This window comes from Nicotiana tabacum, chromosome 11, assembly GCF_000715075.1.
Source record: "Nicotiana tabacum cultivar K326 chromosome 11, ASM71507v2, whole genome shotgun sequence".
Taxonomy (NCBI): Eukaryota; Viridiplantae; Streptophyta; class Magnoliopsida; order Solanales; family Solanaceae; genus Nicotiana; species Nicotiana tabacum.
The window spans coordinates 172,150,101-172,221,596 of NC_134090.1; the positions used below are offsets into that span (position 1 = coordinate 172,150,101).

The window sequence follows — 71,496 nt, forward strand, 5'->3', positions numbered from 1 at the left end:
ACCTCAATAAGACAACTTCGAGCTCGTAAGACCTTAGTGAGGCAGCATCGAATCTGTAAAGACCTTAACGAGGCATGTCCAAACTCATAAGACTTCAATGAGGCAATAACGAGATTATAAGACCTGAACGAGGCGTACTCAAATCTATAAGATCTTAAAAAGACGTAACCCCGATATTAAGGCCAAGGCTATATATTTGAACTTGTAAGACCCCTAAAAAGGCATACCCTTGATATAGCCGCCAAGGTCATCGCACCCGGGGACGAAAGGCTACGACTAAACATAAAAACTATGGTTGAACTAAAAGGCTACAGCCGAATTAACGTGGCTCGGAGATGTCTGACAGCCGCCATAAAACTAAAGGCCTTCAAATACTTCAAAAAAAACAGGTTAATCAGGCTACCCTCGGCATAAGCAAAGGAGCTTCGATAATATTAGCTCCGAATAATAAAAAGGCTTCGAAAACAATCAGCCTTCGCTGAAAAGATTTCAAAAACTTAGCCTTTGAGCGGACCTCCCAAGGTACTTAGCTATCGTCACATATCGACTCATAATTGAGGTTCTCATTTGAGCCGTCGAAGAGTGGGATGAACATAAAACATGCCACGGCATAATCAAAACTTTAAAAGTCTTTAGCCAAAATGAGGGAAAACTATAGCCATATTAGAGGTCGCATCGACCCAATCTAAAAGAGCCTAAGGGCCAATGTGTAAGAGCCTAAAAAGCCTAAGGGCCAATGCGTAAGAGCCTAAGGACCAGCCTAAAGAGCCTAAGGGCCAATGCATAAGAGCCTAAGGTCCACCCTAAAGAGCCTAAGGGCTAACATGTTAACAACTTGAGGGTCGATAGCCCCGGGTCGAAATTTGACTCGGGGATCGAACCCCGAATAGTCAACTATTATCGATCAGTTTGTCGAGCATGAAAACCTAAGGGTGTATTATAAGTCCGACACATCGGATTAGTTATCGACAAGCATTAAAATTTATTCCAAAAGAGGAAAGGGAAGACAAGAAATGACGAAAGGCAAAGATCCTTGTATATATAATAAAGGTTCACAAAGACATATTTTCTAGGCTCATGCCTGGAGCCCTTACACAAAAGGGAACAAATAAAAACCTAACCTATCGTCGAGGTTACTTGATCGGACGGAGCTCCCTCAGAAGTTGTGCCTTCAATGGCTTGGCTCTCGACCCCCAGAACATCAATGGCCTCCTCCCATCGGGGACTTCACCTTCATCTCCATGTTTTAGGGCATAAAATAGGAATTCAGGATGATTCCTAGTTGTTCATGTGCTATAGTCCACACCATCTGCATGAATTCGGGCGATCAGTCCCGAATCTCCTGAACTTTTATGTGCTCGTAAAAAACTTTCGAATATACAATAGTCATCGTTTCGTCATGACTATTCTTCATTTTTTTGGCATGTTAGGGCAATAAAGTAGGAATTTTGGACGATTCCCCATATTTCATGTGTTATGTAGTGCACACCATCTGCATGAATAAGGACTATCGGCTCCGAATCTCCTATAATTTTACGGGCCCATCAAAACCGACCTAATGAATAATAGTTGTCGCTTTGCCATGACCGTTCCTCATTTTTGGAATTTTAGGACCATAAAACAGGAATTCAGGACGATTCTCATATTTTTGTATGTTATAGTCTACGCCATCTATATGAATATGGGTGACTGTTCCCGAATCTCCAAAAATTCAAGGGCCCATAAAAATGACCTTATGAACAATAATCATCGCTTTGCCATGACGTTCTTAGTCTTTTTGCGTTTTAAGGGCATAAAATAGAAATTCAGGATGATTCCGAGATTTTCATATGTTATAGTTTGAAACTTTATAAGTCCATAGGAAATTCCCTTGTGACCAATATTCATTGCTTCGTAATGATTTTGGGTTCATTTTATGTCGTTTTGTGGTCATGCAATACAAATTATTGATTATATTCACTTTTTCGTATGTATTAGTACATGCTGATTTTTGTAGAATTTTTTTGACAGACTCCGATTTGCCTGAATTTTTGTAGGCCCATATGAAATGGCCTAGTAACCAATACGCATTGCTTCACCATGACTTTCGAGTTCAATTTTTTAATGTTTCGGGGTCATACAACACAAATTTGTTACTATATCCACCTTTTTCATTTGTATAGTATATGTTGATTTTGTAGAATTTTTTAACTAACTTTGATTGGCCTGAACTTTTGTAGGTCCATAAAAACGGCGTAGTGACTAATACTCAGTGCTTCACCATGACTTTCAGATTTATTTTATAGCGTTTCGACGTCATGCAATACGAACTTATGATTATATTCATCATTTCATGTGTATTAGTATATGATTATTTTGTGGAATTTTATTGACGAACTCTGACTAGCCTGAAATTTTGTAGGTCCATAGGAAAAGGCGTATTGACCAATACTCATTGTTTCGCTGTGACTTTCGGATTTATTGTTTAGTGTGTTGGGTTCATGCAACACAATTTTGTGATTTAATATACTTTTCTGTGTATATTAGTACATGCTAATTTTGTAAAAGAAATTGAAGGACTCTGATTGGCCTGAATTTTTGTAGGTACATGCTGATTTTGTAAAAAATATTTGACGGACTCTGATTGCCCTAAATTTTCGTAGTGACTAATACCCATGGCTTCATCATGACTTTTGAGTTTAGTTTATGGTTTTTTGAGGTCGTGCAATACGAATTTATGATATTTTTCGTGTGTATAAGCATATGTTGTTTTATGGAATTTTATTGACGGACTTCGATTGGCTTGAAATTTTGTAGGCCCATAGGAAACGGCTTAATGACCAATACTCATTGCTTCGCCATGGCTTCGTGTTCATTTTTTGGTGTGTTGGGTTCATGCAACACAATTTTGTGATTTTATCTATAGGTTGTTTGACCAAAAAGTGCTAAGCTTTTTGTTAAACTAATTAATGAAGAAAATGGAGGATAAATCATAGCCAAGCATAATTAACTCTAGATCTAAGCTTAGTGAGCATGAAAATCGAATGAGATCGAGTTTATATAGCTCTTCTTAAGGTTATAAAAAGACATCAAACATAAATGATAAGCTTACATCTTTGATACATTGTTTCATACATGTACGAGCAAAGAAGGAAAGGAAGGAATGTCATTGACAATTATGAGATCTATCTTTATTGACTCAGCGATGATGATTGCAAAGGTTTGCAACCAAAATCTTGGCTTTTGATTTGTTGTTGGAGGTCTCCTCCTGTTCTTTTGTTCCTTTTTCTCTTTAGGGAATCGGCCCCGCTTTCTTGCCTTCTTACCATCCATTTATACTACCAATGTTCTCCTTTGTCCAACGGTCTTTAACCAGAACATCCTCTCTTGATTATACTTTTCATTTTTCCCTTCAAGCATTACGACACATGTTTCGCGTACAAGCTTAATGATGGCTCGATCTCGGCAATGGCCGAGATACTTATCGTTGTTATGTCTTGTGAATACGACCACGGCTCACTCGACCCCTTATCATTTCTTTTAGCGTCTATCCACGCGTGGACAAATTTTGACCCATACACATGCTAATTTTGTAGAATTTCTTTGACGAACTTTGTATAGGAAATATATGAAGGAAGTCACTTCTTTGAAAAGCGACATACAAATATTGAACGAAGAACTGTAAGATCCTGTTTATTTAGGAAGAATAATGTAATCTTTGTCTACTAAATTGACTTGTTTGGTCTGAAACTTGAAAGGATGAGATGAAAAAGACATCAAATTTGCTACTAGTAAAGTTGGAAGGAGAGGATATGAGAAACATGATTATAGCAATGCAGGATAGTGTAGATTTTTTATTGAAGCTAGATGGCTCTTCTCCAGTGTAGATCTTTATTACTATCGATTGTTTCATTTGCTCCAGCTTTCTTATTATGTTGCTGCTGTTGGTACTGCTTCGTGTTACTGCTTCCTCACTATGATTTCTCCACTATTGTATTTCTTTTCAATAATGTTGTGACTTTGCTTTTCCTGAGCCAAGGGTCTATCGAAAACAATCTCTTTACTTTCACAAGGTAGGGGTAAGCCTGCGTACACACTACCCTCCCCAGATTCCCTTTTCCAGAGACGAGGGTCTATCGAAAACAGTCTCTCTATCTTCACAAGGTTAGGGTAAGGTTGCATATACATACCCTCCCCAGACCCTACTTGTAGGATCAGGTTTTTTGTTGTTGTTGTTGTTGTGTTTATTCAGCTGAACATGGATATAGTGGAAGATGATGAAGTATAGCAGGTAAAGTAGGAACGTATCTGAACTCTGATAATAGGAATGGTTTTGAGCCTTTATTGTATGTCCTCTGTTCTTATGAGGTTCCTATCATTGCTGCTGTTGTAATTCCTTACATTCCTTCTATATAGATTTTCAAATCCAAAGAAAAGAAATAAATATATTTGCCGTGAAAATAGAAATCCTCTCACTTTTCTTATATATATCATAGTACTGAACTTAATATTGAAAAATTGTTGGGGTCACTCATTCTGTCATTGACTAATCTGAAGAGGATAATTTCAAAGAATAGATGATGAATGGGAGCCTTGTAGTAACGGTAAAATAGTCTTCTTGTGACTTACAGGTTACGGGTCCGAGATACGGAATCAGCCACTAATGTTTGCATTATGATAGGTTGTCTATATCATTACCCTTGGGTGCGGCCCTTTCCCGGATCCTATATGAACGCGGGATGCCTTGTGCACCCGACTGTCCTTTTTATTTTAGATGATGAAAAGAAAGTTAGTAAAGACTTGTTCAACACTCATTAAGTAAGGGAATGAATGTTCATGGGATCACTCAAAATCTCTGATCTTTATTGCCTTTAAAATACAAGAGTTTCCAATACAAGACAGAATTTCTATATCTCATTTTAATTGCAAAATGTGTAAAATATTATTTGTAGGATTCAAGTTGTATTCTATCAGTATACCCCGGTAAGACCCCAGAAAAAATAGGGGTAGCTAAACCAGCTTGGCATTATCAACTCATTTCCTCATGGTTAAACTTTCAATGATCTCTGGAAATCATGTTCGAACACACGATGATTCATAAAGGAAAACTTCCTGTGAGGCGAATGTGATCTAACGTGCTTCGCAAACCATACTTATTGACAGATGCATAAGCAGATCTAAATCCTCCACCATATGCTGGAGAAGCATCATGTGCTATCTGGTGCATGAAAAATTCACCCAACTTATTCTCTGCTTGTGATTTTCCGCCTTTCTTGGACGATGACCATGTAGACGAGGATGAAGAAGTTGACGTAGATGGCATATTTCTGGATGCAGGCATTACCTCTGATTCAAGCCACATGTGTGAAAGCACTTGGCAGATTCCTTCCTCTACCTCAGGGCTGAGACCACGGTATCCTGCAAATTACAGAAGTTCTGATTATGAAACATCAAGCTATAGCCTAGTGCTTTCCTTGTTCACACTAGTAGTATTAGTACGTACTCTCATCTTTTGTTGGTATTAGGTTCTATGCTACATGTTGTTTCTTTCATTTCGGCCATCTTATTATCTTGTTGCTATTAATGCTGCTGTTCCATGGCTTCTTACTATTGTTCTTGCCGTTTTTCTTTTTCATTACTGTTGTGCTTATGCTTTTCTGAGCCGAGGGGCTATTGGAAACAGCCTCTCAATCTCCAGACTGTCAAAGTTGAAAGAAAGAATCATATTTTACCTTTTAAGCGTAACCAGGCGTGCATCAGTTCATGAGCAAGAATGGCACCAGTAAGTAATCTGCATATAGCAAAGATTTGGTAAGCCTATTTGCCTTAGCATTATATGAAGCATCTTAATTGTTAGTTGATGGTGCAGTATTATCGTCGCAAGAAAGATCCAGGAATAGGCATAGAAAGTACAAATGTTCCATCCATTTTAATATGTAGATTAACTTTAGTTTCTCTTTGCTTCAAATTCGATGGGTATTAACTCGGTTTCATGCCAAAGCACATCCTACTTCTTTTCATATAAGAATGCAGATCAACTATGGGAATCAAAGAGAGGAAACGAGTTACCTTGGGAGGCCGTATATTACTAGAATAGCTGTAACTTCACATCTTCTAATTAGTTTCTGAGGATGTGTTCTGATTCCTACTAGTCCACGACCACCCATTCTTGGCCTTCTGAGTATCTGAATTGTAAAACAAATTGGAGTCATCGCACGTATCATTTCATTAGAACGACGTAAACACATGTTTAAGCTAATCTAATATGGAAAATTATTCAAGTGAACTGAAGATCTTACACTAGTAACTGTCTGCTCTTCTGATAGGCATAGACCTCTCGTCTCGGGCATATGATGGATACCCTAAAAAGAGTTTTCAGGTTAGTAATCTTCCAAGACAAAAGGACAGGAAAAAAACTATAGGCAGAGATCATTTCGTACATGCTTTTCCCCTTCAATGGCGTCGTTAAGGGCTTGTCTTTCGACAAGCAGCATAGGAACTTGCTGATCTATTTTCATATTCATGCCTTCATAATAATCTCTAATGGAATGGTAAAGTGGTTGGCAGTCGCCGGTATCCATAATTGCAGATTCCATGCACTCTAAGCATAAGCTCCGACCATCTCCAAGAGACATATATCTTGCATTCCGCGACTTCAAGAAAGATAAAGATGATGAACAACAAGCATATAAGTTGAATGAGAGGTGAATATCTGACATGTTTAATTGCAGATGCAAACATCCGTACCTCTAGACGTTCACAACTACAGCACCTTTTGGTGGTATCGTTCTCATGTGAAGGGCAATATTTCTGAGACCAAAATGGATGGCATCTGTACTCGATCAAGCCAGCTCCGTTTGTTGGTATCTGCAATGTGAATTGTAGGTCATAACTAGAGGGACTAACCAGGTGATAAACACACACATAATTTATCCGCAATGCCTTCTCGCTGCATCAAATGATATGGCACAAATTTGTAGTAAAAAAGGTCATATACAGAAGAAATAAGTCCTTACAAATTGATGGCAAACTTCACATTTGGGATGAGTCATTTCCTTGAAACATGTCTTATGATATGTATTATTCCCTGACAACGAAAACTTGAATCAACGAAACCAATGAGCTAACATGTCAAAATACTCGACACTATTCAGTTTGTATAAAAACTGCATTTCCATGGTTTTACTCTTCATTTTCATATTTAGCAAAGGGGTTGAGTATTGGAAAAATGACCAGAAACAGCAAGGACAAGAATGTACCTCGTATTCAGTAATCGGAACACCACAAGCGCGACAAAGAAAACATTCTGGATGAAAGAAAGTTCCCATACATCCCAAATAATTTCCAGAGACAATATCCCTATAGCAGCCACTACATTTTCTGCAAATATTTATATGTTCACATAAGTTCTCTCTTACTCTAGAAATAACAATCCAGCATAGTTTTCATCAGCAAGAAAAGTGTGTACACTCTCTCTCTCTCTCTATCTATCTCTCTCTCTCTCACACACACACACACACACTGTTAATAATCTACTCAAGTCTCAACCTGTTTGTTACCTAGATGTTTGGATTTACAAGCAGTAGCAATCAGCGGTTAGGGCTGAGACCAACAGTTAAACCTAACTCAAGATTATGTTATATTTGTATTTCTACTATGGTAGTACAATGTATAATTTGATATGTGAACAATCTTGGAAACAAATTAAAAAACCAATTACCTATAACTATCGGGATTATATTCCCAAGGAGCATATGAAGGAGCATAAGGAGGAAGATATGGAGGATATGAGGATGAATTAGAGTTATCTTGAAGTGATCTTGCTAGATCTTCATCTTGATCAGTCCTCCATTTATATCCTGAGAAATACAAACATTTCATTCTCTAACCTCAAAAAAATGAAATCAAAGTTTTGAAAATGGTATGCCAGAGGCAAGAGAAAACTGAATAAAGTGCAGCCCGATGCACTAAGCTCCCGCTATGCTCGGGTCCCAGGAAGGGCCGGACCAACTGCATTTCTGCAAAAGGATGTTTCCACTGCGTGAATCCGTGACCTCCTGGACACATGGCAGCAACTTTACCAGTACGCCAAGCTCCCCTTCGCAAGAGAAAACTGAATGAAAATATAATTACCTTTTGGTCTCTTCAAATCTTCAGCAAGAGAGAGTGCAACTGCACGATCTAGTTCCTCTTTCTCCTTACTGGTCCTAGAGTTATCATCCTGATAAAAATGAGAGAACATTTAATTGAAGGAGATATCAAGTTCAATTGAAAGAAATATGACAAGGTTAAGTTTAGGAGAAATTTGTAGTCATGATTTCTTTGATGATAGTTAATTGAAAGCAATGATGAATCTTGCGTAACTGGTAAAGTTACTGTCATGTGACCAGGAGGTCACGAGTTCGAGCCGTGAAAACAGCCTATTGCAAAAATGCAGGGTAAGGCTGCGTACAATAGACCCTTGTGGTCCGACCCTTCTCCGGACCCCGGGCATAGCGAGAATTTAGTATACCGGACTGCCCTTTAGTTAATTGAAAGCAATGGTCTAACTTGAGTAATCAGTGGAAGAATTCAAAGCATCAACTTCTGAAGGCAACCAAAACTCCTGCCCTTAGAACAGGTAGCATAGCTGAAAAATATAAGGGTTTTTCTTTAAATTCTAGTTGGCAATAGTTCTTGAAGATCTTTAACAATGTATAGAATACAATTAAGAAGGGCATAAGTAAGCTTCTTGAGAAGACCAAAAGCAAACCTCCCCTCCCCCCCCCCTAAAACCCCCCTCCTTTCCAACTAAAGAAAGAATGAGAAACAGAAAAGTGTAGTTGAGACTTTGGTTGATACCCCTGAAAAAGAAACAGAGTAGCATTTTTTAATAGCATGGTTAATGAAGAGCTTATTCTTTTCCCTATAATACAATTTAGCCTCTAAAAATTATTTGTCATTATTTTCATCTCAGAAGCATGATTATAGAAACAAATTAAAGCACCAGAATTCAGATTGCACATCTCAAAATACACCCTTTAGTCTCTTCTTCACTCTTTTATTAAGTATCCCAAAAGAAGGGCAGCCCGGTGCCAGGGGCGGATTTAGGGGTGGGTCGCCGAAAAATCACATTGTACATATAAGGCAAAATTCATTTTGTGTCTTTATATATCATAATTTGAATCCGCTTGACACAGCCGAAAAGTATAGCTTAGTGGCCAAGGGGGTTTAAAATCTTTGTGAGATTGCTGGTTTTATACCCATTGGGCACAGTCTCTTTTATGTTTTTAACTGGGGAAATTCTGCCTCCTCCACTGCCAAGTGTACAAGGCATCCCGCATTCATGCAGGGTCCGAGGAAGGGCCGCACCTCAAGGGGTGTGATGTAGATAGCCTACCCTATTGCAAGCATTAATGACTGCTTTTACGGCTCGAACACGTCACACGAAAAGAAACTTCACTATTTTTCGAAGGATCCCTTCCCTTTCATTAAACATCCTACAAGATCAATAATATATCCTGATATCACAGATATCAAAAAGAGACACACTTTAAATCAATGTTCAATTCACAAGAACATAATAAGGTCGATCATAAACATCTAAGTTAAAAAATGGTGTCAAAAAAGAAGAGTAAAAGAATCACCATTGATCTTGCTGGAGCACGCCAAACCTTATTTTCCTCTCCAAGAAACTGTGGTTGGTGTCCACCTGGCATTCCCCTATTACCTGACCCTCCACCTTTGAAAAGTTTACTCAGCCATTTCATAAACCTTGACTTTCTCTCAGCAGTTGAAGAAATTAAGTCACCTGCTTAAAACCCCACCAAAAAAAAAGTCCAACTTTTTACATATCTAAACCAATAGCTTCGTGAAAAATACTCAAAAGGATACTATTTCAATTGCATAATAAACCCCACAAAATAATTAACCAAAAAACCAACTTTTTTTACATAACTAAGCTAAGCTTCATACTAAATACTCAAGAGAGTATTATGACAATTGCTTAAACCCCACAAAAAGATCAATCAAAAAAGCCAACTTCTTTACATAACTAAATCAATTCTCATGAAAATACCCAAAAGGGTACAATTTAAACTGCAAAAAGATTCAGTCTTTGAAGTCATTAAAACATTACCATATGCCCAATAACAAAACCAAACTTCAGTAAAAAAATACTCAAAAGGGTACTATTACAACTGCAAAAAGAAGTCAGTATGTACAGAAGAAGAAGAAGAAGAAGAAGAAGAAGGAGAAAAAGAAGATTTTTCAAGGTAAGAGTACAGTCTCTACGTACACACTACCCTCTCCAGGCCCTAATTGTGGAATTCCACTGGATTTATTGTTGCTGTTGTTCCAAGAAGTGAAAAAGCTGGGCTAAAAATGAACTTGAACGTACAAAAATATCAACCAAAAAAAGCTAAAAATTTTACATAACTACACCAAGCTTCATGCTTAATACTCAAAAGGGTACAATTTAAACTGCAAAAAGATTCAGTCTTTTAAGTGATGAGAACATTACCATATATGCAAGGCTGAGATATATGGTTAATACTTGAAGAAGACATATCAAGAAGAAGGGGTGATAAAATTTTATGTATAGAAGAAGAAGAAGAAGATTTTATCAGATTTTTTTCCAAGATTTTTCAAAGGGTGGGCTAAAAATGAAAAGGACAAAGTGGGAAAGAAAGAGAAGAATGTGGAGAGAAGAGAAATGGAACAATGGCATCATAAATAAAAGCCAAATTTTAATGAGAGAGAATCTTGTGAGGGAGAAAGATTCTTGGCTTGAGAAAAAAGAGGAATCTGCTGAGAAGGATTGTGATGGAAAGGTAACACTACTATACTGGCAGCTGCGATTATGAACGGCTGACAAATTGGGTTGTGTTGTGTTAGTGAAGTTTTCAGAGAATTCTAATACACAAATTCTGAAACATTCTTTGGCTGTATTTTTTTGAAAGGTGGTTGGCTGCTTGCCGGGGAAAGGAAGTTCTTTTGACAAATGGGGCTTCATTTTCTTATAAACTACATCTTAGTCCCTTAATATTTCATAATTCTTGTGCATGGAGAATTGAGTATATATCTCTATAACAGTCTCATTTGTCCCAAATTTTTTTGGTTGTTATAGCAAAATATTGTTATAGAGAATTATTAGTAGTTAGCCAAAAAACAACTTAGTAGCTAAATTGGGCAATTGAGTGGTTAGTTAGTTAAGTTGTTAGTGGGATTGGTTGACAGATGGACATGAGATGTCCAATTAGTTAGTCATTAGACTTAATTATAATAGAGTTATACAGTAGTTCGTTATAATCAATACAACAGTAGCTTCTCTCTCAAACTCAATCTCTGCACCTCCATGGATGAGCTAAGACACGAAGCTCCATACAGTGAGAAAATCAACATGGTATCAGAGCGGTGATTCGATCGCATTCTCGTTGTGAGTTTTTTTTCAGTAATCAATTTCGTAGTTAGCTTGTCTTCAATTTTTTCTTTGCTACGAGATTTCTCTGTTCTGCGACAATGGTGAATGATGGTGAAGTTAGAGAGAAAATTGATTATACACATCTGTTAAGGTGTTAAGTGAAATAGTAATACGGTGAGAGGCACCAGAATCTACAATCCACTCAGTAGTCTTTGGCATCGAAGGTTGGGGCATGCTTCAATCAAGACTATGAAGCACATGTCATTTCTACAGGATAAAGTTTTAGATGTAGCTACTAATAAAAAATTTTCTATTTGCCCACTAGCTAAGCAAAGCAGATTAATGTTTCCTACTAGCCATACTGTTAGTGAAAAGCCTTTAGAACTGATTCACATGGATGTATGGGGTCCTTATAGGACACCTACTCATGATAGAAAGCATTTTTTTCTTTACTATAGTAGATGATCATACCAGATTTACATGGGCCTACTTGTTGCAAATGAAGAGTGATGTTGCTATTGTACTAAGGTTGTTTTTTCCATTAATAAAGACTCAGTTTTCTACTGCTATTAAGGTGGTTAGAACTGATAATGGAACAGAATTTTTTAACAAAGTGTGTACTGATTTGTTCAATTCATATGATATAATTCACCAAAGCAGTTGTGTGTATACCCCTCAGCAAAATGGGTAGCTGAGAGAAAATACAGGCACATTTTAGACATTGCTCGAGCATTAAAGTTTCAAGCTCAAGTTCCAACTAAATACTAGGGAGAATGTATCGAAGGGGCTGTCTACTTGATTAATAGGCTGCCTACTGAAGTTCTACAAGGCAAATCACCTTATGAATTATTGCATGGAAGGCCACCATCTCTTAATCATTTGCAAGTGTTTGGATGCCTTTGTTATGCCACCACTATTGTCACAAATGACAAGTTTGGTGCAAGGGCAAGAGCAGCAGTTCTCTTACGATATTCCACTACTCAAAAGGATTACAAACTCTTAGATCTCAATAGCAATAAATTTTTTTGTGAGCCGTGATGTTGTTTTCAAAGAACACATATTTCCCTTTGCTAAGCCAATTGAAGCTCACTTGTTTGTTTCTGATTCTTGTCCTATCTTTGATGTAGCCCCTGAGAGGGGGAGATCTTTTGACACTCAGGTAGCTCATCAACAGAACAATCAACTAGCTCATGGGCATCAAGGTGTGCACAGTATAGATGCAGATGCAGCAGCAGATGCAGTAGATGATGTGCACAATATAGATGCAGATGCTGCAGCAGATGCAGTACATGCAAATTCACCTGCAGAAGTTGATACAGATCCTAATCAAGCTGATATTAATTCTGTTAAACATGAACATCTTGACAATGCTGAGGTTGAAGAACTGGCTGAAATACTTAACAGTGTACCAGCATCTGATAATACTAGAGATGAAGTTCCTGATGTCAACTCAATAGACACTAACGTAAGGAGGTCTGGTAGAACTACTAAAGCACCACTATGGCTTGAAGACTATGTTACAACAGGAAAATATAAGGGCATTGCATATCCATTATCAAACTACATTTCTTATCACAAGTTGTTTGCATAAGGCAGGAAGTTAGTAGCAAACATCTCAGCAATCATAAAACCACAAACATTTCAGGAAGCTTCAAAGGATGAGAGGTGGATAGAAGCTATGAAGTTGGAGATCAAAGCTCTAGAAGACAATAACACATGGGAGATAGTTGATCTTCCCAAAGGCAAGAATGCAATTGGATAAAAATGGGTATACAAGGTAAAATACAAAGTTGATGGTGAAATTAAAAGGTTCAAAGCAAGACTAGTTGCAAAAGGCTACAGCCAAAAAGAGGGATTGGACTATCATGAAATATTCTCACCAATCACTAAAATGGTGATAGTAAGGTTTGTCATTGTATTGGCAGCCTCAAGGAATTGGAACATTTTTCAAATAGATGTGTATAATGCATTTCTACAGGGAGACTTGTTTGATGAAGTTTATATGGAGCTTCCTCTAGGCTTCAGGAGACAGGGGGAGACAAAGGTATGCAAACTAGTAAAATCTTTGTATGGTCTGAAGCAAGCTTCAAGACAGTGAAACATAAAACTATCAGAAGCTTTGGTTGATGCAGGCTATTGTCAAAGCTTACATGATTATTCTATGTTTACTAAGAAAGAAAAGGGTGACATATTGGTGGTGTTAGTATATATAGATGACCTTTTAATCATAGGAAGCAGTGATAGTCTAATTCAACAGACCAAAAGAGTATTGCATCAGAAGTTTAAGGTGAAAGATCTTGGAGAATTGAAGTTTTTTCTAGGGATAGAAGTGTTGAGATCACATAAGGGAATCCTGTTGAACCAAAGGAAATATGCATTGCAACTTATATCAGACTTAGGACTGGGAGGAGCCAAACAAGTCTCAACACCTTTGGACATAAATCGGAAGTTCACCTCAATAGAGCATGACAAACATTTGGGTGTTTCAGGGGATGAGCCATTATAAGATGTGACAGCCTACCTGAGACTAATAGGGAGGTTATTGTACTTAACAATCATAAGGCCAGACATCAATTTTGCAGTACAAATACTGAGTCAATTCATGCAAGCTCCAAAGAAATCACACTGGGATGCAGCATTAAGGATTGTGAAGTATAAAAAACTGGAACCAGGAATGGGCATAATGATGAATAGTGGAGCAGTAGACAGTGTTACTTATTTCTGTGATGCAGATTGGGCAGCATGTCCCAATACTAGGAGGTCAGTCACAGGATTCCTAGTTAAGTTTGAGGACTCCCTGATATCTTGGAAGTCAAAGAAACAACAAACTGTGTCAAGGAGCTCAGATGAAGCAGAATACAGAAGTCTAGCTGCATCAACTTCAGAAGTAGTTTGGCTCTTAGGGGTATTTGCAGAATTAGGAGTGCAGATCAAGCAGCCTATGGACATGTTTTGTGATAGCAAAGAAGCAGTTCAAATTGTAGCAAATCCTATCTTTCATGAACGGACTAAGCACATAGAGATCGATTGTCACTTTATAAGAGACAAGATCAAGGAAGGAAAGCTAAAAACACATTATGTAGGGACTAGAGATCAATAGGCAGACTTGCTGACAAAAAGGCTTAGGAGAGTTCAGCATTTATACTTGTTAGGCAAGTTGGGAGTGCTCAACATTTTATACCCTCCAGCTTGAGGGGAGTATTAAGATTAGTAGTTAGCCAAAAAAATAGCTTAGTAGCTAAATTGGACAGTTGAGTGGTTAGTTAGTTAAGTTGTTAGTGGGGTTGGTTGACAGTTGGATATGAGCTGTCCAATTAGTTAGTCATTAGACTTAATTATAAATAAAGTTGTACAGTAGTTCGTTATAATCAATACAACAGTAGCTTCTCTCTCAAACTCACTCTCTACACCTCCACGGATGAGCTAAGACACGAAGCTCCATACAGTGAGAAAATCAACAAAATATATATTATAACATAGCATAAAAATTGGTTTCATAAAAAACTTGACTTTTATATTGAATAGTTGTTAACAACGATGTTGTTATAAAGATATTTGACTTTTATACACTAAAGGAGTCATTTAGTTGGGGAAAAAGTTAAGTCGGGATTAATATGAATGATAGGATTGTAATACAGGGTTTAATAGTGATGGAATTTTTTAGGATAATACTTTTATAGGTAGATATCTGGTTAGTTGGACTAAAAATAGTATAATATAAAATATATATTTGGTTTTAACCAGATAAATTGAGATAAGCTTTTATTTCATTTTGACCTTGTCTTTCTTTGAAAAATTTGGGAGAAAAGCTTTGCAGAAGGCAAATGTGCTATTTTATTCTTTTATCTCGGGATTAGTAATCTTGAAATTATTATCTCACCCTCAATATAGGGTAATATCACAATATTGTGGTATAACTAATATCGAATTGTTAATCCCGGAACTGAAAATCTAGCAAACGTGAAATAAACTAAGTAAAAATAGCACGGGCTAGCCAGTTTTCGTACTGGTCATTCAAAAATAGCCAGTGTTTGCCAAGTCATTGAAAAATAGCCACTATTTTGCTGCAACAGAGACCGGTCCAGCATAATATACTGGAGTTCGGTGCATCTGTGTATGAAATTCCAGCATATTATACTTGAATTCCAACACGCGAAAAGTTTCAGCATAATATACTGGAGATTCGAGCACCTGTGTATGAATTTCCAGCTTATTATACTAGACCGGTATACTTTGTTGGAACTCCAGTATATTATGTTGGAGTTCTAGTATACTTATGTTGGAACTCCATTATATTATGTTGGAACTCCATTATATTATGCTGGAGTTCCAGTATACTTATGCTGGGAACTCCAGTATAATATGCTGGAGTTCCAGTATATTTATGCTGGAACTCCAGTATAATATACTGGAGTATTTTTCTGATTTTGAATAGTGTTTTCGTTCAAATTTATTTTTACATAAAAAGTGGTTAAATTTTAATTACTTTTGAAAATGTGGCTATTTTTGAAAAACCACTTATAAATCTGGCTATTTTTGAATTTCTCCCATAAACTAATCCCGGAATTGTAATCTCGTATGCCTTATTAGCCGGTTACTTATAAACACAGTACTACTAAATAGAGTTGATTATTTTTTACCAAAATTAGTAATAAGAGGAGTATTTTATTTGAAATATAACTTGAAAAGGAAGAATCTGCTGCCTAAGAGAGTATAATTGCAGAAAGAGATCATGTAGAAGCATACGTCTTGGATCAAATCCATTTCTGCTAACTAAACATCTATCTATATTATATTAAAAGGAGAGTAGTATGCTTTATGGTTAAGGCAAGTAGCAAGCTAAAATAAAGTCACTTGACAATTTTAGGAGAACATTAATTATTAGAAATTATAAATGGAAACATAATTAAGGGAAGTAGTTTAATAAATCTTATACATAATCTAAATATATCTTAGACAAATCTAATCTATATATCTATATTTATATTATATGTATATTTGTATCAATATCTATATCTATATCTATATTTATATCTATATATTGATTCACTCATAGATTTTCTTCTATGTTAGCTAGAAATATGGAGGTGAAAAATTAATTAAAAACCATAATAGAAAAAAAATACATAAAGACGTAAATTGAGACAACCTATGACTATTTATACTTTGGAGTAAGTTAAAATGTAAAATAAAATTAAAAGTTACTTAAGATATTAAAGATTTATTGAGTTTAAAAACTAAATAAATTCAAGCAACAAAATAAGATCATACATAAAGTATACAAATTAATTATGAGGTAAGAGAAAAATTAAATAATCAACAAAAGATATTTTAATAACAAGAAAAATAAATTCACATTAATATTGATAAATCGTGCAAACGAATTTTTTATACGTAAATATTACTACAACATTTAGATATAATGTGTTCAAACAATTAAGAAAATATTTTTCTATGATTAATATTTGAATTGAGTTTAGTTAGTTCAAGTTTGAATGCATACCATAATTTTTTAAAAATATGGTCCAATTAAGAAAATAGAATGATAAAATTATTTGAATTTGAGATGAGAAAGTATTTTAATTTTTATATATATTATATTAGAATGAGTGTGGTAAAAATAGATATTAAATTCAAACGGGCTAATAAAAATTCACATGATAATGTAATAATATTAGGTATTGAATAATATAAAATCAATAATAAAGAATAAATAGAAAAAAAACTAAGATTTTTTATCATAGGAAAAAGTGTAAAACTTATTTAAATTTGAGATGAGAAAGTTTTTTATATTATGATAAGAAAAGTCATAATATAAGTCCACATAACTCAAGTCTAATAGTAAAATAAAAAACTACAAATATTGAACAATAAAAATAAATTAGAGATAATGTAAGGACATTTATAAATCATAAGTTTAGAAAATAAAGTAAAGTAAATATACAATACTTAAAAATATTATTAAATTTTAAATAATTAAAAATCTTCAAGCAATATTTTTAAAACAAAATAAATATTTATTTTATAATTAAAAAAATTATATATTTATCATATATTATTAAAGAAAAGTAGTTGAGAATGATATTAAATAAAGTTACGAGTTAATGAAAAGCCACATAAAATGTAATAAGACTATATATTAGATTAAAAAAAATAGGAAAATTATGTTAACTTATTAGAAATTTACTATTAGAAATGAAAAGAAAAGATTATTTGAATTTGAGATTAGAAAGTTCTTAAAACTATGTTGTGAATGCTCAAATTATGAATAATACCACGAAATTGAAGTCTTATTTATGAAAAATAAAATAATAATAAAAAATAAAATTATAAATTATAAAATAAAATTTTATAAAAATTAAATTTGTATCTTAAAATAAAAAGAAAAAAAATTATGTAAAGAAGTAAAATGACAGTGAAAATATTACTACAACATTTAGATATAATATGTTCAAACAATTAAGAAAATATTTTTCTGTGATTAATATCTGAATCGAGTGCAGTTAGTCTGAGTTTGAATGCATAGCATAATTATTTGAAAATGCGGTCCAGTTTAGAAAATAAAATGATAAGAATTATTTGAGTTTGAGATGAGATTCTTTTTGAAAATGTTATGTAAAGGATTAAAATGACAATAAAAATATTATTACAATATTTAGAAATAATGTGATCAAAACATTAAGATTTGTTTTCTATGAATAAATAAATTATTAAAAATACAAAATAAATTTCTAATATTGGTAACCTTAATAATGAAAATTAAAAATTAAATTTTATCTTGTAGCTAAAAAAGAACAAAAATTTAACTGCATCTAATACAAAATTAATTATAAGAGAACTCAATACATTTGGAACAAGATAATCAAATAACTTATGTATTAATATTTTAGACTTATGATTAATATCTGAATCGAGTACAGTTAGTTTGAGTTTGAATGCATAGCATAATTATTTATAAATGTGATCCAGTTTAGAAAATAAAATAATAAGAATTATTTGAGTTTTAGATGATTTTTTAAAAAAAAACAATATTACGTAAAGAATTAAAATGATATTAAAATTATTACAATATTTAGAAATAATGTGTTCATAAAATTAAGAAATTTTTTTGTATGATTAAATAAATTTCTAATATTGGTAATCTTAATAATAAAAATTAAAATTAAATTTTATCTTATAGCTAAAAAGAAAGAAAATTTAACTACATCTAATACAAAATTAATTATAAGAGAACTCAATACATTTGGAATATGATAATCAAATAACTTATGTATTAATATTTTAGACTAATTTAAAGTTACAATTTAAAACAAAATATGACATTATTTTGGTTATAGGTAAAATATTAATATAAAACTAATTAACATTTATAGTAGGGAAGAGAATGTATATTAAAAAGAAAATAGAGGTAGTGTGAGGATACTTATACATTAAATTAATTTTAATATAGATAAATTTAAATTAATTTTAATATAGATAAAATCAATTAATTAAATTATATTTAAAAATATTACTGACAAATTTAAATGATTAAAATATTATGAATAAGAGGATAAAGCATAAAAATATATCAAATTTCGAGAATAAAATATTTATTTTTATCACATACTAATTAAAGGATAATAAGCAAGACATTAATTTAATCATAAGCTAATTATATGATAGTATGATAATATGAAATATTAAATAATATAATAACTATAAGAAAAGAACAAAAAAAAAAAGAATTTACGTAAAAATGATGTGATGAATAAGGCATATTTGACTTCCTAATAAAAATAAAGTGATTGTAAGAATTTTGTTAAAATAATATGATATAATGTGCTCGAACAAGACAGATCACAATATGACATGTTTAGTATTCTTTAATATCGACAACGGAACGAAATGCAAGTACTAAAATCAAGGGGTTAGGTTGCTATAAATATATGATAAAAAGATTGGTTGTCTACTACGAGATTTGATCAATAATTTCATATCCTGCTAATTAAATTCTCATGTTATATAATTTTTATCTGAGAGATATATATTTTAAGGTTATTTGTACATGATTCAAACAACATACATCGCAATTTGGAATGATTTGTCTGTGTATCGCGCGGGTATTAATACTAGTTACACCATGAAAAGGAATGTGAACTCTATAATCAATGGCAACCCGATGGACAAAGCATGTCATATTCAAGCAGTGAATGGAGAAATGTCGTACCAAGGGATATAACATAGATAATGTACCCTAATACAAATAATAATGGTTGCTTCCACGACTCGAACTTGTGACCTATTGTACCGCAGACGATGAGTTCGCCCTTGTTCTACGCAGATTAGGGTCAGGTAAAGCGTGAAATGTGAACTTTATAAATATAAAAAGGGCTTCACTCACATATCACAATCTACTTTCTAGTTTCCTAATAATAAGTCAACCATGCAAAATGCCCTATGTCCAAAAGTCACCCCACCACCACTAGCCCTACCATTTTTGGTCCTTGGGCCATGCCAACTTGTAACGGTCATGTGGTTTTCCAACAGAATTTTTCCCTAACTAACGTTAGATATTGATTGTATCAGCAAGTTGATGAACAAATCAAAACAGTAATATATATATATATATATATATATATATATATATATATATATATATATATATATATATATATATATATATATATTCCGCTTTCGCCTTTCGGTAAGCATTAGGTAAGTTATGGAGAAGTTAGACGCGGAGCAAGAGTTCTAGTTACGGGTTCGGCAGAATTCAATAATTTGACAACTTTATATTACTGTATTACGAAATTCATTAAATATATATCCAACAAATTGTCTTTTCTAGAATCCAGAATCTTCCACATATCCACTCAAAGCAAGGTCTTCTCAAAGTGGATGACTTTCGAAATCATAATTTGTTGATATACAGCATAGACCTGAATAATTGATTGAAAAAATACCGAACATATCTCAAATTTCTCGCTCCTACCGGCCGGCTGATAAAAATAAATTGACTACCGAAAATATTTGTGTTACTTTGTCTGCATTAGTTTGTATACGAATGTGAATCCATAAACTTAAAATTGTGGGTTCATAAACGAATCTAAAGTCATTCATGATAGATTCTAATTAATATCAAAGAATCACTAAAGCAAACTAATTAACGGTCTCAAACATTTACTAGTGTGGAGGACTATTCTTGTATCATTTCAAAATTAGGTATCTTAAACCCTTAATGCAGTTATCACGCATTTATACTTTGTCTCTTTTTTATCTTCTCTTATATAAAGTAAAATGCGAGATTAATGCGTTTGTGTATTAGTAGCATCTGATTTTTCTTAATTCAACTTTAAATATATAATTGAATCATATTCTTGACTATTTGTCTTGTCGTCTTGTAGCAATATTTTTCTATTAGAAGCTAAGTCAAAAAAAAATCTCCATAATTTTTACTAATTTTATTTGAGACTCTACTTTTATGGGGGATTTGCATCTATACCCGCTTTTTGGGTCACATTTTAACTTGTGCTCGCTTTGCAAAAAAAATTGCAAGCGTACCCACTTTTTCCCGTAACTTCAGCATACGGGGTTGAAGTAGCAAAGACAATCACGCAAAACTTCAACATTCTAGTAGACGGGCCTGAAGTAGCAAAGGCAGTGCTGAAGTTTTTTTGTCCTGGATAAGATGCTGAAGTTATTTAGTTCATTTGTAAAAATTTAAGCACTAAAATAGCTGAAGTTTTTTTGTCCTGGATTCATTAGTTTTGTCATAAAGCTTTTTCAAAAACTTCAACAGAAGATGCTGAAGTTATTTAGTTCATTTGTAAAAACTTCAGCACTAAATAAGCTGAAGTTTTTTTGTCCTGGATAAGCTTTTTCAAAAACTTCAGCAGAAGATGCTGAAGTTATTTAGTTCATTTGTAAAAACTTCAGCACTATATAAGCTGAAGTTTTTTTTGTAGGAAGAGTGAAATATAAATGGCAAAGCTTAAGTTCTATCTGTAATAATCGAATCAGTACTGAAACATTTCACAAATTTCAAGTCAACAATCAATTATCCCAGAGAAGTTACACAAAACACTAATAATCCAAAGATGCTCGTTCTACTGCTGCAACCATTGCATTCACCTAACGTAAAAATTCTACCAATACAAGGTTAAAAACAGAATGAAAATTTCTCTTAAGATGGTGGTAGTATTAGAGAATTAATCATAGTGTCTTTTAGTTGTTGTTAGAAGAAGAAGAAGAAGAAGAAGAAGAAGAAGAAGAAGAAGAAGAAGAAGAAGAAGAAGAAGAAGAAGAAGAAGAAGAAGAAGAAGAAGGAGGAGGAGGAGAAAGGGGCTGAAGTTGTTTAAAAACTGGGTACAAGTTAAAAAAATTTTAAAAATGGGTATAGATTAAATAAGGACAACCAAATAGGGCGCCCCGTGCAATTTTTATACTTTTATGTACATGTTTGACGTTATTTATTTTGTATTCTTGGCACTTATTTTGATTCAGTATAAAATATGACTTCTAAATAACCACTTAAATACTGTTTTTGTTTCAACGTGGACGTCATAGTTTTTATTTTGAATCATTTCAAATTACTGACTACTTTTATATTTATAAATATTAGCTCTTATATAATCAAATCTTTTAGTAAGTCAACTTATCAATATCTAAAGAAATGTAAAATAAGTAACAATTTATTGTTAGACCCATGGATCATAAAGGCAAATCCTACTTCCTCCACCTCACAAGTTACATCACTCTCTCCTGTCCCAAATTTAGTCGTTTTAGCAAACTAAATTTATTTAAAAATATTTGACGTTCTAGAAAGAATAGAAATACTTATTAAGTATTTTTTTTTTTTCGAAATCACTCTTATATACTGTTCCAATTAGTAGAGAACTAATAACTATTGAGACATTTTGAGAGAGAGAGAAGGCATATCTTAGACAAATGTCTTTTTTCAATAAACATACAAAAATATTAAAAGACAAATAATATGAACAGAGAGTATATTACATCCCATATTCGGCGCTCGTACTGGGCCCTATTGAGTTCAGATTCGTGCCGAAAAGTCGTACATTAGAGGTAAAACGCTCCTTAACAAAGACGATTTCATACCCGAGGCTCAAACACCAGACCGATAATAGTATATTAGTACCATTTAAATGACTCAAAACATAACATGGTTTGTTTAAAGTGATGATGCTTAGAGGGAGAAGAAGAAAAGGCATATCTTAGATAAATATTTTTATTATTAAGGCTACTAAATATTTTTTTTAATAACCTTATGAAAAAAATTTGAAAGACAAATGATATGAACCGGTAATATGTTATCAACAACAACAACAATCAAATATAATTTTACAAGTGGGATTTGGGGAGGATAGTATGTACGCAGACCTTATCCCTACCCCGTGGGATAGAGAGGTTGTTTCCGATAGACCCTCGGCACAAGAAGATGAAAAGAGACAATAGAACAGTAATAGCAAGAGGACAAAAAGATACAAAAACAACAACAATAACAACAACAACAATCCAGTAGAATTCCACTAGTGGGGTCTGGGAAGGGTACATAGGATGTACGCAGACCTTAACCCTACCCGAAGGGATAGAGAGACAAAGAGGCCAAAAAGATAGAGTTAGAAAAATATCACTAACAATGGCAAGGTCATAATATGTTATCATATTTTTTTATCCGGTATATGATATCTGCATTAGAGTCCCACAAAATCCGGACTAGCGCATTGTCAAACGCTCTCTGACAAAGCCGATTTCATACTCTGGGCTCAAACCTCAGCCCGGATAATAGTATATTAATACTCCCTCCGGTCCAAAATAAGTAATTTTTTGGCCTTTTTTTGTGGTCCAAAATAAGTGGTTTTTTCAGATTTCAAGAATGAATTAATTATTTTTTTCCTACATTGCCCTTGGGGTAAATAGTGTTGGAGTATGTGTTAGGAGTATTTATGTGAAGAGATAGTAAAGGTTTATATGGTCAATTTTGTTACTAATTAATGTTAAAAATAAATTTCTTAATCCGTATGAAAACCGCTAAAAAATTACTTATTTTGGACCGGAGGGAGTACCATTTTTATGACTCAAACATAACATGGTTTGTTTAAAGTTACGACACTTAGAGAATTGTTCCTCATCTGCTTGTTTTCTTTCTTTTTTTGGCCTTTTGATCAGCCACTTTACTAAAGTATTCTTCCAGCGATTTTATGCGTTAAAAAAGCAAATCAAGATCTGGCTGTGATGCTCTCATTCGAATATGTACTCTTTCTCTTTAGGGTTGTCATCACAAACTAGTATTCTCAAAAACAACTAAAATATTCATCCATTATACCAATATTATAAATTAATTAATCACTCCATATTCTTTTGGAAGGAAACCTTAATCTTGATTGGGTGATTAAAAAGAAAAAAGGTATAAATTGTTGGCACTCACTTGTTTGTCAGACATATGGGAAAAATAAAGTAGCTTCTTAATTGAGTACGAGTATATATTTACTAGTTAATTAATAATAGTATTTTTTTTAAAGGCTGACATCAGATTTTAGTGGCTGCAAATTGAGTCCTAATTAAACTATTTCAAGTGGTAATTGAATTCAATTTATTACTGCAAGTGTAGATTTATTTTTTCAGAAACTGCAATGACAAGAGGTGGAGTCGGGATTTGAACTATATAGATTCTAAATTCTAGGATACGACATCACGTGTTAGTAATTAATTCTGAATTTAACTTCTTCTTTTTTTTACATATTTAATGAATCTCTTAATACAAATATAAGGTTTGAATTAAAGTTACTGAATTAGCTAACCTTCTAGCTCCGCTCAGGGGCGGATCCAGTGCGTTAGTTACGGGTTCTCGTGAACCCAGTGACTTTTATCTAGATCTTATATTTGTATTGCAAAAATAATTAACAACTTGTTTGGATGATTGTTATATATCGTTTCATAATGTATGGTATTGTATTGTATTGTATCATTTGATATATACAATGTTTGGATAGATTGTATTATTTGTCGTCGTTTTATGATGCCATGGACCAACAATATGAAAAATTAACTTGCAATATTATAATGAAAAAGTGAGATAAGAGGCATAATTATTATATAAAAAGGTATGATAAAGAATAAAATAGAATTATTTAATAATATAGAAAGGCAAGATAAGAAGAAGAAAAAATAAGGTAACGACGCGATCACACCAAATCGATCGTTATATAAAGTGGCACTTTTGTTCGTTACGTAATGACGGATTTAACGATACAATATAATAAAATTTAAGTAACAATCAAAAAAATATTGTATTTAAAGTCACAATACGATACAGTACAATAGGTAACAACTATTCAAACAAGTTTTAAATATATAAGAATATTTAGCTTGGAACTCAGTCCGTTAATCTAGTTATTATTGTATATTAACTTGAAATTTCTATAGGAACCCAAAAACTTAAAATCACGGATCCGCTCTAGCATGACAAACCAACAGATTCTATTAGATTTCCTTTCTTATTCTTCTTTTCTTCAACGGTTTCTTTAAAATACTATTCATGTTCTGAAATTAACATGCAATATGTTAAAGTTATGATTTATGAATGGCTAGCTGGCAGCTTTTTCTTCTTGAGAAATCAAAAAATCCCTTTTCTTTTTCTTCTCGATCTTTCCCCAAAATTTTTGCAGTTGGGACTTCAACTTGGGATCAGATTTTACGTTATTTTTCTCTCTCTCTCCTCGTTTTAGTGGGGGAGCAGTGTGGGGAGACATTATGGACAGGATTGAAAAGGAGTTAATCTCTGCAACTTTTGCATTGTCCAAGCGCCATGCACATTCTACATAAAGTTAAGAAAATAAGTCTACCCTTTTAATTTACGTCAAATCAATTAATACATGACATATTCTGTTATATTCATTTTAGTACTTAACTATTGTTAATTTTAATACGTATTTTTACCCCAATTTAACAAACCTGAGCAATTCAGCTGGCGGATACACTTTCTGGCAAGCGGTGTCATGTAACACTGTTTCGCCGAAATTTTTATTACATATGTATATATAGATAGTATACAAAATAAAAATATTAGGTATAAATATAAAGAAATGATACCGCTTTTCATAATAATAATTTTATTTTTTCAAATTTTTACACTGCTTGTCAAAAATCCACCATGCAAATTAATGTGAATTGACACACACATATATATTTGAGTCCACGGGGTGGAATCCGTAACAGAAAAAGCACTTCTGTCGATTGGCGAATGCGTAGAAATGTTGAAGGGTTGATTTGAAACGGAAAGTTTTTTTTTATGGAGCAAAAGGATTAGCAATAATATTAATTAAAGTGTGTGAGGATCTAATACATTCTAATTTAAGATATCTTTCGGATAAACTATTGTACTCTTTCAGTATGAAATATCACTTTAATTTTTCAAAGTCGAAAAGAAAAAACATAATGGCGTTTAGGATATGAATGGTCTCTAACTAATTATTTCTTGTTCAATTTTACTGCTTTTTACTGGCCATTTGAGTTTTAGACCTTTGTTTAGAGTCGTCAACCTACAAACAGTTCCCTACTAAAACAAATTAGGTAACATTCTCTAAACTTCCACTCGAAAAGTTAAGTTGACAAATTATGTTCCGTCAATTTATTAACCAATGAAGTCCTTCATGATTTGTTACTGTTAGACAGTAAAATATTGTAATGGCGAAATGGCTTCGTGGCCACTTAAACTTGCTTTCATTTGTAAAGTCGATACACGAACTTACATCGTTCTCATTTGAATACTCAAACTTACATATTTGGTAAGTAATAAACCTATTTGACCGTTGACCATGCATATGTGGCAGTGACACAGGTGATGTGGACAAAGTGTGTGCAAGTCACGTAAACTAAGCACGTGACTACGATAATTTTGATTAAAAAATGTAAAATCAGAAGAAAAAAAATTACAAATGAAAAAGAAAAAAATAAGCCCCATTTAAAATAAGTAATGCCTCTTTCTGTTTCTTTTCCCCTTTCCCCATTGACGTCTGCACCTTCCCCCTCCCCCCCCCCCTTTCTTTCTCCCCCACTCCAATCTTTCCCTGCTTCTTCCTCTTTTTGTTCCAAAGCCCAGTAGTAGTGAAAAACAATAGATTTTGTCAAAAAGAAATTGTCGATCCTTTCTTTCACATTAACTCCCTCTCCCCTTTTTGTGTCGATCTCAAATTGGAAGATAGCAAGAGAAAAGAGAAAGACTATCGAAAAATTGTCGAATTTTGGTTGAAAAATTCTACGTATGCAATCCGACTTCTTCTCTCTTTCTGATTTCACCATTCGTATCCTTTTTTGACATAGCTTCGCCGGCTCTTTAGTTGCCTTGACGGAATTTTAGTAGGCGACTCATCGACTCTTTGACTTGGGGTATGGATTTTGTGAATTCTGATAGAAGTGAAAGATGGAATGAATTTTATGGAAGTTCATAGCTGATTGAGTCAGTCAAGTGACGGTTGTGATTTTTTTCCGATGGCAGTGCTAAAATGTTAGAAGAAATAGTGAAAGAAGTAAAATAAGAAGAGAAATTTTGATAAATTAGCTTTTAAAAAAGGGACTCACAGATGGCACATGTAAAATAATAAATGGTCTTAACATTTGACGTGTTCTTCTTTCAGGCAATTGAGTTACACGCAGGTTTATTTATACTCAATCAGCCGGTTTATTTATACTCAATTGATTGAGTTGAGGTGCTAAAATGCAAAAATCCAAAGTTTAAATATCGGCTTTAAAATCTCTTACAAATTTAAGTGACCACGAAGTCATTTTTCGCCTATTGTAATTTAGCTTAGGTATTCTTCATTAAGGTATTGTAAAGAGGAAAGAAGTTACGTACTGCTGATCCTTGAAAAAGTTTCTCATGAAGGAACAGGTACTTGGCAGAAATATGACAATTGTAATTGAAATTTTTTGCAAAAAAAAACGTACTATATGCTTTGGTGAAGTTAGAAAACATACACTTGAAAATGGGCACACGCATGAATTTTTTTAAGTGATGTCGAAATTTATAGAAGAACTGAAATATAACTTTAATTATCATACTTTTAGACAAGAAATAACATTAGTGTATTGGTTTTGTTGAGCCTTAAGTTAGAAAATGTCTTGAGTTCAATTCTATTTCTATCACAATTTTTAACCACAAAGGCTCTCTCAAATATTTACAAAATAAAAATGTGCTAGCTGAGGTTTAAACCTTTGACCTCTTAGAGCAAAATCATGCACATAACCAACACACCAAGACACAATTTATATCAAGTGGTATCATTTTTCCTACTAATCCGTTTCCGTACAGTATTAATAAATATATTTAGTAAAATTTTCCGACAAGCGGTGCCGCGGTAAGCGTGCATCTGCCCCTGTTAATACATGAAAAATCAATCTCCAACTTCTTACCAAGAGCATGACAGCCAGGTATAAATTGGAGCTGGTAACTGAGTAAAACTTCAGGGCAGTTAATGGAAAAAAGATCTATCGAGTCTTCCCCGTTCTCTATTGAAACATCAGAAGCAAGAATGAACGGAAATGGAGAGAGTATAATTAGGCATTGCTAGCAGCTCACTTCTTGACTAATTTCAGAACGTCACCCACGAGATGTAAAGAACCTGTCACCAGGACCTATATAAACAAGAGAAACATTAACTAGCATATATATCTCTTTTCTACAATTTGTAAGATTTTCTTGCACGCATACTGGAAAGTGAAAACCATTTAAAGGGCAGTCTGGTGCACTAAGCTCCCGTTATGCGCGGGGTCTGGGGAAGGACCGGACCACAAAGGTCTATCGTACGCAGCCTTACCCTGCATTTCTGCAAGAGGCTGTTTCCACGGCTCGAACCTCTGACCTCCTGGTCATATGGCAGCAACTTTACCAATTACGCCAAGGTTCCCCTTCAAAGTGAAAACCATTTCTAGAAAGAAAATCTAAGCAATTACTGCTTTCTATATAATATGATAATAATAACACGAAACTGTTATGCAACAAGGACTTCAATAAGAGTATATTCCCTGAAAATCCTATTTGTCTATTAGTACTTAATTAGCCACAAAATGACCAAATTTGACTTGCATGATTTTTATTTTTCAGAGAAGAAATAGACAAGATGATTGATAAGTGTCAAATGAGGGAACATCAATGACCGACATGCAGTGGCGGAGCCACATTCAACCAAGGGGTGTCAATCAACACCCCTTCGCCAGAAGATAACTTTTTTTTTTAATCTATATTTACTATACGTTGACTCTCCTTAACTTTTTGGTATATCTAATTTTTTATATTTCGACACCCCTGGGTGAAAATTCTGGCTCCACCACTGCCTACATGCTCTACATTTTCATTCATATAAATAGACAACGGGGAAAAATTAACAATAGTAAAGTGAATCTAATGATGGTATTTCGTGTTACGCAAGTGTTACATAGAAAAGTGAACATTACTTACCAAAGACGACGAAAAGTGAAAATTAAATTTTGGATGGAGGTCGGAGGGAATGGTAATTGATTCTAATAGAACTTCTAGTTCAAGTATGCCATTCTCTCGTATCAATAAAATTGATTTCCTCTAATTCTTGGTCAGACAAAAGTTATTCCATTGATTTGGCATTACCTGGTAGCGACCAGATCGGTTTTTGCGAACAGTGTCCCTCAGCCAATTTATTGCTATTGGGAGTGAAGGAAACACTTTGCTGTTCTCACAACTTCGAGCTCCTTTTTCCGCATCATCTGTTACTTCTTCGTATATTTGGTCTGTATTCTTCACATCATTTCCTGCAACTAAATAGACTCAGTTAAATGCAGAATTTATCTTTTAGCAGTCAATTATGCTTCTGTTTCAAGTAAAGTGTTTTCTGCGTACACACTACCCTCCCCAGACCCCACTAGTGGGATTTTACTGGGTTGTTGTTGTTGTTGTTCAAGTGAAGTGTTTGAAAGCCATTAACTCCAATCATAAAAACAATCTCCACAGTCCACACACGTGTGGCAGTATTTGGATCTTCTATATCGATAAATACAATGATAACAGACACGTCGAACAACAGTTATATCTAAGTGATGCCAGTACGCTATATAATTTAGCATACATAAGCATACAGAAAGGTTAATCACCCTATTAGTTCCTTAGAGGTCCACTAAAACAAAAATAAAAGGGAAAAAAGAGCATATAAGCAGCTTGTTGCTCAGTATGACCCCCTAAACCACATTTCTCTAACTGAATCAGTAATATTAACCTCATCATACTTGGTGAGATATAACGGGATTATGTTTTTTTAACTGTTAGCAGAACTATTATTCACTGTCCTGCAAGATTCGGACAGTATAGTTGGACATATGACAGAAAATGACTTCCATGACTTGTGTAAACAACATTTAAAAGTGAAGCACCCATAATTGATGAGAATAAGGTAAGTGTTCTCGTTAAACATTAAAACATATCTAGTGGTTGAGGTGCATTTCCTAGGAGGTGATGAAGTATTAGACATGGTAAAAGTATGCAAAAAAGGAAAAAGCCAAAACATTAGGAATTTTTCCAAGTAAATTTAAAAGCTGGTAATCACTAACTGACTTGTGTTAGCTAAATGCAAGATACTTCCTTTGTAGCCCACTCTCAGTAAGTAACAAGTATGATAGTTAAATTTCAAGAGACTAAAAATATATGAAATATGTCAAACTTATAGTGCTTCCTAATGTACCAGCAATAACCAACCTAAGATGATCACTAATGAAACTTCCATTTTAACCAACTTGGTCTATCTTTTTCTTTCAACTTTGTATATTTTATAGAAAGAGTATATTCAACCTTTTACAATAAATAGAAAGTAACAAAACTGTTGGAACTAATCAAAAAAACTACAATGAATCAGATAGATGCACATCATACTGAAAAGAACTGTATCTTGAATATAAAAATGCGTGCAAATTCTCTACTAATATTAAAGGATTCTTCCAAAAATTATTATCAAGTCTCACAAATATTAATCATAGTTGAAACAAAATTAGTTCCATGATATTTGTTAATGAAGAGAAAATATTAGCTTTCAAAATATTAACTACTAATAAAAATGTTGACTATAGTTTACTATGATTTCTAACCTTTTTCCCCATGAACAAGGTTTTCCCATATTCTTTGTAGAGTCAACTGCCATGAGAGATCAACTTGAGTATCAGTTGGCATTGAGGTACCCACCTTGTAATATACTGATACGTTAGGTACAAAGAGTGCTTTCTGGAAGTGTACTCCTGAAATATTAGACTCAATGTCAAACTCCTAAACTACATAAGAAGTTGCAAAGAAAACATTAAGCTCACTGGGCTATAGTATCATTATCATTCAGCATTAAATGACCAGAAGATTTCAAGAACTTTATCTTTGTTAGTTATCTAAAGGAATACATGGAAGATTGATTGCTTCCAAGTAATTACCATGATTAGCACACGCCCTCATCAGTCTTGGAAGAAGTAGTTGAGGATCCCTCACCGACATACAGTTGAAGAGTAAGAACTGCACGATTGCATCATTTCAGATTTAGCAGCGCAAAAAATAATAACAGTATATAATCAGCATTTCAGGAAAATAAAACAAAGGGCGACTGAGTGTAGAATAATATCCTTCCTATATGTACTTACTCTCTGGTTATTAATATAAAAAGTAAATGCATAGCTTAAACAACCCCCCCCCCCGGTTACACTTTTTAGACATCAGATATTTATGTTTATAAAACAACTGCTTATTAGTCTGCAGTAGAGATCCAAAATATTAGACCAATGCTTGGAAGGACGATTGAACCTAGATTAGCTTTTTAATAATTTACTACAAAAAAAATTCATAGATTAGTTTATTTAATTACAATAAAATTCATATGCTTGCGAATCATCTGAGAAATATATTTGAGAAGTTGTATCACTTTTCTTTTTCTTTTTCTTTTTTTTATATGTGTAGTCGTATCACTTGTTCATTAAAGATTGAATGAGAACAAAGGGTGTATTCGCCTCAAAACATAATGCTGAGACAAGTATCCAAAGAATAGTCTTCCAGTCATCAACTAAGTTTGAGAGTCAGGCCTGCCAAAAAGATCTGTACTGATAAAAGGGGTTACATAGATCTCTCATGAGTCACACCCAAGTAAATTTTTTGAATAATTAACTTAAAAAGAAGTTGAACTTTTTTTGAATTTTTTAAATCTTTAAAGTTTTACACAATAATTAGTGAAAATGGTGCAATCATACAGGCTGTCATATGAATTGCGATAAGGGAGCAATAGTCACATATTAGAATTAGGGAAAGCTAAGTTGCATTACCATCATGTACTACAGCTTTATACATATTTAGGTTAGTACTAGGATAAAAACACTTGTACCCCACATTCTCCTAATCTTTTCTCTCGTCTTTGAAATGGCATCAGAGCAATTGTGAGAAGAAATCTTATTTTTCTTGCTACGCACCAATAGCAACAAGCTCTAAATTCATAAAGCAGAACTCACCAAACTGCACCCTCATCAACGCTGTGACACATTATTAGTAATTCTAGGTAGTCTGACACCACCTTTTTCACGCGCCAACAAATGGACCATTGTCGAGCGAGATGCAAAGCAGATATATGATACTGCTGAGGTCAACCCTTCATCCCGGCCTCATCCATTTATATTTTGACTTTTACCAACCAACTCTTGTGACACATGCTGCTCCAGCAACAGGAAGCACTTTCTTGGTAAACCATTTTCAGTCTGTTAATATCCAGTTACTAGCCTTCTCTCCATATTTAAGGTTGCAACTCTTTTTTCTTTTAAATTTAAGCTTCAAATCAACACATCACTTTGAGCTCTCTTTAAGCAGAAGTTTGGCATAATTTAAATTGAACTCGTGCTTTTTAAAATTCATACACTAATAAGCAGCATGTAGTCCAAATTAGCCATACAAGGAATCCTTCAAATGAAATTGAGATAAGCTTACTTGAGTTGAACTTTTCTTGGATGCTTCATGATGGCCCATCTCTACTGAATCATGTGAAGCCCCCAATTCATTATGTCCTCGATTACTCCCATAGGAATTGTGCTGCTTGTAATCTCCTTGGATTGCCAGAGAAAACCATTTGGCACATACATCCATGCTTTCAGGACTATGGGCACCATCGAAGTAGAACACAAGGTCCCCTGAGCTTTCACTCTCTATAAGTTGGTCAGGCACAATTTGTGCACGGCCTTGTAAAGCAGCTGTTGCTAGCCCTTTAACAAATTGCTCGGGTAGATTTGTCTATTTTGAAGGGAAAAAAACAAAAGGGTGAAGATAAAAGGAGGAAATAGAGGAATACGGAGTATACAACATGCATTAGATATCATTTACCATCTCTTTTAGGTAATTAATTTCAACATGGCCAGTTCTCTGTAGCCAAGTAGAGCATAATGCAATGGCAAGACCAGCATTTATATATTGGTGCTCACCCTCTAGCCCAAGATGTAAACCACTCAGCATGTTGGCATCAAGTGGAGCAGCTACCTCAAGATGTACCTGCAACAACAATACATGTTAACATCAACAAGAAACTTCTTAACAGAACTCTGTTCCTGTTAAGGAAAGTTGATCAGAGATCAAAGATGAGAATTTCTTCCCTAAAATGAAGGAAAAGCTGATCAGAGATATCTGACATGAGAATTTTTTCTTAAATGAATTCCCATGCTGACCTTTCATTTCAGTATAGTTTTCCCATGCTTAAAGTTTAAATCTGCCATTCTGCCCAACTTGAAAGACATTTAATCATCCAGTTAATATATTTGGATGAAGTTGCCCTTGGAAGTCAGCAAGTAAACTAGTTACTGCTTTTTTTTTATTCCTCTCACCTTTGAGCTAAATATTGTAAATTTAGTCGCTGATCTAATGGAATTCCACGTATCTACTTAAACACCAAATATTTATTGGTCTAATGTTGCCTAACACTTGAGAGTCAACAAAATTCTTCCCGCAACCAATTACAAAAGCCATTATGTTCTGTCTAGTGTCTGATACAAATATTACATTTATACCTACAGCTACTTAATTGGTTATCACCATGCTTTCATTGTGCACTTTCTGAACTCATACTTCCAGTCTTCACTCTTCACAATGAATCTTTGTCCATTTTGGCCAAATTAGACATGCTGGTGATGTGAAGTAAGTGCTACAGAAGGTATCATGAAATTTAAAGTGATATCACATCTGTCATTTTGCGGCCCTCCCCCGGACCCTGCGTGAATGCGGGATGTTTCGTGCACCGGACTGCCCTCTTTGCCCACATCTGTCATTTTGGTTTTCTAAGCTTGTAACACTCACAGATTTTAATAGTGGAGTTGAAAAATTATAAATGTTCAATAAGAGTAGAAACAAAACCAAAGATAAAGATCTCTATATGAAGTTCAATCAGAAAAAAAGTGGGTGATATGAAAAGCTCACCATATGCTGCAGATAGAAGGAAATTCCCGGCAACTACATCACTTCAGTGTACTTCATCCTTTTCGGTTCTTTTAATTGTCCAGTAATATATCTTACCAATTAAGACAACCCTCATGTACACATTGTTCTCATGTTTGATATCAATAATTTGGTTTTTTTTCTTTCTTCCTTTTTTTTAATGACCTAGAAATTTGTCTGGGGGATCACCCCTCAGGACCAGCCGTAGCCTCCAAAACGCAGGGATAATGCCCCCCCCCCCCCCTTCTTCACTTAAACATCAGGCTTAGTTCGCATGGTGCAAGGCTCGAACCTGTGACCTAGGTCACAAGTCCCTCAACCTTTGCCACTTGAACTAAGCTATGGGGGCCAATTTATAGCCTGTTTGGCCAAGCTGCAAAAATCAGCTTATTTTGAGAAGTGCTTTTTTTCAAAAGTACTTTTGGTGAGAAGCAGTTTGTGTTTGGCTAATTAGTTTGAAAAACACTTCTGAGCAGCAATTAGTGTTTGGCCAAGCTTTAAAAAACTGCTTCTAAGTGTATTTTTTTCAAAAGTGCTTCTCAAAAAAGTGCTTTTGGAGAGAAGCTACTTTTTTTCTGCTTCTCCTCAAAAGCACTTTTTTCCTTCCAAAAGCTTGGCCAAACACCTCAATTTTTGGCCAAAAAGAAGCTTGGCCAAACAGGCTATTAGGCTTTTTGTTTTTAACTCTTGGCAGCTGAATTTGGCCCAAGTAGGTGGCCATGAAGGGTGATTTGAAGGAAGGGAAGGTTGACATATGTTTCTTGGGGTGGGATTGCTGATTGCTTCTGTTATACCTATCTGGTGGAGGAGGGGGCCAGGGGGATGATGTCCTTCTTTGGAGACAGATCTTTTGTCACTTTTCCATTTTAGTGTGCCTCTCTTTAGATTCTTTGAAATGGCTTATATATAATTATCCTGTAGACTTCAACCGGAAGCTGATTAAAGTGCCAGCTGCAAGTCCCTCGAAATAAAAGACACCAGTGATGAAATCTAAAGTGCAAGGTCACAGTTGAGAAAAGGGTATAAGCATTAGGAACAAAAGGCAACTAACACTTATATCATATAAGAGAAATTTTGACTTACATCCAACTCAGAAGCCTTCTCTTCAAGCACAAGCATTGCTTCATCGGGCTGGGGAACAGTAAAGGCCGGCACTCCTCGCTATGTCAAGCACAAACACAGATGAGAAAGAAAAGAAATGAACAAGACATGAAATTAAAAGCCTAAAACAGGATGACTTTGTTTAAGCAAGGGGCACAATTTTATAAGATGTGATATTCCTCCAACCTTGAAGATTCCTGCCTTCTCTCCAGCAATTTGTCCAAGAGTATTTCCTGATGATAGTAGTTCATGCATGATGATAGAAGCAATCAAAACAAGATCAAGATGCTCCACCACGTTAATATCATAAAATAGACACAATAGAGCTCTGGGTTAAACTTAAATGCAAATGATGAAGTATGATAGATCAAACATCTAAACAGTAAGACTTGTAGAAAAAGCTTTAATGCCATTTTGTAACATTTTCTGAGGTAGATGACATCTAAAATTTCAAGCACATTCTGTAAAGTTAACAAAAAAAATTGCGGGTGATTATCCTCATTTTATATAATTAAAATTTAAACCGAAAGTCATTTACATGGTATATCCATCAACAATCTTGAGAATATTGTAACTACATATAGCAGTTACTCTTTCCTAAATGACTGAGCAGTAGTTATGCAGTACTAGCAGAATTGCAGTTGCAATCTACATTCTATAGCGTTAAGTAGAATATGCTAGCACAGTTAAGTTGTAGCATGATAAACAGACAAAGGCCACATACCAATTAAAGATAATGCTGTTCAAATCTTCTATATTAACTCCTATGGGGTAGATTCCATTTTTTGTTCCTAATTATTTGACCCAATATTCAATTTAGTCCCAACATTTGATTTCTTTCTATCCTCGGAGTTTTAGACTCCACCTGTGCAAACGTATGAATATATGAAAAGGAAGAAAGAAAAAAAGGGCAACTTGTGCTAGAATAAATTGATAAATCAAATGTTAAGAGCCGAATAATATTTAATTTTAAATTTGTGATTCAATTGTATCATCCTAAAAATTAGATGTCCTCGAAGTTAGATAATTTTAAACTAAGACTAAACAGCTTCCTAGAATTACTGAAGAAGAAACACTAACCAAGAATTTCCATGTGGTCATATCCAAGTGAAGATACACCACAAACAACTGGATTCTCAACCTGAGAAGAATAACACGCACCATCATAGTGGATATCCAAAAATGACTGACAGATTGATATAATGAATAGATCACTGTAGCAAACATTGTCCAATATGTCGACTAAGTACCACATTTGTTGCGTCATATTTGCCTCCTAATCCAACTTCCAAGATAGCAACATCTACCTGCACCACAGTACAATTCTCAAAAAATGACTAGTTCTGATAAAAATAAAGTTCAAAACTCCATTTTCGAATAGTGAATGTTATATTCAGATGCCAATTTTGCCATGGAAAGTCACCAGGACCCACCTGCTCTGCTGCAAATATTTTGAAGGCAAGTAACGCGAGGAAGCGAAAGTACGTGGGCATTGGAACCTCGTCACTGGTTCTTTCCTGCACAAGGAACACTGAAAATCACCTTTCATAAACAGTTTAGGTCAAATCATCCATTAGAAGAAGAAAATAGTCATTTTTCCTCTCATACTGTGGAGATCTGACACCAGAGTTTCATGTTATGCAAAATTTGATAGAATAAAATCAGGCTAGTTCACGTTTTCTTTTATTGAAATGCTACTAATGATGGATTATAATTACACATCTTCAGGAGCTTGACCGCAACCATGGAATATAAGCATTATAAAATTATCTATCTTGAAAATGGTCAACAAGAAAAGAAAAATTAACTTGTGACTTGCCCAGGAGCAATTTTTACAAATTACAACTAGATGAAGAAAATAAATGGACTCAGTGGAGCTGTCAAGAAATGTGAGCAATAGCACTGTTAGAGTTATTAAATTCAAGTTCTGAGCTGTGCTTATCGCCTTATCCCACATTAGAAAAAGGGTTATTACCTAGAACATGCACCTCGCTCTTTCCATCTCCACAATATAAACAAAGGAATAATGCCAACAAAGAGAAACATTTTAAAGTACGGCGAGAGATCATCTCTCAAACAGCAATGACAAAAATGAATTTCAGATGAATTGTGCTGGAATCATTACATGGCCGTCCTTTGTGCCTAACGACCTTAAAAATGGAATAGAATGCATTCTAGCAAAATCGAGCAAGCTAGATTTGCTCGCACCTCTCCCCTATTATCTTCCAGATGAAAAACTACATATTAGGATTTAGGGGCGTCTTCAACTGATTAATCAGTGTATGTTTTATTGAATAAATTGCTTTTTCATAATCAGTGTTTAGTCATGACGAGAAATTTTCTTTTTAAACAAATATCCACACATTTCTGAATTAGAGTGATAAACTTGAATGTACTATTCAATGATCACTCATTAAACAATCAAATGAGTATAATATGCACATTATGAGAACAATCTCACTCAAATATCCAATGAATTATGAATCGTGCGTAAATGGCCCAAGAACATGATAGAGACTTGAAAAGTCATCTTAGATTTAATTTTTATAATGTAACTGACAACCCATCGAGTAGAGTGAAGATGACAGTAATTTATATGTCTGAAAAGTATGCTGGCGTTTCCAATTTAGTTAGGATTAAGTACAAAGGAAGGAAAAAGACCAGGTCGTGCATCAGGAAGGAGCTTCACTAGAGTCGCTCAAGTGCCGTTGGCAACTCAAGTTAGAATAACCACACTACATAGGAATTTTTCAGCAGCACTTGTCAAAGAACCAGGTTTAGATTCAAAAACTACTCATTAAGCAAGAATTCTCTTGAATATGGCAAATCATTCTTGAGTCATATTTACAAAGACTACTTCGGGTTCTGAGGTTCAATCAAGAATATTAATTGTGCAAGAGAAGTACTACATATAACTATCATTGTGCCTAACACTTAAAAGGGAATGGAGTAATTGAATATATTAACATTCAAAAGAAACATTAATTTACTTGCCTTGAATCTATCGAAACACCACCAGAAATATGCCAAAAACTTCTCTTCACATATGTCCATACTGAAAGAAACCAAGTTTAATGACAGAGTTATCAATCGAGCTTTAATGCAAGCTTAAAAAATTCAAAATTTGATATCAGGTGGAAGAAATCAAGAGTCTGTTAGCAATTTATATCTTATATCAACATCCAATCACACAAGCAGAGATTGAGAAACCGACAATCAAGTACTCCAACATGACCAACACAATTTCACAGCAACTGGAATAATGTTAAGTTCTTATTTAAAAAATGGAAGAAATTTTCAATTTTAACTGATCTAGAATACATGATGTTCCTAACATCTGTACAGAAAACTCACTCACCCATCCAATCGGAATCGTTCTCTAACATCAATGAGGTGAGGAGATGTAAAAAGCCCGGTACGAAAGCCACAGTTGCGCAATATAGACTCTGTGAAGACGCAAGTTGAACCCTTCATGACACGCATAACAAAAAACAATGAGGGATACAAACCATTAGTAAACAAGTTGATATTACATGCTTCTTCTGTGACGCTATAGCATATCAAAAGCAAAACTTTTGGAAGAACGCTTAAAAATAGAAATTAGCACAGAATAGACTGTATATCTTGTCTGCATTAATATTATGCCACAAGCATCCTTTATATCTCCAAAAGTAATCAGTATATTTGCCAATATTTTCATTTTTACAATCTTAGAGCAGTATCACTAAATCTTTTTTGATCAGATAAGGTAACTTTTATTAAGAAGCTTCAAAAAAGTACCAAGGGGGTACTTTCACAGTACAAGCAAAACATCATAGGAAAAAATTACAAATAAATATTCTACAATTCCATAAAATCTAACAGCTGCACCAAGTCTCCTACTACCCTTTCCGTACACCAAAAATATAGATTCTGCAAACAATTATTTTTCAGCGTACGAATTTGGGTCCTCTGATCTTCAAAGCATCTTTTATTCCTTTCTAGCCAGATGGTCCACATGATGCATAAGGGAATGGTCATCCACATCTTTTTATTCCTTTTGCCTACTGATTGACCCTGCCAACTTTCCAGCAGGCTTCTAACACTGTTTGGCATTGCCCACTTCACACCATAGATGTTTGGCATAGCAGTATCACTAAATCTGATCAATATCAAGAGTACTTTTAGGTAGAAGTTGTTATAGCACTTAAATTTGACTTGCAGCAACAACCAATGTTAATTTTTCAACTGATCCAACGATTTGAATGGGCATAAGGGATAAGCTTAAGATAGTTGACGCATATAGTTTACAATTTTATAGGCATTTGATAACATGGATTACATTAAGAAAATTGGAAATCCTTCCCAAGGGAAAAACTAATAAAAGAATAAAACAAGAAGAAACAAACAAAAGAAAGAAAAAAGAGGAAATAGGATTATACTTGTTAAATGAACAAACGACATTCAAGCAAATAACTAGAGAAGTGCTAAGAAAATAAAAGACCGGAACATAAGTTGCTCGAACTTTGAAGGTGCAAAACATTCTTTCAAAGCTGTTGGAGATATGCAAACATTTATGAACGAGATATCAACAAGGTCTAATAGGACACTATGATATGTTACCCAACCCCAATTACTCAAAATCCAAAATCCCAATCAAGAATAGGTGACAAGATTCAAACTTGCCTATGAAAAAAAGGCAGCCCGGTGCACAAAGCATCCCCCATTCACGCAGGGTCCGGGGAAGGGCCGCACTCCCTGGGGTGTGATATAGACGGCCTATCCTAATACAAGCATAAGTGGCTGCTTTCACGGCTCGAACCCGTGACCTATAGGTCACACAGAGACAACTTTAACTTTGTTCCAACGCTCCCCTTCATATTAGAGCATGCATAACTCATTACCTTTCCTTTGGTACCTGCAACATGGATAACCTTCATCTTCTTAATCGGCTCTTCTAGCTCCAGCATCTGTAACCCATTTCAGTAGAAATATCACTCAGCTAGACGCATATCAACAATTCACCAGTATATAACACGGGCAAAGGGAAAGAACAAGAAAAACAACCTTGATATAGTCAAAGAGCAATTCAAATTTATCGCCTTTATTGCTCTTATCAGCTCGACTGCGTTTTGTAATTAATGACGATAATGCCTCCATTGCCTCTTCATATGGAGACATAGCTGGTTTTGTTTCATCCTTACCTTCACCAGCTTCACCAATCACCAATCACCAATCCAATCAGAACAAGTACATTGATAAATAAACACTAGTAATCATCAACAGAGACATATCCACACTGTAACCTATGGATTTTCATGAACCCGAATGCTTTTTCCCAAACCCTGTATATGTATTAAGAAATCCACTAATTACCTAAAAATATTCCACAGTGATTTCAGTTATTGTCGTATATTAACTTGAAGTCATTATAGGAACTCATAAGACTTCAAATCCAAAATCGGCTCCTGATCATCAATTGAAAAGCAGTAAAAATATTGCATGTCTGAAGTATATAAATCAATTAATCAACTACAAATCCAATTAATTGGGATCAATTATATAAATCCTGTGTATCTAATCTCAAAGATACACTTTTTCCTCTAATCTCAACAGATTCACTTTTTCCTCTGGCTGTCAACCTACCGCAACCCTCCTATTTATTCAAACTTGGACCAATTACGCTTTGTGAAGCTTATATAGGCAGTGATTTAGAAAACAATAAATCATTGGTAAGTAAAATTAGGGGCACGTACCTTGAGACATTTTGATTCGGACACGAGAGCTGAAACCTGAACAAATAGCACAGCAAACCAATCAGCGCTATAAAAATGGGCACATACAAAATTGACCCAAAAAGTGTATAAAATATGTACTATATGCATATAATATCCATATTTATAGAAAAAAAATTGTCCGCAATTAAAAATATACATTTCTGTTGTTAACTATATATAAAAATAAAAAAAATAAAAATAAAAAAAGGGCAGCGGCGACGAACCGGAAATCTGAGGTGGAGGTGGAGATGTGAAGCGTAGAGTTAGTGGGTGGAGCAGAGTACTGAGAAGTGGCGGTTGATGGTATGATGATAAACTAAAAATGCGACTGGGTTGGTGATTGGAGGATTGAGCTAGTGGACAAAATGTATAATTAAAATTTGTTCTCCCAATTTCCATGCACTGTCTTTTTCTCTAATGATTATCTACTATTCTTACCAAATTTAACGCTCGTTTCCCCATAAAATAATTCCTTTTTTCAAAATTCTTTTCACTTTATTTCAGAATTAATATTTGGACATGAAAATTTTAATTTTTACTTAAAATTAAAATTTAAAAAATTCTAAAAAAATTATTTTTCAAAAGTTTCATTTCAAAGCATTCACAAAAATGTAAAAACAACTTCAAATTGTATTTATATCCAAACACAATTCTATTTTTCAAATATTATTTTCAACTTGAAAAATTATTTTACTTTTTTTAAAAAATTTACAAGTCTTATGTCCAAACGCCCACTTAATTTTGTATAAAAAAGGAAACAAGATTCTTTCACCAAACAGCAATGCTAATTGATAATTCTATTACTAGTAAGACGCATTTGATCCTAATATTGCCCAAATTAGTTGAATACGTATTTATAAATATTTGATTTCGTAGTTTAAATTAAACGACATCCTTCTTGCAAGTTGTCTGGGTGGTGTAGTTGGTTATCACGCTAGTCTCACACACTAGAGGTCCCCGGTTCGAACCCGGGCTCAGACAATTCTTTATTTTTTTTTAACTGCCTATGCCTTATTCTAGTTTTTCTCATTCAAAACTAGCTCAGTTTCAAAAGTAATCGAATTTTAGCCATTTTTCATGTAAAGATAAATCTGAGCGAAAACACTATTCAAAACCCGAAAAATACGCCAGTATATTATACTGGAATTCCAAGATAAGTATGTTGGAACTCCAGCATAATATGATGGAGTTCCAGCATAAGTACACTAGAACTCCAGCATAATATACTGGAGTTCCAGCAAGTATAATTGTCCAGTATAATATACTGTAGTTTGGAGCACCGGTGCTCCAGTCTCCAGTATATTATACTGGAGTCAGCAAAGTATACCGGTCCAGCATAATATGCTGGAGTTCATATACAAGTGCACCGAACTCCAGTATATTATGCTAGGCCGGTCTCTGTTGCAGCAAAATAGTGGCTATTTTTCATTGACTTCGTACACCGCTGGCTATTTTTGAATGACCAATCCGAAAACTGGCTATACCGTGTTATTTTTACCATTAATCTTAAACTATTTACTATTTAATGCCCAGGCCCAAACTATTTACTACTCTTACCCATGGGACCCAAACGATTTACCCGTTTTTTTCCTAAAACATGTTATTTCTGAATTCACGGTACCCATTAAAGGGTAAATATGTTACCCCAATTCGTATCAAAATTATTTCCGTTTCATCCATAAAAGGTTGAATTCATTGTACCCATTCAGTTCAATTTTTTTCTTATAATAGATGCATTAGTGTTTATACATAAAATCGTTAAGTGGGTATTAATCACAAAGACGAATCAGCCCTTAGGAATCCGATCATCTATTTAGTTGTGAAACCCCTTCCCCCACTCATGTTTTTCTTTATCACTTTCTTGTTTTTTCCCCTCTTTTTTATTTATTTATTAAGTTTGTCCTTTTGTGTTTGATGAGTGCGAAAAATTGCAGTATGGAACTTATATCCTTAAATTTATTTTTGTTTTTTTATGCTAAGAAAGTTATACAAATTGCAATTATTGTTTATTACCTTAATCATATTTAAAGTGGGTGTTGTTAGATATTGCTTATAGTACCTTCTGGAAGTTCATACTGAAATTTGATAGTGGTTGGAGCTGATTTGAGGTGATTGAGATCGAAATTTTCAGTTGAAAATCGAAGAACACAACTACAATATACCGCTATGGTATACAATATGAAGTAGGAGTACATAGCTATACTGCAACAGTATACTATTATAGTTTACAATATACTGCAACGGTATATTGTAATAATCGAAGAAGAACACAGTTACCTAACAGTATACCGCTACAATATACAATATATTATAGGCGTATATAGTTATACTGCATATACTATAACAGTATGTTATAATAGTATACACTATACTATAATAGTATACACTATACTATAATAGTATACTTATTACACGTAAATTCACTTGCCTTTTTCCCTTTAATTTGCTTTAAGCTTTTACCCTACGTGAGGGGCAAATTGAAATGCAAAAAATATATATTATAGTATGATATATAATATAACGGTATACTCTTACAATTAGATCCTTTTAGAATTTTTTGAAATTTTTATTGACAACTGATATTATTTCAGCTTAATAATTGAATAAATTTTTTTAACTCTTTACGTACAATTGTATACCCTGTTGGTATAGCTATATACTATATTGGTATCATATGTTAGTTAATATTTTTTTGGCTGTATCAACTACATTTAATTGGTATACAATTTGAATTTTCTTTAGGAATAATATAAAAAAAGAATAATAAAAAATAGTGAACACAGTAAATGAAATTACATTATGAAGAGAAAAAGAATATAAAAAAAAAGAAGTTAAATGAAATTAGAAAAGGAAAAAAGAAAAAAACAAGAAGAAAACGAGAAAAAAGAAAAGGAGAAAAGAAAAAAGAAAAGAAAAGAAAAGAAGCATAGAAATAAAAAAAAGAATTGGAGAATAAAGAAAAACAATTTCACAAAACCTACTATTTACTTGTTTTGTTTCTTTTAACACTGTACATATAGTTAGTGCTAAATTGGTAATAAAATAATTATTTAACCAAAAAAGAAAAAGAAAAAAGGCAAACGATAGCAGCATAATTAAAACAATAAACCCAAAATATAAATAGACGTTGAGCCAATCTTAGGGCAGTGGTATCAAAGGGGAGAAAGGTTGATCAAACACCATCACGTGACTAAGTTGAATTAAATACCTTTGCCCTCTTCAAGCGCAAGTCCAGCTAACTTGCCATCCTTGATTAAAATTTAAATGCTTTTAAAAAAACTGGATAGGTTTTAAATAGCACCCTTAAAATCGGCTACCTAATGCAAATCCTACAAAAAATGGGGCATCCATGGCAGATATCAGGATGAAATTCAGGATTAGCTTGATTTAAAGCTACTAATTGAAGTTAGCCATAATTTAAAAGTCAATCGAAATCAGTCACCTTTTCATATAAAAATAAAATCTAAACAAGAATACAATTCATTAAGATTCAAAAAGATTCAACAGAATTTTTGCCATATGAAATTTCAACATAATATGCTAAAGTTTTAATGTGCCGTATGTAACACAATACTTACGGGTTCAATTGACCCCTTGCAAAACACAAATTTATATGTAAACTTTATTAAATTGTAAAAAATAGTGAATACAACCCATAAATTTCAAAAATGATGGGTTCAATATTAAACCCCTTAAATATTGAACTCATAGAATTTAAATTTTGTATCTGCCTCTATACGCAAGAGTTCCATAATCCAACATATTATATTGAATTTTTTTTGTTATTTCCGCTAATTGTATTCTAATCCAGACTCATTAAATAGTGACTATTTTTCAATTATTTTGAAAATGCTGACTATTTTTTCGAACTGCAAGAAAAAAAAAAGTAACTGAAGCTTGTCCATCAAATTAGCTAAGCACCACATTCAATAGACAAAACACCATACATAGAGCCATTCTATGACGATAGGGAAGGAAAAAGGAAACACAAGATTTGAAATGGTAAGTCTTGGCAGAGATCTGAACCCAGTTCTGCATAATAATAAAGAGATCGCATTTCAATCATCCCTCACTACACAATATGAAGTACACAGTAAAGGAACCCGGGTGCAAAGGTACCACAAAAGCTATCACAATGACTGCTCTAATGCTATAGAGTTTCTTTCATACATCAGAAAATCCAGTCGCGGAGAGGATTTACACTGACAGACTAAGATGTCTTGACATGATAGAGACGACTTCTCGTTCTTCCCAAGTTGTTGCTTGGAAGGACGATGATGACCTCCTTATTCTTGTAAAGAATCACTCCATGCCTAATATGTATATGCATGCAAACTACTATATGTACCATATGCATATATCACAATGAGGATCTTGAAATAGAAAACCGAAAGCACCTAACCTAACAAAACTTTGAATGGCATCAATATGATGAGTAGTTCAAGTAGGTGATTCAGCTAGTAGAAGTGTGTGCCACCACCCACAAGCGACGTTTGTTGGTACATGACCATCGATTGAGACTTGGGATGGAATATTCCGATCAATCACATCACCCAGTCCAAGCTGCACAAAGATGAAGCCATTTGTTCAATAGATCATCACACTTGTAGAATGCCAAATAAATAAACTTAACAAACTGGCACGTTCCTATACAAAATCGGTAAGATAACATATAAAGCGAGCCCATTCTTGAGCAATGACTGAAACCTATGACTCCAAGGAGAAAATATGCTGAATACACCTAAAGCTTGTACCTGGCCATACTTGTTCCATCCCCAGCAGAACACTTTGCTATCATCTACATAAAACAAAACGGCAGAAAGGTTAGATGAGCTTAAAAAAAAGAGAACACTCTCTAGTATGAACAAACTGTTAGTTGCTGTTTATCCAGAAGATTGTACAATAAGCTGAACAACTTATCAGAACGGTACAATAAGCTATTATGGCCTACAAAATAGACACTGCTTCCATTTTCGCTCTTCTTCTTCTAGCGTTTTTTTAGCAGACCACTTCAACAAGCATATATGCTTTTATTCCTATTAGACTTCTAGCTCAAGAAAGGACAGTTTCTAACACCTCTACAATCATATGTTGATTGTAGGAGAAATTGCTTAACTGAGTTTCCCATATGAGAATTCACACTCTTCCCCTCGGATACCTCAGCTATATATTTATGGTAGATACAGATCAAATCATGATAAAAAGAAGAAAGCCAACCATGATACCAAAAAAAAATATTCATGTTCTCCAAAAGGTTATCCATCTTTCATTTAGTCCTTAACCCCTAGTTATAGACCATTATAAGAAAACGAATTCTGGAAAAAAATGGCATTGCAAGCGTTCAGTCAATCTTGCTGAGGACCTTGTAGCTGTTCAAGCTTGTGCAATTGTAAGTGTTTACAAGTCCTTAATTAACTAACTTCAAGAACTTATGGTGTCATGGGTTGACGCCCATCAAGTTTACTCTATTGATCAATGAATAGGCTCTCTCAGAAAAGTTACAAACAAAAAGTCCTGCTATATAGAAATTGGTATTTGGTGGATTAACCTCTGAAACCAACTCACTAATGGAAATAATTCGGCAGCAAAAACCATTTCCGCGTTATCATATTCACTCGAATAATTATCAGGCTGTGTACACTTCCGAGTATTGAAGTTTCTTTGACTCTATACTAACAAGCTCATTTGTCACCTTGATTTTCATCTAATTAGCCATGACATCCCCCCATCTTTTCACTGCATCTTCTGATGGGTCTAACCGTTGTATGTCTAGCAGGAGAAAGTTTTCAAGATGCAGATACAAGTCATACCTGTGACTACGGCAGTATGTCGTGCTCCACATGATACAACTTTCACATGCATGTTCTCCAAATTTGGAGCATCCAGGAGCCGAGGTAGTGTCTGATATTATAGATAAAAGTAAAAGTTTAGTACTAGATAGGAAAAGATCTGAATCTCTTGGTTTAGTCTATAATGCAGGAAACCTACTGACCAATAAACTTTGCCAGTATTTCCAAGTAAGCAAACCACATTTCACCGTATGATATGTTACCCAGATTTCGGAAGCCTCTTATATTAATAGTTGTAACTGTACCAACAGACCTATTGTTTGGTTAGAAGAAAAAGAACCAAATTCAAAAATGTACCTCAGCCTGTTCGGCGCCAGTGCCTAACTGCCCAAATTGGTTCCCTCCAAATGCATATACATCACCATCTGCAGAAATACAAACAGTGTGCCAGAGCCCTGCTGCTACACTTTCTATCCTGATGCCAAGTAATGAAGATACACACGTCGGACTTAGCTCATCATCTGTACTCCCCTGACCACACTGCAAATGCAGCATCGGCACTTAATATGCTATTTAATAAATAAAAGAATCTTATAATATGATTACCGTTAATTTGCTATGCCTTTCCAAGTTCAAAGCACCTCTAGGCAAATTCTCAAACCTGAAATGAACTTTAGGCATTGGCATAAGGAGCTTAGAGAGTGAATATTCCTTCTTTCTCTTGTTAAGAAATATTTTTTTCTTATGGAAGAAGTGGAATTCCACTTCATAAGTTTTGTTATGGTCAAGTGCCTAGTGTTCAAAAGATCCTCGTGCTACAACATAGTGCATGCAGATCTCTTCAAGTCCAGTGCGATTGGGTTAATAGAAAATAGTGTCATGAGGCATATATTACTTTACTTTTTACATATACGGTGCATGTATATACACATAGGCAGACACGGAAATAACATAAGTTTAGTATTTCATCAAGAATATAGCTTATTTGAAATAACTCCAGTGCTTAAATTCACTATGGAATAGACTGATCCCAGGAAACTCACCTGTCCATACAATCCCCAACCAAAAGTTAACAATGCTCCAGCATCTGCCTTGAAAACCAGCAGCAATAAGTAATAAGTAAAATTACAACAACAACAACCCAGTAGAATCCCACTAATGGGGTCTGGGGAGGGTAGAGTGTACGCAAACTTTTCCCCCATCCCGGAGGGAAAAGTAATAAGTAAAATGATTGAAGAATTATAGGATTGCAAGAGGGAAACCATATACAATAATGTACCAATAGAAAACACATGGAAAGTATGAGAACAACAGTCATATGAAATGTAGGTACGAATTGATAACTAAAGTTCATGCTGATTAACAAGTACTGAAATGTAGGTATAACCAACTGATGACTATCCCAGATATCTACACAAGAACTAGAATGCGAACCTGTAATTACTGCACTGTGTCGGCCCCCGCAGGCAATTCTCTTGACATAATTCCCTGGAACTCTGAGGCCTTGTCCCTCTGATCCCGGACATCCATGAGAAAGGCCCATAGCTCTGTCCTTTCGCAGAGAAGAAGAAGAATCAATGCACGGCACAGGATGTGGGGAGGATACCATTCGAATCCTGGAGCCTAGACCAAGCTGTCCTTCCCCTCCGTAGCCCCAACCCCACACTTGTCCTATATCTAAATGAAAAAAGAAAATGTCATTCTTCTTTGGTTTCTTTAACAATGTAACTATATAATTCACAAAAGGGCGATGTACACAAATTATGCTCCAGGAAGCTACGGACAACTGTATGATGTGTTGAAGCAAGTTTATCCAAGACATACAAAGTTACCTGACAATGCCAGTGTATGCCGGCCACCAGCTGCTACACTGACAATCCGTACCCCTGGATTTAATGCGACTAAACATGGCAATGCTGAGAGACCTTCATCACCTGAGGATGAGCTCTCAGCTTGTTGCTTAGCTGATGATACCCGTCTACGTTTTGCACTATCCTCTCCAGCTCTAGTCTCTATACCAGATACTGCTCCAACCGTGGACCTCGATCCCTGGGGGTGAGGGCTTACTGTGATAAAGTTAATCTTCAAAATATTACTCTGTAAAATGTAAATAGCAGATTGTGCTTCTTTCTGACAGTGAAGCCAATCCGAAAATACCTTGCTGTGCCAGGAATGAACTCTGTCCATCGTTTACCTCCTTGTCTACAGCTGGCTCTCCAAGAACCTTTCCAGAAGGAATGCATTCCTTCCAACCCCATGTATACACTTCTCCATTTCCTGCATTTAAGGTTGAGTAGTATATCATTCTAAGGTTCCATAAACACATTATGACAAGGGGATTAAGAAAACAAACAAAAAGTGAACCTTGGGCCATAGCTCACTATGGTTTAAGAAGGAATATATAAACACTGGAGGCCAAAGCTCTCTAGAAAATGGACGCTGAACATAACTCAACCCCAAAAACTAGTCAAGAGGTGACCATTGCTCATGATCATATAAGGAGACAAACAGCCCATCTGTCAACCAATATGGACAACTTTCACACTCCCCCTGCCAAGTGGAGCGTGGATAACATAACATTGGGGCCCAACATTGGGACACGCAATAACGAGGATAGGTTGGCCTCCGATACCTTGATAAGGAATAGACCTTGGGCCTAACCAAAAGCTTGCGCAAACAGGTGTGAATTGACCCAAGACCATATAAAGAGACAAACTATCATCCCTCAACAAATGTGGGACACTTAACATATTCAATTCTTATATCTTTGTCAACTTTGCAAAATTATGACTACCCAAATCTAGTGAAGGAGGACAACAGAATGGATGTTGAAGTAGATATATTCTTACACTGGAATACTATCCCAAAGTCACAAAAATACACAAGCTTCCAGCTGCAAAAAATTAGTGGCATCATTATCATGAAAGTGATACGGTGTCCATCTCATTCAAATGATTTGGTAGCCAATTTTGTTGACTTGGTTTGGTTTGGTAGCCAACCTTGTTGAATTTGTATAATTTGGTAGCCAATTTTATTGACTTGGTTTGGTTTGGTAGCCAACCTTGTTGAAATTGTGAAAAGGGTGTGTAAATTGTCAAATATTATAGGCTTTAGAGAGTGAGGTTTTAGCTATAAAAGGAGAGCTTTAACTCTCATTTCTACACACCAACAAAGAGAGAAAAGAGAGAGCAAGGTATTCCATAAACTATAAGAAAATAGTTTGTGAAGAAAAATAGAGTGTGAGAGATATTGTAGTGAGGTGGAAAAAAGCAAAAGAGTGTTTATTTCTTTTGAGGGTGTAGTAGTCTTAGGAGTATTTTTTACTCGTTACTACACAGTGTAAAATTCCTCGCTATAGTGATATCAGTTGCTCTTCTTGGCCGTGGTTTTTTCCCTTATTCAGAAGGGTTTCCACGTAAAATCTTGGTGTCATTATTGCTGCATTTCTATTCTTGTTGATTTAACCATAACTTAGTGTTCTGCGTTTATCACTAATACCGTGAATACTATTTTTACGGGGTTTATTCCCAACAAGTGGTATCAGAGCCAAGGTTCTATCTGAGTATGCTCTGTGGTTGCAGCACAGTCTGAACTTCCACATCAGAAAAGAATTACTTTGGTCTCCTAATAAAAGTATTTGTATTTGTGATAAACGATGGAAGCCAATACTAGTAGAATAGTTACCTTGAATGACACAAATTATGCCATTTGGAAGGGCAAAATGGAAGATTTACTCTATGTCAAGAATTTTCATCAACCTGTCTTCGCCACTGTAAAGCCTGATAATAAATCAGATGAAGAGTGGAATCTGTTACACAGGCAGGTTTGCGGCTTTATTAGACATTGGGTTGACGATAATGTTTTGAACCATATTTCTAGGGAGACACATGCTCGGACCCTATGGGAGCACCTTGAAAGTTTGTATGCTCGGAAAACTGGAAACAACAAGATGTTTCTGATAAAGCAGATGTTGGGTTTAAAATACCACGATGGTTCCGCGATGACACATCATCTGAATAATTTTCAGGGGATCATGAACCAGTTATCTGCTATGGGCATTAAATTTGACGAAGAAATTCAAGGCTTGTTTCTACTTGGTTCCCTACCAGATTCTTGGAAAATTCTTAGAACTTCATTATCAAATTCTGCTCCGGATGGTGTGATCTCTATGGATCTTGCCAAGAGCAGCCTTCTAAATGAAGAGATGAGAAGAAAATCTCAGGGTTCCTCCTCATTAGATGTCTTGGTGACTGACTCTAGGGGGAGAAGCAAGAATCGGGGTTCTCAAAATAGAGAACATAATAGAAGCAAATCCAGAAGCAAACTTAAAGATATTGAGTGTTATCATTGCGGGAAGAAAGGGCACACAAAGAAGTTCTGCCGGATTTTGAAAAAGGAGAATAGAGACGAGGAAGAACAGAAAGAAGATGGCAATCGTGTGGCCACTATCACTACGGAAGATCTTGTTACAGTCCTTGATGCGGATCTGATAAATATTGCTTGTGATGAGTCAAGCTGGGTTGTGGACAGTGGTGCCGCATCTCATGTGACATCAAGGAAGGAATTTTTCTCATCATATACTCAGGGTGACTTTGGAACTCTGAGTATGGGTAATGAGACTGTATCTAGGGTGGCTGGTGTTGGAACGATTTGTTTGGAAACTAGTATTGGAACTAAACTAGTTTTAAACAATGTAAAACATGCACCTGATGTTCGTTTGCACTTGATCTCTGTTGGTGTTTTGGATGATGAGGGATATGTCAGTACCAATGGTGCTGGAAAGTGGAAGCTCACTAAGGGCTCCATGATTGTGGCTCGTGGGGAAAAGCGTCGTGGTCTATACTGGACTACGGCCTCTACCTGTGTTGATATGGTGAATGCCGTTGAGAGCCATAACTCTTCAACGTTATGGCATAAGAGGCTTAGCCACATTAGCGAGAAATGACTAAATGTTCTGGCCAAGAAGAAATTGTTGTCAAATTTTGAAAGTGCAAAATTAGAAAAATGTGAGCACTGCTTGGTTGGAAAACAAAAAAGAGTTTCTTTCCAGTCTCATCCTCCTTCAAGAAAGACAAAGTTGCTTGAGTTGGTGCATTCAGATTTATGTGGTCCAATGAAGACAAAAACTTTGGGTGGTGCACTTTATTTTGCTACCTTTATTGATGATTGTTCAAGGAAACTTTGGGTCTACATCTTGAAGACTAAAGACCAAGTGTTGGGTGTCTTTAAGCAGTTTCAGGCTTCAGTTGAAAGAGAAACTGGAAAGAAGCTGAAGTGTATTCGTACTGATAACGGTGGTGAATATTGTGGACCGTTTGACGAATACTGCAAACAACAGGGTATCAGACACCAGAAGACTCCTCCTAAGACTCCTCAGCTTAATGGTTTAGCAGAAAGGATGAACAGGACATTGATGGAAAGAGTCAGATGTTTGCTTTCTGAAGCAAAGTTGCCGAATTCCTTTTGGGGTGAGGCTTTGTTAACCGCCGCACATGTTATTAATCTATCCCCTGCGGTTGCTTTGCAAAGTGATGTTCCAAACAAAGTTTGGTATAGCAAGGATGTCTCCTATGACCACTTGAAAGTGTTTGGTTGCAAAGCTTTTGTACATGTGCCTAAAGATGAGAGGTCAAAGTTAACTGCCAAGACAAGGCAGTGCATCTTCATTAGTTATGGCCTTGATGAGTTTGGTTACAGGCTATATGATCCAATTGAGAAGAAGGTTGTGAGAAGCCGTGATGTTATCTTCGTGGAGGATCAAACCATTGAAGATATTAACAAAGCGGAGAAGTTAAAATCTTCAAGTTCTGAAGGTTTAGTTAATCTTGATCAAGTTCCTTATACAAATGGGGATGACACTGGTGGGCTCAATGATGATGGTGATGCCCGGAACCATATTCCAGATCAACATATTGATGGTGATGGGGATAACAATGCTAATGTTGATGAGGTAGATGCTCCTACTCACGAAGCTGTGGACGAGTTAGATATTCCACTCAAGAGGTCTTCTAGACCTCGTACTCCTTCCTCCCGTTATTCACCCAATGAATATGTATTACTCACTGATGGGGGAGAGCCTGAATGTTATGCGGAGGCCATAGAAGAAGAGCACAAGGATCAATGGATTGAAGTCATGCAAGATGAGATGAAATCTCTGCATGAGAACCATGCTTATGAGTTGGTGAAATTACCTAAGGGTATGAGAGCTTTGAAGAACAAGTGGGTGTTCAAAGTTAAAGCTGAAGAACATAGTTTGAAGCCCAGATACAAAGCTAGATTGGTTGTCAAGGGATTTGGTCAAAGGAAAGGTATTGACTTTGACGAAATATTTTCTCCTGTCGTAAAAATGTCCTCCATTCGGACAGTTCTTGGTTTGACTGCCAGTCTTGATTTGGAGATTGAGCAGATGAATGTGAAGACTGTTTTTCTTCACGGTGACTTAGAAGAGGAGATTTATATGGAACAACCTGAAGGCTTCAAGGCAAAAGGTAAAGAAAATCTTGTATGCAAACTTAAGAAGAGTCTATACGGATTGAAGCAAGCTCCCAGACAGTGGTACAAGAAGTTTGAGTCTGTTATGGGGGAGCAAGGCTACAAGAAGACTTCTTTCGATCACTGTGTGTTTGTACAAAGATTTTCTGATGACGATTTTATCATCCTCTTGCTATATGTGGATGATATGTTGATTGTGGGCAGGAATTCTGCTAAGATTGACGAGTTGAAGAAACAGTTGAATAAGTCTTTTGCAATGAAAGACTTGGGTCATGCTAAGCAGATTTTGGGCATGAGAATTACTCGTTCGAGAAACGAAAGGAAGCTTTACTTGTCACAGGATAAGTACATAGAACGTGTACTGGAGCGCTTCAATATGAAAAGTGCTAAGTTGGTTCGCACACCTCTTCCTGGTCATCTGAAGTTTGAGCAAGAAGATGTGTCCAACAACAACGGAGGAAAAAGAGAGAATGGCCAAGATTCCTTATTCCTCTGCCGTTGGAAGTTTGATGTATGCAATGGTATGCACTCGACCAGATATTGCTCATGCAGTCGGTGTTGTTAGCAGATTTCTCGAAAATCCAGGAAAAGAGCATTGGGAAGCTGTAAAGTGGATACTCAGGTATCTAAGAGGAAGTTCACGTGAATGCTTATGTTTTGGAGGATCAAATCCAATTTTGAAGGGCTATACAGATTCTGATATGGCAGGTGACCTTGATAATAGAAAATTCACTACTGGATATTTGTTTACTTTTTCAGAGGGAGCTATATCATGGCAGTCAAAGTTGCAGAAGTGTGTCGCACTATCTACAACTGAAGCGGAGTATATTGCGGTTACTGAAGCTGGCAAAGAGATGATATGGCTCAAGAGATTTCTTCAAGAACTTGGATTGCGACAGATGAAGTATGTTGTCTATTGCGACAGTCAGAGTGCAATAAACCTGAGCAAAAACTCCATGTACCATGCGAGAACAAAACACATTGACGTCAGATATCATTGGATTCGTGAGCAAGTGGAGAACGAATCACTTCAAGTCAAAAAGATTCACACGAGTGAAAATCCTGCAGATATGTTGACCAAGGTGGTACCAAGAGACAAGTTCGAGCTATGCAAAGAACTTGTCGGCATGCACTCAAACTAGAAGATAGTGCTATCTCCTCTAGATGAATGAGACTGGAGGGGGAGATTGATATGGTGTCCATCTCATTCAAATGATTTGGTAGCCAATTTTGTTGACTTGGTTTGGTTTGGTAGCCAATCTTGTTGAATTTGTATAATTTGGTAGCCAATTTAATTGACTTGGTTTGGTTTGGTAGCCAACCTTGTTGAAATTGTGAAAATGGTGTGTAAATTGTCAAATATTGTAGGCTTTAGAGAGTGAGGTTTTAGCTATAAAAGGAGAGCTTTAACTCTCATTTCTACACACCAACAAAGAGAGAAAAGAGAGCAAGGTATTCCATAAACTATAAGAAAATAGTTTGTGAAGAAAAATAGAGTGTGAGACATATTGTAGTGAGGTGGAAAAAAGCAAAAGAGTGTTTATTTCTTTTGAGGGTGTAGTGGTCTTAGGAGTATTTTTTACTCGTTACTACACAGTGTAAAATTCCTCGCTATAGTGATATCAGTTGCTCTTCTTGGCCGTGGTTTTTTCCCTTATTCAGAAGGGTTTCCACGTAAAATCTTGGTGTCATTATTGCTGCATTTTTATTCTTGCTGATTTAACCATAACTTAGTGTTCTGCGTTTATCACTAATACCGTGAATACTATTTTTACGGGGTTTATTCCCAACAGAAAGATGCTGTGGATACCTGTAACTGCAACACAATGTGCCCAACAGGCAGCCGCTTTTACTATTGAAACTTCATCAGGAAGGGGAAAAGGCTCCGGAATTTCCTTCAAAAGGTCAACATAAGAAATTGCAGGTTATTTGACGTGTCTCTAAGTAGTCAGTAAGCTGAGTAAACGAAGTTAGTGAAAGAATTACCCCATGTTTCCCTGATGTCACATAGCTTTGTCCTAAATCATCCGTTGAACCCCATGTAATGAGCTTCCCAGCATCTGATAGAGTAGTATAAAACGGCATAGTAATTGCAAATTAGGTAAGATAAGTAGCAGATAATTATCTGAAATCCACTTTTGAATTTAAAACTATGTACACAAAGAAGAAATTGTAAGTTCTGCCAGGAAGTAATGCATCAGAAGTTCACTGAAAACTAAAGTTTGGCATCCAATATGTTCTTAGTTGAAACCATCAGTTCCATGAAGTGATCCAAGCTTCCGTTTCAAAACTTACTTCTACTCAAAAACATCCATGACTAAGAGGGTGTTTTGGTAAGCCTATAACCAGTCGTCAACAAGTACTTTTTCGCTTATCTACTCATTTTTTAAACTCTAAAACTGTTTACTAGCAAGTGTTTATAAGCCAAAATCAGCCAAACGTCATAAGCAGGAACGTACAACTTATAACTTATGACTTTTCAACTTATAAGTACTTTTGAGCACCCCCTACGGGTGCGTTAGCTTTATAAAATTTGCATCCTGTTAGCTTCCAATAGGGAAGATCTCCCCTTAAATTTGGCTTCGGTTTCATAACACTAACAACCCGTGGTTTATGACCCTTGTCAAAAAAAAACTTATAAGTACTTTTGATTTGACCCAAATCTTTTACTATTTTACTCCTAGTAGTTTTTGTAATCCCCAAAATACTCTTTCCAAAGTAAAATACTCCTGACTCCCTCTACATTTTATTTTTGTCATTCATCCCTTTCAATGTAAAGATACTTTTAAATTATATTTTTTAAAAAAAAAATCAAATACATTTAAGTCATTTTAAAACACTCTTTCCAAAATAAAACACTCCTGACTCCCTCTACATTTCATTTTTGTCGTTCATCCCTTTCAATGTAAATATACTTTTAAATTATATTTTTTGAAGAAAATTCAAAGACATTTAAGCCATTTTAATTAGAAAAGTGTTTATCAGTATTTACCAAACACACCAACTACTTATTATCAGTTTCAACACTTCAATTCAAACACATAATTACTTATTTATAAAATCCTTTTAGCATTTAAAAGCACTAATCAGCACGTGATGATTATGATTGTGTATATGGACATAGAATCTTTAAGTTTTTTGAAATAAAACTTACACATTTAGAAATTACATTAAAAAAAATACTGTCGAAATTACATTAAAAAAATACTGTCGAAGAACAACAACTTGGTTGACTGTCGAAATTCGAATACTATCACATAAATTGGGACGGAAAGAGTACTACTTTTAAGCAGCTAACCCAAACATATTCTAACTATAATGTCCTACTCACTCCTTCTCAATTTATGTAATGTTGTTTGACTGGACACAAAGTTTTTAAAACAAGTCATAAATATTTGTGTAAACGTAAAACAAAAAAGAACAAAGTTAAATTATTTATAAATATAGAAAAATATTATTCCCTCTATTTCAATTTAGATGACACATTTCGCTTATTGAGAGTCAATTTGACTAAACAAGCTAAATTGAATTAGCTTTATTCAATATTTAAAATTAAAATTAAGATATTCAAAATACGAGAAATACTATAAGTTGCAATTTTTCTCATATTAATATGATAAAAATATATTTTTTAAAATGTTGATCAAATTTTATACGGTTTGACTCTCGATAAGCAAAATATGTCAATCTAATTTGATACGGAGGGAGTATTATTGTTTTAGAACAGTCTAAAAAGTAAACAGTGTAACATAAGTCGGAAGCACATGCTCAGCTGCAAATGCAAAAGCAAAAACATAAAGCTACAGTAAACCTGTAATAAAACCCAAAAATGGACAGGAAATGCAGGAAGAGAGAGAGCACCTGAAATGGCCATAGCAAATCCACAGCCACCACCACAAACATCCTTCCATGAGTAATTTCCTGACTGTGGAACCCTAACAACAACAACTGGAGACAACAAAGGTGACCTCTGCGGCACAGCTCCTGGTAAATATCCCCACATATACACTATTTTCTCCTTTTCTACTACTTCCATTTTCACACTTCCTTCGCCTTCACTTCCATTCATTCCCACAACTACAGAAAAAAAAATAACAAAAATAGAGAAATAAATAAATAAAAGTTGAAAATAGAAAGAAAGTTTTTCTTCTCTCTTTTCGTTTTTCAGTTAAAGAGAATTTTGGAGCGCTGTGTTTGTTGTGTTTGGTTGGCGAAAATATTGTGAAAGGTGCCCTAAAGTTTTTAATTAGAGAGAGGGAGAATCAATTTCAGAGCCAATAAGGATGCCACGTCGGATGCTTATGTGGATTTATGTACACGTGGCGTTAGTTCGGCCGCTAGATTCTTCCGCCATTTACAGCCAGGAGTAGCCTCGAAGTTTCTGGAATTTCGGCCTTTAAATTAGACCTTCCGTAGACCATTGAGTGCTTGCTGCCGTGGTCTCACGTTTGTGCGCCACGTGTCTATTCTTTTCTTGGTCTTCAATCTTTACGTCTTACCACGTGTCACAGGATTTTTTTTTTTTTTTTTTGTATTTAATCATCTTATAATAGGAGTATAATAACTCCACTTATGTAGATTTCTTTGAGTTTGATCCATTAAAGGGAAAACGAAAAGAAAATTTATTATCAAAACTCGACCCCAATTACTCCAATTAAAAAGTGATGAATTCTCATTTTGCACTTTCAACTCTACTTTCTTTATAATTATCCTCTGTTCGGTAGTCGGATAGGGGTAAGGTCTACGTACACTTTATCCTTTCCAGATTTCACTAGTAAAATTATTGCTGGGTTGATGTTGTTATTGTTTCTTTACAATTATGTTTGGATAATAAATTTCTTTAATGGTTAAAAATAATACTACCAAAATTTGAAAATTTGATGAGTTTAATTAGTGACTATTGGAGTTCTTCAAAGTTATGAAAGTATTATAAATACAAGAAAATATGTCGGCATCTTTTTACTTCTAAATAAACAATTTGTCAAATAAAATAACATAGCTGAAGTATTAACTATTTACTTTATGTATAATTTAGTCAAAATCAAGCACCCTCCCCCGGCCACCCTTACTGCCGAAATGCTGTAATATCAATGGAAAATAATGTCAAGTCTCAAGCCGGCTATATTATTATCTGTTGTTTTATTTGCTTCAGTTATCTTATTGCTTTATTATTTTTAATACGACTTCTTAACTATTATTTTTCTTTTTCAAACCATCTTTGAAATGTTTTTCTTGAGCCGAGGCTGTTTCGAAAACAATTTTTCTTCTTTCACAAAATAGGGATAAGGTCTATGTATTCACTATCTTTCCGAGACCCCAATTGTGAAAACACGTTGGTATATTATTGTTGTTTTTTTAGTGGTACCTACCTTAAGATATTGTTAGCAGGTCTCCTAAGTCCTAACAAAACTTTTGAAAAAAATCAAGAGTTTTTTGTTATATATTACTTGTGGTTTTGCTTGTGGCCAGCCACCCACAAATAGGAGAATGGGTCCCTGCATTATATCTCACGATTAATATGGTGATCAATGTCAACTAAAAGTTAAATTTAGAAAAAGTAGAAGAATAACTTCTATGTCATTCGATGTGATATATTTTTCTTTTAATTTATTTTTTTTAAAAAGATATTTTTGCTTTTATTTTTAGACATAAGGTCAAATACATTGATGACAAGCCATCAAACTTGGTAAAATGTCTTCATCTCAGCCAAGCCATTTGAACATCCGATCATGTATGCTCTTTTAAACCATTTAATATCAACATTCTTATAGGAGTTTGCATAATTAATTTATTGTGGATGCCATTAAAGTATTACTCTTGATAGTTTATGTATACTTAATTAGTGTCAAAATTTATATCTGATTTTTGAATTATGTCCCTATCAAATAGGATCAAATACGGAGTGTGGGCTGATTTATGATGAGGTTTTACTTATCTCATGGCAATCATTTAGAAGGGTTTCTTTTTATATATTAATATATTTGGTATTTGATATTTATTGACTCGCTAATTTAGTTTGATATCGCGTAAAATCAATTGAAGAGACAGTGTTTTTTACCAAAAATTTATCTATTCTCAAAGCTCGAACGTAAATCGCTTATTAAGGATGGATGATTCTATCCATCTACACCTTTAAGTGGTCATTAATTGGGAAGGTACTCAGTACACTTTTTCCCTATGTAAGGTTTTGTTTTTCGACTCAAACATTGTTGTTTTCTTTATTAGCTTTTGTACGCGATCATTCATAACATCAACACGGTTATTTGTCTTGGTAGCAAGTGTTTTTCCTTTAACAAGATCTTATGTGGCACAAATCCGAATTCGTTTGGAGGGAATCTCCATACGTATTAAATTAAATTATAGATCCTCCTTACGTGCTTTATTAATTGCTTGGTCTAAGGTCATGTGAGCCATTTTTCTCCTTATAACATGGTAAAAGAAAGATGAATTTTCATAAATTATTATAATTTAGAACGTAGTAACTATAATTTGCCAAATTACCATTCATAACTACTATTCAATTGTTACCGTCAATTGTATTTATTCGCGCAACGAATACAAGATGTAAATTCAAACGCGCAAAGAATACAACCAAGACGAAATACAGAAATACAGAAAAATAAAATGCTATTGCTGAGAGTTAAACTCAAGACCTCCACTAAGCAAATGCTCTAACCAACTAAGGTATGAGAACTTGTTGCTCTCTTATTTCAATTCAAAATAATTAATCTCTTATTCATGAATTTGCTATAAAATTTAAATATCGCTACGAATGACAAATTTACTGAAAATATAGTTACAAATAATAAATATAATGTATATGCTTGACGTGTTGCGTACCAATGAGCAGTGTTGATGGGACAATTGCAAGATCTGTAAGGCCATAGGTCGGCCTACTGACCCAAATAACATGAGAGGCCCATAATTGCAAGACTGCTATAGACATAACTTAACTTCATTGACAAGAGAGTACGGATCCGGAAAGCCACATGTTCATGAGTGATTTGCACAAATTGGACACTTCGGTATCACTCTTATTTTTTAGATTACGCTCGTCTCATGGGTCGAACTTCAAATTTAATAAGTGTTTTCCTCGCTTGCTCTATTAACAACAATTTTTTTCTTTTGACCTTAAAAATTTGCCCATGAAGCAAGGAGGGGTCAAAAAATCAAGATCATTTATTTTTAAGGTCATTAGATATAATTTCCTGCATGTTTGTACCATAACATTTTAGCCTCAGAAAATATGTAATTTGAAAAAAGCTACTATTAAGTTCTCAAATTTCTTCCAAATATCAAGCACTTCAAAGACTACACCAAGCCCTACTTGATTATATGTAGGTCTTTCTTATTAATCATTTGATGGGATGATTATTGTTTGTGGTACAAGGAGTACAATGATTGGGCTTGTTGGGCCCTAGAATTGGATGGTTGATGTTCTGAAAGGGTTGGATCAGTGTGAGGGGCGGATTTAGGTCCTTTTTACGGTGCATGTGAACACTTGGTTTTTCCATTACTATGTATATATTTTGTAAAATTGATCTAATATAATATGTTGGCCCCAATACTCCAAAAAAGTTAAATAGTACATCTAATTGAATGCCGAGTTATTTATCCAAAGGAACATGAATTGATTCTCACTTAGTACTTTTTTCTTTCCTCACCTTTTCAGTGGTGCACATATATATTAGAAAATTCTGCATTCGCCTCTGATTAGTGTGACACAAATAGTCTACCAGTATTATCATTCTTTTTTTCTTTTAGTTAATTGTTCTTTTAGCATAAGATCGATAAAATATAACACACGAAATTGAAAAATAAAACACAAGAGTTTTTTGTAGTCACGTTCTTCTATTCAAAGCTTACTTTAGCCGAAGGTCTTTCGGAAGCAGCCTCTCTACCTCACAAGGTATGGGTAATACTTGCGTACATACTATCTTTTCCATAGTCAACTTGTGGGAATATTTTGGGAGAAATTCAAAAATAGCCAGATTTACAAGTGGTCATTCAAAAATAGTCATAGTTCAAAAGTCATCGAAATTTAGCCACTCTTCATGTAAAGATAAATCTGAACGAAAACACTGTTCAAAATCCGAAAAATGCTCTAGCTACTATGCATCTATTAAAGTGCCTTTTTCCCTAGTATATTATACTGGAGCCATCAAAGTATACCGGTCCAATATAATATGCTGGAAGTTCATGCACAGGTGCACCGAACTCCAATATATTATGCTGAACCGGTCTCTATTGCAGCAAAATAGTAGCTATTTTTCAATGACTTGGCAAACGCTGGCTATTTTTGAATGACCAATCCAAAAACTGGCTAGACCGTACTATTTTAGCGAATATATTGGGTATGTTGTTATCTTCTTATATTCAAATTGTAATTGATTATAGGAGATAATTTCCTCTATTGCTTATAGGAAATTGTATTTGGCGTTTGTTGAAAATTTAAAAAACCGGAGTTCCCAAATGTTACTTTTGAACTTTTTGCAAGCCGTATTTTTTTAGTTGCTTTTGCAAAAATTTCCAAATTCCAAATCTTTCAAAAACACCATAAATGAATTGGTTTTTGAGTTTTTAGAAGATTAGATAAGCTGGAGTTTGGGAATCTTCAAAAGAAGAAAAGAAGCTAACTTTCTTTACAAAAATAACTCAAACAAATACATATTACAAATTTGATTTGGTAAATTTTTCAAAGAAACACCACCTTTGACATGTTCAATAATGCAATCATTTGATAAGGGCCCAAAATCATTGGCTGTTATTAATGAATTAAGCAGTACTTCAATTCAGAGTACTTCCTTCCCCACAAAGTTAACCAATAATATATACATCTATATGGGTATCAAATGAGAGATAAATTGTTTGGGTAATATTTTTGACGAGTTGATTTTGTGTCGGTAGTGGGTCATACTTCAACTTGTTTAACTCGTGATTTTATTTTTACAAATCTACTTATCCAACCCGCTCTTTGATTAATAAAATCCAACAAGTTTATCGCTTTTTGATGATGCAGATTTCTAATAGGCATATAAAAGTGTACGTCAAAAAATATCCAACCTTATCATCAAGTAGAATAATATCACATATACATTTCAATCTCCCCTCGCTTCTCTCTCCACATATATATAAACCCTTCCTCTCCTTCGAAATGTCCCTCTTAGAAGGGTGATTTGGCTGCCATCGCATAAACCATTTTTAATTATAAATGTATCAAAACATATTCAATCACACACAAGAAGGTGGGCATTAATAAAAATAACAAACTCAGTATAATCCCACAAGTAGGATCTGGGGAGGGTAGTGTGTACGCAGACCTTACCCTTACCTTAAAGGTAGAGAGGTTGTTTCTCATAGACCCCCGACTCAGGAAAGATGAAAAGAAAGCAAAGGTGGACATCAACACACTAATATTTTAAGGGGAGAACTCTATACATATTCGTTCATATTGCATCTCATATAAGCTGAAGTTAGCTCAAGCAGTGAAAAATACAACAGTAAACTTTACTTGACCACCTAACCTACCTTAGGCTGTCTGGAATAATAGATGATACAGAACATAATGATGCTAACATTACAAGTTATCATCATTCAGATCATTGGAACTGTTCCTAAATCAGGTAACAAGAAATTAACTACACATTAGTTGGGTTTTCCGGTATCATATTTTCAACCAGCTAAACTTCATTCCACTTCGAAGGCCATATTATAAGGTTACATCCGCCTTCTCGCCCGCCTAACAACAGGATTAACAGATTCCACTGCCACACCATCTGCAGCCAGATCCAGACCGAAGATGCTGCTGCTACTCCTTTTCTTGCTAGACATCAAACTTGCCTTCTGGTCGATTAATGCAACTGTTTCCAGCAGCTCTGACAACAGTGAGGGGCAACTCTCTTCTAAGTGCTTGAATCCTTCTGTCTGCATAACCACTGTTTAACAAAAAATAAAATAATTTAGCAATTACATGAAAATAGGCAGAGGACCCCACAATGTCTTGTGTGGGCTAGCATATGCTTTAAAATATAGTCAATGTTGTACAAAACCAAGAATCTGCAACTAAGTGGTGCATGCTCCTGTGCTAGTAATGGAAGCAAGATGACGGAGAAGTTTTTGACGTATCTCGAGGCTTCCCAGTTTTCTAATATCACCCTAATTGTTTATAGAATCATAAACATAATGGATTGATACGAACTTACATTCATGAAACAATTAGTTCAACGACTCAAATTCCAAATTCTGTTGATCCATAATTCTCCTAGTTATACACCACATTCAGCACCATATTGCAATAAAGCCCCTTGCGTCTAAAGTTTTGAACACCAGAATATTTACCGACATACATGTACCCAAACAAATAGAAGTTACATTATCTCCCATCATTTGCTGTAAAGCATGCATCGTAAACATAGAAGCCAGCCCTTTTCCATGGTTAAAAGCAGGGGCGTATTCACATGGTGGCAAGCGGTGTCACAGGACACCGCTTCGTCGAAATTTTTTACTATTTATATATATAAAAATAATAAGTAGAACAGAAATACAAGATAAAACTATTAAAAGTGACACCACTTGCAACAAAACATCTCAGTAGTCTAGTGGTTGTTATAAGCTTCAAGTATTATGTGAGAGGTCTTGGGTTCGAACTCCCTTGGCTCTGCAAAATATTTTTTGACTGTTACGGCCCTTTTACTAGAAATAGTGACACCACTTATGAAAAATCATGCGTACGCCACTGGTTAAAAGCCACTATGCATGAAAAGGAAAGCTACTTTATCATTATTGATTTACCAAATATCGAATATAACATTCCCGTTCATGTTGTCTATATAATGAAATGGCACGAGATTATTGCTACTCTACCCATTATTTGAAACTTTGCATGAACCGGCAGACTTTCTCTAATATTACACATTGTATCACTTCATGTTTCCTTTTGTCGATTGAAATTGAGGATCCACATCTAAGCAAAATGGGCATCAGAGACTCAATGTCGTAAGTCACAGCATAAGCAAAACCCACCACCTGTCAAATCTGAATGTTCTTTCAACGTACAATTTTTGGTTTAAGTATTTTGTTTCCAAGGGATGATAACTAAAGAAGCCAAAACCACTCAAATATTCTCTTATGTTTTCCAAGCTAGGCATCAACTAACTGATCGGGAAGCCCAGATCAAATAATAGGAGTTGCTTTGCGCAAGGAACCTCACTTGAGATACTCCACCAGCATCTCTAAAGTGCATTTTGACTAAGGTCGAAAAACAAACTGCCTCAATGATACACCAATAAGATACCCATCTCTATAAACTTGAACCAAGTTAGAGCAAAAATCACCCATTCATAAAAGAACTAGGACCTTATCATAGTAGCTCAAGAGACTATCATCATAAAGTGGAAAACTACCATAAGATTTTTTTTTCCTGGCTTTACATTTAAGCTGGAAGATATAAATTTGCCATACGAACTGACATAAACAAGCAGAGTTAAAGAACATGTCTGCAGTTAAATTAACTAAGAAAAACTAAAAATGACATGACCTGAAATACCTCACCGCTCACATCTATGGAGTACACGCACCTCCCAGGTTTGTTGCTGCAAATTTCAAACAGATGGCCTTGAGCTGTGGGCAACAATGCAGCTCAGCAAGGGAAAGAGTTGTTGCCACTGTATCCACATTAACTTCTTCACACAATTTCACCTCACATAACTCTTTCAACCTATCTAAACCAAAGCGATCAGCTGCTGCCAATAGATGCTGCATCATTATCGTAGAAGTGCATGTTGAAGTAGAGCCAGTAATTTCACCTAAATCTGGAAGCTCATCAGAATAAATGTACTGGAGCATAGCCTACAAAACGAAAAGAAGTCCACCTAGATCATCTCAGCTTCTAAGAAAGGACTGCAAGGTTGGGGCAAGTTACATGTAAATTTTTTATATTGAAAACTACAGACAACCAACATGGAGAGAAACACAAGTTGGAGAAGCTAAGGTGCAAGACCATGACCATAGAACAAGAAGAGTCAGACTAAAACTTAAGGGGATGAGACTACTCAGCTAAATACTTGCTAGCTTTATATTTTTCTATGCCCTTTGTAAACAGACGCACAGAATAAGCTCAGCATACCAAAGGACTATCTAAAACATAGTGATACCAACTAAGTCAAAGATGGTAAATTTATAGAAAATGCTTAGCTCGCACAAACATTAGTGTTCTAACAAATTCCAATCAAAATCTCAGCCTACGCATCATATTGCTACATGCTGATTCAGAAAATGAATGCCAAAAGTACTACAAGCTAACGTTTGAGAAGGAACAACGAAATATATTATAAACCAGTTGCTTCCATCCCCACCCACCTTGTCCCCCTAAAAGAAAAATCCTTAAACAGTTGAACCTCAAACGAAAAGGCCTTTCATCTTTCAAATTCTCCATCTTTTACCTTCCTTTAATTATATATGTTTCTTCATACAGCAGAAGAATCATGCGTATTAAAGCACGAACTAATTACCTTGAAGATTGAGGGTTCAATATCCTCAAGTTCTACTTTGTCTGTATTAGGATTCCCAATAAGGCCAAAGAATTGGGCTCTAAACACAGGAGACCGAGCAGCAAGTATCAACTTATGACCCTTAAATGTCTCTTCTCCAACCTGGAAAACTATGTCACAACCAAGTTCAGCATCCAACAAGTATTTGAGATTTTGGCCCATGTCTGATGGTGGAACTACAACACTATAATCTTTGGGCCCTTCAACGCGACTTCTGACAACTCCAACGGTACAGTGCATGGCAAGGCAATCATCCTTCAGGTAGTCAGAAGTTTCTAAATTTATTCTTTTGAAAAATCGTTTGTAACCCCTGTAAATACAGACAAGAAGTTCTGATGATGAACAGTAAAATAAAATGTTCTAAATGTATTTCAACAGCTCAGATTGAAAAGCTAATACAGTTTTCCAACTAGAAATTCGGCGAACTTTCTTGAGTTTTATCTAAGACCCACTTGTTACAGAGTGTACTCACAATATGTCAGCATTATCATATTTTACAAAAGAAAGTACACCAGGCGCAAACGAACAATTTCTTCCACTGAGGCACAGAGCATAAAGGGCTACTAGCGACAAATAAATGGTGGATCCATCACTGAACAGTTATTTGGAAGTAACACAACGGAGAGGAGATGAGGTCACTCATGTAGCTGATCACCAAACACAGGAGAGTCAGTTATCTAAGCAATCATTGAGTTTTTAATGAATAAAACTAGACAGATGGATCCTTCGATATGTTCTCATCATCATCAAGACATCATCAACAATCCCAAACAAGTTGGGGTCCACTATATGAATCATCACCGACCATGTTACTCCAGTTAAACTTCGGTATGTTCTCATAATCTACCTATTTAATTCAATCCCAACTACAATGCTCAATGTGAGTCAGTAGGTTTAACAAGAACTTGTGGTTCTGGGCTATGCATATTAGTGACACCATGTCGTAAATAAAGAAATAATAAATAACCTAGTCTTAACACTTCAACGGCATCAAAGACTTTTCCTTTTTTGTATAAAAGTACCATAGACGTATTTTACCTAACCCAGTGTAAAGGTTTGGACGGTACATGCATCATCATAAACTCAAGAATGCACTCCCCAATATCTGGCACCCAAATCAATACATTTACGCACATTGAACATAGAGATAACCGTAACAGCCAGAAGAGAGAAAAACGACAAAGATTTCAGAAACACAGTGGCCTGAAGTTTGAACTACAAGAACTGGACTTCAGGATACAATCTTGACATTTGAATAAGCAGGTATCTACCGCTCTTTTTAAATTGTGTTTCAAAGACATTGCAATGTCGGCTATGTTTTAAACAACAGCACAAAATAGCTACTGGTGCACTTACAAGTAAATGTATTTTCCAAGTTAGCTGATATTTAGAAAAAAGATTGTGACCATTCTCACGTCAACGACAAGCGCTGAGATCAAAAATTGACATTATTACGAGGGACAAAAGATCAAATTCAGTAAAGCACCGTAGTTAAACAATTTTTACACCAACAGTGAATCTACAACCCTCCTAGTTTTTTTTTTAAAAATAATCGTGGTGTCCGGCCAGCTTGCGCGCAACTCGACTAATTCTACGAGATATCTGCCACTTCCAGCCAGCAACATGTACCAAGTAACTCTCTCCACTAATGCTTGGAGAGATAGGAAAAAATCACCTAGTGTTTATTAACTCCGTTGAGATTTGAACCTGAGACCTCAGGGTTCCCACCACCCACTTCATTGACGACTAGGCCATACCCTTGGGTGCAACAACCTTCCTAGTTTATCCAGGCTTGAAACCAAATACAATTCAAAAACCTAATTACATACAATCAAAACCCCAACTGAAACATAAAATATTTTTCCAATCCAAAGCATATAGCTAATAGTTAACGAATTCTACCATATAAACATAAACATAAAACGTACCACATGCTCCCTCTATATTTCAAAGTATAAGGCCCGCTTTCCAATGCCCGATCAAAATGGCTATGAACTTTATGTTTCCCTTTACCACTTTGATCCAATAACGTCAACTCAAACAAGGCCCTAACATCAGTGCCTTCGCTAGCCAATGCGATAAAAACAGATACATATACAGAAGAATCCTCTATGTTTTTACCATCTGGGTAAAAATAAATGGCCCAATCATAACCACCCACGGTAAAAATGTCGCTTGATATATATTTACCAGGACCCATTCCTTTGGCCAGAGAATAACCCCTGATGGTAAAATGGTGAGACCCATTTACCGTTTCGTTTACTGATTTGGAGGAAGAATCGTTGTCGTGAGAATTTTGGATCATTTCATGGGAATTGAAAGTGAAATTGTAAGAAATTGAAGGAAAAGAAAACCTAGAAGGGAACTGGGGGTTAATTGGATGAGATTTGTGAGGACTTGGAAGGGGAAATTGAGGGGTGTTCTGGATTGAAAATTTGCAGAGTTGAAAGGAAAGGGGATAAAGGAAAAGATTACAAGTGAATTAATTTGGTTTGGGGGGTTATATGCTTTGGGATTTAGAGCCGGTTTAGCTTAGCTGATTTAGAATAGCTAACAAGTATTAGGTGTCGAAAAATACTTTTTAAGTGATGAACTGATTTAAAAAATAAACAGTTACGTGTTTGGATAAAAGTGCTGAAATTAATAATAAACAGCTGAAGAACTGGGTATATAAAGAGTTTTATTTTAAAAAGAAATATTTTAGGGATAGAATAGTAAATATTTTGGTCAAACTTAAAGTGCTTATAAGCTTAAATTTGATAAGTTGGGGAAGACCAGCTTTTGGCTTATTTTTGGCTTATAAGCACTTAACTTATAAGTACTTTTAATTTTACCAAACGCATAAATAAGCCAAAAAGTGTTTATAAGCCAGTTTGACCAGCTTATAAGCTTAGTCAAACACCCCCTTAGAAGTTTACGTTTTGTTAAGAAACAAAGAAAAAAGATAAAAAGAAAGGAAATAATCTATTCTGATGTGGCAGTTGGGTTGAAAGTCAAGTCGGAAAATCTCACTTTATGCCTATTAATTCCAAACTATTTACCCTTTAATATAGCGGCCCAAACTATTTACTACTCCTATCCATGCGCTCCAAAATATTTACCCACCTTTGTTATGTTTCTCTTCTTCTTCTTCCTCATTTTACCTTCCTCCAATTCTTTACTTGGCTCTCCATCCATCAATTCTCGTTGGCTCAGTAAAGTTAAAATTCTCGTTGGCTCACCCCATTCTATTTACCCAAGACTTGTCCTAAAGTTGAAATTCTCGTTGGCTCAGTAACCTCCCAAATGTTCAAAGATGCCCCTACCTCTGGCCCTACCACTATTCGCCTCTTCTTTCATGTTGCTTTGTTGAAGTGGTGCTATTATTTTGAAGATTTATTGTTTGATTCGGTGTGGTGGTATAAAATATTGCTTATAGTATCTTCGAGTAAGCTTCCAAGATCTAAATTTTTATGTGTATTTGAATATCCACCATTGTTGGGCTTGAAGCTCAATTTTATTTTTGAAGATTTCTTGTTTGATTCTAAGTGGGTACTATTAAATATTGCTTATAGTGCCTTCTGGGAGTTCATAGTGAAATTTGATAGCATTTGGAGCTGATTTTAGGTGATTGAGATCGAAATTTTCAGTTGAAAATCGAATAAGAACACATCTAAAGTATACCGCTACGGTATACAATATGTTTTCGGAGCATATAGCTATATTGCAATAGTATACTATTATAGTTTACAATATACTGCAACGGTATATTATAATAATCGAAGAAGAATACAGTTACGTAACAGTATACCGCTATAGTATACTGTAACAATATGTTGTAATAGTGTACAATATACTATAATAGTATACTTATTACCCGTAAATTCACTTGCCTTTTCCCTTTTAATTTGCTTTAAGCTTTTACCCAACGTGAGGGGCAAATTGAAAATGCAAAAATAAAATAAAATATTATAGTATGCTATATAATGTAATGGTATACTCTTACAATTAGATCCTTTTAGAATTTTTTGAAAGTTTTATTGACAATTGATATTATTTCAGTTTAATAATTGAATTAAATTTTTTAAACTTTTTGCGTACAATTGTATACCCTGTTGATATAAGCTATATACTATACTGGTATCATATGTTAGTTAATATTTTTTGGTTGTATTAGCTATATTTAATTGGTACACAATTTGATTTTTCTTTAGTAATAATATAAAAATAATAATAATAAAAAATGAAATTAGATTATGAAGAGAAAAAGAATATAAAAAGAAAGAAGTTAAATGAAATTAAAAAAGGAAAAAGAAAAAAATAAGAAGAAAACGAGAAAAAAGAAAAGGAGAAAAGGAGAAAAGAAAAAAAAAGAAAAAAGAAAAGAAAAGAAGCATAGAAATAAAAATGAATTGGAGAATAAATAAAAAATTCCCCACAAAACTTAATATGGGTAGAAAATGTAATTAGTTTATGGGTAGAAAAATAAATGGGTAGACAAGGATAAATAGTTTTGTTTTTGTGGGTAATTGTGTCAGAACCCCCTAATATTTTGGGCTGATTTTTGAGTAGTAATATGAGACAACTAGGCCGACATAAAGGTAAAAATTGCACGGGCATCCTATTTGGTCGCCTTCATTTAACTTATACTCACTTTTTAAAAAAGTTTTAACTTTTACACACTGTTTAAACAATTTCAGGCCTCTTTCTCCTCCTCCTTCATTTTCTAAATGCTGAAGATTGAGATATTGTTATGTGTTCTAGCCTAATGATTCATATATACCTACTTGTCCCATTATGTGTGTGTGAGAGAGAGAGAGATAACAACTTATATTTGCTATTTTAGCTCTTTACAACTATGAATTAGCTTTTGGACCGTCCAGTTCGAAAGTTCTAATTTTAATTACTACTGAAACATGAAAGCACAACTTGATTCCCTGCGCATTAGGTGAAAATGTTACCTTTACTAATGGTCTTGTTTTATAGGAGTATTGGTTTTCAAATTTTCTGATAATTCCATTATTCTAAAGGCTAAAATATACAATAAATAGTAGTTAGCAACTGAATCTTAATGACAACTTGTCATTGTTGTTTTAGAATTTCAGCTTTAGGAATGCTGAAGTTCAGCAAATATAAACAAAAAGTTCAGCTTCTAGAATGCTGAAGTTAAGCAAATACAAAACAAACTTCAGCCTTGAAGTTCATCACAAACATAACAAAGTTTCAACTAAAACATGCTGAAGTTCAGCAAATATAGAACAAAACTTCAGCTAAAACATGCTGAAGTTCAGCAAATAGAGAACAAAACTTCAGCTACTAGATGCTTAAGTTCAGCAATGACAAACAAAAATTTCAGCCAACACTTGGTTCAACAATTTTTGCTACTTCAGGCCTGTATGCCTGAAGTTACACGAAAAGTGAGTACACTTGCAATTTTTTTTACACAGCGAGTATAAGTTAAAACGTGGCCCAAAAAGTGAGTATAGATACAAATGCCCCAAGATAAAGTTGGTCCAAGCCCAATTAAATTTGTTAAAGAGAATTTACATCACATAAAGATTTAGGAACACTATTTATATTTTTATAGATACTTTCAAATAATTACCCACTTTAACAATATTTCTATGGGAGAAGATAATAAAAAAGAGAGAACCATTATAATTTCAAAAAATTGAGTTTTGTCTGAGGTTGTATTTATTATGTGAAGATCTTGTTGTTATGTTTTGAAAGAACAATTACAGTATTTTTGTAACTAGGGGGTCTAATTAATACTATATCTTTTTAGATTTTCCTTTACTAACATACTGAGTCAAACTAGTCCATGTGAATTTAACAATAGTGAGATGAATCGAGGCTAATTTAGGGTGTGTTTAGTATGACGGAAAATGTTTTCCGTGAAAAAATTTTCTTAGAAAACAAGTAGTAATCTTATTCATTTTCCGGTGTTTTGTACGCAAATTAAGGAAAATGACTTTTCAAGAGTATTTATAAATAATTT

At 34.7% G+C, this 71,496-nt stretch overlaps 5 protein-coding genes and 1 non-coding gene across 12 annotated transcripts; 2 read left to right on the plus strand and 4 right to left on the minus strand.

Annotated features, from left to right (window-relative positions):
• Positions 1–4,816: 4,816 nt before the first annotated feature.
• LOC107779365 (protein DA1-related 2) lies at positions 4,817–10,951 on the minus strand. The gene is made up of 12 exons (XM_016599790.2): positions 10,481–10,951; positions 9,606–9,769; positions 8,113–8,200; positions 7,700–7,838; positions 7,239–7,359; positions 6,996–7,079; positions 6,727–6,846; positions 6,420–6,632; positions 6,279–6,341; positions 6,049–6,164; positions 5,712–5,770; positions 4,817–5,397 (listed from the first exon to the last, which is right to left on the minus strand). Exons 1-12 carry the CDS (start codon positions 10,524–10,526, stop codon positions 5,075–5,077), a joined length of 1,536 nt encoding a protein of 511 aa, XP_016455276.1. The 5' UTR covers positions 10,527–10,951; the 3' UTR covers positions 4,817–5,074.
• Positions 10,623–13,142, plus strand: LOC142166132 (uncharacterized). The gene is made up of 6 exons (XM_075224557.1): positions 10,623–10,790; positions 11,654–11,779; positions 11,931–11,993; positions 12,149–12,407; positions 12,508–12,853; positions 12,977–13,142. The coding sequence occupies exons 1-6, from the start codon at positions 10,623–10,625 to the stop codon at positions 13,140–13,142; spliced, it is 1,128 nt and encodes a 375-aa protein (XP_075080658.1).
• Positions 13,143–27,617: 14,475 nt separating this feature from the next.
• On the minus strand, positions 27,618–41,120 carry LOC107779364 (folylpolyglutamate synthase-like). 2 transcript variants are annotated; one of them, XM_016599788.2, is made up of 17 exons: positions 40,915–41,120; positions 40,670–40,705; positions 39,981–40,126; positions 39,818–39,883; positions 38,293–38,402; positions 37,929–37,989; positions 36,368–36,451; positions 36,185–36,241; positions 36,015–36,075; positions 35,121–35,167; positions 34,917–34,994; positions 32,733–32,897; positions 32,343–32,642; positions 30,815–30,893; positions 30,485–30,631; positions 29,001–29,161; positions 27,618–28,012 (listed from the first exon to the last, which is right to left on the minus strand). In XM_016599788.2, the coding sequence occupies exons 1-17, from the start codon at positions 41,087–41,089 to the stop codon at positions 27,953–27,955; spliced, it is 1,833 nt and encodes a 610-aa protein (XP_016455274.1). In that variant the 5' UTR covers positions 41,090–41,120; the 3' UTR covers positions 27,618–27,952. The 2 variants fall into 2 exon arrangements, with proteins under 2 accessions (XP_016455274.1, XP_016455273.1); XM_016599787.2 differs by having other exon boundaries at positions 29,001–29,167.
• Positions 41,121–41,597: 477 nt separating this feature from the next.
• On the plus strand, positions 41,598–41,671 carry TRNAV-CAC (transfer RNA valine (anticodon CAC)). Its single transcript has one exon. It is a non-coding gene; the product is annotated as a tRNA-Val (tRNA).
• Positions 41,672–44,683: 3,012 nt separating this feature from the next.
• Positions 44,684–57,203, minus strand: LOC107779363 (ultraviolet-B receptor UVR8). 3 transcript variants are annotated; one of them, XR_012696866.1, is made up of 11 exons: positions 56,833–57,203; positions 54,958–55,031; positions 54,782–54,866; positions 48,637–48,756; positions 48,312–48,545; positions 47,914–48,156; positions 47,523–47,566; positions 46,683–47,019; positions 46,501–46,591; positions 45,445–45,488; positions 44,684–45,253 (listed from the first exon to the last, which is right to left on the minus strand). XR_012696866.1 is itself a non-coding variant. In XM_075225727.1 (11 exons), exons 1-11 carry the CDS (start codon positions 57,038–57,040, stop codon positions 45,131–45,133), a joined length of 1,449 nt encoding a protein of 482 aa, XP_075081828.1. In that variant the 5' UTR covers positions 57,041–57,203; the 3' UTR covers positions 44,684–45,130. The 3 variants fall into 3 exon arrangements, 2 of the variants coding, with proteins under 2 accessions (XP_075081828.1, XP_075081829.1); XM_075225727.1 differs by having other exon boundaries at positions 46,837–47,019; XM_075225728.1 differs by lacking the exons at positions 54,782–54,866; positions 54,958–55,031 and having other exon boundaries at positions 46,837–47,019; positions 56,833–57,177.
• A 5,165-nt stretch (positions 57,204–62,368) lies between these two features.
• Positions 62,369–68,038, minus strand: LOC107816440 (BTB/POZ and MATH domain-containing protein 3). 4 transcript variants are annotated; one of them, XM_016642161.2, is made up of 4 exons: positions 67,448–68,038; positions 65,481–65,829; positions 64,522–64,818; positions 62,369–62,906 (listed from the first exon to the last, which is right to left on the minus strand). In XM_016642161.2, exons 1-3 carry the CDS (start codon positions 67,822–67,824, stop codon positions 64,531–64,533), a joined length of 1,014 nt encoding a protein of 337 aa, XP_016497647.1. In that variant the 5' UTR covers positions 67,825–68,038; the 3' UTR covers positions 62,369–62,906; positions 64,522–64,530. The 4 variants fall into 4 exon arrangements, with proteins under 4 accessions (XP_016497647.1, XP_016497646.1, XP_016497645.1 ...); XM_016642160.2 differs by having other exon boundaries at positions 64,517–64,818; positions 67,448–68,037; XM_016642159.2 differs by having other exon boundaries at positions 64,548–64,818; positions 67,448–67,994.
• Positions 68,039–71,496: the final 3,458 nt, after the last annotated feature.

Bases quoted from the DNA above. Each gene is read 5' to 3' on its own strand.
- LOC107779365 (XM_016599790.2), bottom strand. From the start codon at position 10,526: ATGTCTTCTTCAAGTATTAACCATATATCTCAGCCTTGCATATATG. The intron at 9,770-10,480 runs GTAATGTTCTCA...GGTTTTAAGCAG, and splicing joins ATCTCAGCCTTGCATATATG to GTGACTTAATTTCTTCAACT. The intron at 6,165-6,278 runs GTAAGATCTTCA...TTTACAATTCAG, and splicing joins AAGAGCAGACAGTTACTAGT to ATACTCAGAAGGCCAAGAAT.
- LOC107779364 (XM_016599787.2), bottom strand. From the start codon at position 41,089: ATGGAAATTGGGAGAACAAATTTTAATTATACATTTTGTCCACTAGCT. The intron at 36,076-36,184 runs GTACTTAGTCGA...TATTCTTCTCAG, and splicing joins AATATGACGCAACAAATGTG to GTTGAGAATCCAGTTGTTTG. The intron at 34,995-35,120 runs GTTGGAGGAATA...TGCTTGACATAG, and splicing joins AGAAGGCAGGAATCTTCAAG to CGAGGAGTGCCGGCCTTTAC.
- LOC107816440 (XM_016642159.2), bottom strand. From the start codon at position 67,824: ATGATCCAAAATTCTCACGACAACGATTCTTCCTCCAAATCAGTAAAC. The intron at 65,830-67,447 runs GTACGTTTTATG...CTGTATTTACAG, and splicing joins AAATATAGAGGGAGCATGTG to GGGTTACAAACGATTTTTCA. The intron at 62,907-64,547 runs GTGCGTGTACTC...TTTGTTAAACAG, and splicing joins TGCAGCAACAAACCTGGGAG to TGGTTATGCAGACAGAAGGA.
- LOC142166132 (XM_075224557.1), top strand. From the start codon at position 10,623: ATGAAAAGGACAAAGTGGGAAAGAAAGAGAAGAATGTGGAGAGAAGAG. The intron at 11,780-11,930 runs GTATGGGGTCCT...CCATTAATAAAG, and splicing joins TAGAACTGATTCACATGGAT to ACTCAGTTTTCTACTGCTAT. The intron at 12,408-12,507 runs GTGAGCCGTGAT...TCTTTGATGTAG, and splicing joins CAATAGCAATAAATTTTTTT to CCCCTGAGAGGGGGAGATCT.
- LOC107779363 (XM_075225727.1), bottom strand. From the start codon at position 57,040: ATGAATGGAAGTGAAGGCGAAGGAAGTGTGAAAATGGAAGTAGTAGAA. The intron at 47,567-47,913 runs GTTCGCATTCTA...TTTTCAAGGCAG, and splicing joins ACACAGTGCAGTAATTACAG to ATGCTGGAGCATTGTTAACT. The intron at 47,020-47,522 runs GTGAGTTTCCTG...CTGCATTTGCAG, and splicing joins GTTGGGGATTGTATGGACAG to TGTGGTCAGGGGAGTACAGA.